The 72,089-nt window shown below is 37.5% G+C and overlaps 3 protein-coding genes across 3 annotated transcripts; 1 reads left to right on the top strand and 2 right to left on the bottom strand.

Moving 5' to 3' along the window:
• Positions 1-1,727: 1,727 nt before the first annotated feature.
• On the bottom strand, positions 1,728-4,662 carry LOC136269000 (tyrosinase-like). Its single transcript, XM_066064468.1, has 5 exons — positions 4,113-4,662; positions 3,633-3,886; positions 3,213-3,513; positions 2,391-3,025; positions 1,728-2,333 (listed from the first exon to the last, which is right to left on the bottom strand). Exons 3-5 carry the CDS (start codon positions 3,283-3,285, stop codon positions 2,013-2,015), a joined length of 1,029 nt encoding a protein of 342 aa, XP_065920540.1. The 5' UTR covers positions 3,286-3,513; positions 3,633-3,886; positions 4,113-4,662; the 3' UTR covers positions 1,728-2,012.
• A 19,850-nt stretch (positions 4,663-24,512) lies between these two features.
• Positions 24,513-25,283, bottom strand: LOC136236867 (zinc finger and SCAN domain-containing protein 12-like). Its single transcript, XM_066027099.1, has one exon. It carries the CDS (start codon positions 25,281-25,283, stop codon positions 24,513-24,515), a length of 771 nt encoding a protein of 256 aa, XP_065883171.1.
• Positions 25,284-28,791: 3,508 nt separating this feature from the next.
• Positions 28,792-69,050, top strand: LOC136268924 (ubiquitin carboxyl-terminal hydrolase 47-like). Its single transcript, XM_066064400.1, has 20 exons — positions 28,792-28,936; positions 37,021-37,117; positions 43,156-43,352; positions 43,467-43,555; positions 43,605-43,658; positions 48,672-48,761; positions 48,808-48,861; positions 54,392-54,433; positions 54,486-54,583; positions 55,182-55,257; positions 57,151-57,304; positions 57,488-57,573; positions 61,519-61,598; positions 63,252-63,303; positions 63,616-63,674; positions 64,213-64,268; positions 65,802-65,896; positions 68,505-68,609; positions 68,659-68,757; positions 68,824-69,050. Exons 1-20 carry the CDS (start codon positions 28,912-28,914, stop codon positions 68,911-68,913), a joined length of 1,698 nt encoding a protein of 565 aa, XP_065920472.1. The 5' UTR covers positions 28,792-28,911; the 3' UTR covers positions 68,914-69,050.
• The last annotated feature ends 3,039 nt before the right edge of the window (positions 69,051-72,089 follow it).

Raw genomic sequence — 72,089 nt, 5'->3', positions numbered from 1 at the left:
TTAATTGTGTAAATAATTGTTCTGACATCATGACTTTGCAATAAGTGAGTGAAGATAATATGATATCATTAATTTTGGTGGCTTCCTTTCCACATGTTCATTTGTGTGGGATATGAACAATTCTTGAGGCAATTAGCACACTAGATTTTTATCTTCAAGGATTTAAATGATTAGAGTCTAAAGATCACAAAGAGTCTAAGAGGCTTTACAATGAGTCTACATAGCTATATAGGAGTCTAAAGATTAAAAATGTAACAATCATCAAAACGGATGAAATTATATCTAACTTCCTTAAAGAATTCGCTAGTGACATAAATGATTCGATAAAATCAAGGAATTCACTTGTTCTGTGGTAGAAAAGGATGTGTCCTAAACAATCAAACATGCATCATATCCTAATAGCAGAATATCAAATATTTCTAGCTGAATATTGTACTAATTCAGCATCAAAGGCATAATTTTACTGTACAGTCAGGGCTACAGTATATCATGGATGGTATAAGCTAATCCAAAGGCTGCAGCACAAATTGCTGTAAGATATTCAGTGCTGGTCACTGTAAATCTCTAATGATCATGATTAATTATCCTACCAAGTAGCATTCGTACAGCTTCCTTTTTGTTATAGTTTTATCATACAGTAGCTGACATTTGTCAAAATAAACTTACAGGTACATAATATTATATCCTCGGCCATAGAAACTAGGAGGAGATTATGTTATAGTTATAACATTTGTGACTGAAATTGCCAAAATAGGAAATCTGCATGGGCACAAAGTACACCCCACCATGAAACAAATGAAGCCATTACTCAAGATTAACTATATTCAAGTATTTGTGGCACTTGTAACAATTCTTTAGGGAAGTTAGATAAATTTTCGTACAAAAGGATAGGTTTTTCAGTTTTTTAATGATTTTTCTATTATTTGTAATCTTTAGATTCCTAAGCTTAGACACTCCTTGTAAAGCCTCTTATTGACTGCTTCCTTGTGATCATTAGACTTTAGACTTTAATCTTTTAAACAATTGAAAAAGAAAACTGAGCAGCATCCAATGACCTAATTCAGTGTTTGTAACTTTATAACAGTTATGTCAACTAAATTAGTACAAGAAACATATAATAATTAATCTTCTGTGTTGCTATTAAGATATGATGCATGTTTAATTGTTTAAGATACTTCCTTTCCTTCAAGTGTAGCCATTACTCAACATAGAAATGTATGGTACTTGCTAAGAATTGTTTAAAGGTTTTTTTTTTGTCAATTAGTAAAAGAGAAGCACAACCTTTTCAGTTTTTATTGTTGTTCTATTCTACACAACGGCACTGTTAACATTGTAAGCCTTAATGGCAACCCAGAACTTGACTTGTAAACAAGATATACACCTGCTTGACATTATATCCCTAATATGCCACTATTGTTTAGTGCAAATTTATAGTGATAAGCTAAAGTAAACATTATGAACAGGTAGCTATGAATAATCAATGTTGAAACATGGAAATTTGGAAATGTTATGACTCTTTTACAGATCCGATGCAGTTACAATAATATAGTTAAGATTGTGTGTTGCACACTTCCTGCTTGCCATATCCATTGAGTCCAAATAGAGATCTGTGAGTGTTTAACATGCTACGTAACTTTTTTGACTCTTGTTTTTCAATGATTTCTATTCCCATGTTTTAGTTGTTTACACCAGTTTTAAATGTTGTATGTGATTACTGGAAGCATTCGTTTCTTGAAAGTGTGGTTCATGTAAATTTTTAGCACAAAAATAATTGAAAACAGAATGCAAAAATTAATAGTAACATTTATACCATGTATCTATACAATCAATTCTAGAATTACATCTATTATACAGTAATTTCATTGGTGAGTCTGGAATTATGTACTAAAACACAATGTTGCTACTGTTCATAGTAAGTACGTAATAATAAGTTACAATCAATGCTGCCATAAAACTCCTGTTATCAATAGTGTTTAGTTGGATAAAAATGTCTTTCATTATTAGTCACATAGTTATATGATGTTTGGTAGGTCACAATAGTATCCAAAATTACGAGACCGTGTGAACATGTCAACGTTGGTACTGAGTGGGTAAAATGGAACCATAAAGTCATCATGCTGATGTCCTGCTATGGTGGGAACAGTCACTGGTATATCATTAGGATACTCTGCATCAGGGTGTCGCTCCAGCCATTCATCAAACATACAATCTTCCATGACATGGTGAGGCATGAAAAGAGGATCATTTGGTGATGATACCACATCATCCATTTGTCCTCTCTTATCAAGAGGAAGATTTGTGGAGAGATCACCTGCCCCAGTAATGGTATGAACCTAAACAAGAAAAGTGAAATTATTAATACACAATGATAAAAATCATGCAGTACTTACCGTGCCATGCATCCATTGTTTAAGTGCAATCAATCGAGAGCCATTTGACTTTGTGAGGGAACATTCAGGGTCAAAAGTGGGAGAACAAAAACACATTCTGTCTTTACGGCATCTACGTATATTAAAGTTAACATCAGCATCAACAAAACTTCGATAGTTTCTTCGTGATAGAAAATTATAAGGTGGTCTTTCATATGTTCTAAAAGTCATGGCAAGATTTACTTGCCGACTTGTAGGCCAGTCAGGATTGTTGCTACTGCAAGGGTTAGTTCCTGTGAATGGGCAACGTTGAAGGAGACCAGTGTTAACATTTGGATCACAAATCTGAAAGAAGTTTTGCCAACATATTGTGTTCCATCCATCACCAACTATATCTCCAAATACACGAGGAAAACCACTGACATTCCTTGTTGCCCCAAGCCTCTTTTCAGTAAAGAGATCATCTGACAGTATTCCAGTAGATCTTTGAATTTCAATTCGCCAGTCCCAGTAAAGTAGCCTGAAAGTGTGATAGTCCAAGTGTCCCATGCTCTTTAACATGTGTTGTATTTCCCACTCAAACAACAAGTGAAAGTATTTGTGCCAAGTTGTGAATGCAGGTCCGGCATGAGCATAATCCAAACGAATTGATACATCTAAAATGTAATATGACATTGATGTATGCACATTTATGTATTAGGATTAAAAAGTCAATTAACAAGTGCAGAAATGTATGTGACCATAATTCAAGTTTTGAGCCATCAAATTACATCATAATACACATACGCAAGTATTACTGCATGCAGATGCAATGGATGCCTACTACATACTTATTTACATTACCTGGTGTAGCAGAATCTTTTGAAGCAAAGTGGTGAAGCCACACAAACAAATTATAAAGTGATACATTGCTCATGCGGAGATTTGTGGTTCCTGGAACTGCCTCTTCTAATACAGCCACGTACCCTGAGTCAAATGAACATGACTGAACAATAGTTTTAATGAATTCAGCTAAGTCACTATCAGTGTAGGTAGCAAGTGGTCGTCGGGGAAGAACTTGTGACTCAGAGCAATCAGGTCCATAGTAACCAAACTTACACCGACTACAGTCATATCCCGCATAATTTCCATTGCACTTACAGACCTGTGAAGAGAAACCACAATAATATACATGTCAGTATAACTAGCAATTGTACAATTATTATAATAACAGTCCATTATAGTAGAGTCATGCATAGGATCTTTTTAAGTATCAGTACTAACCTTGGTGAAGTAGTGAGGCCAATTGCGACGCACATCAACACTGTTTATGTCATATCCAGGCAAGTTCAAATCAGTACACTGTCCCCTACCAGCGTCCTGTCCACACACACCATCACTTGTAGTTGGACAACACTCCTAGTTTTCTAGACTTGTAACATCACTACATGCTCTTGGTATTTGACCATAAGCCTCCTGCCCCAACTGACATAGCAAGGCAATGGCCATGAAAGAAACTTGACCACTTTGCATTTTAACTACAGTGTACAAAAATAAGTTGAAATAGCTACTGTAACACTCAATATGTAAGAGATAGACTAAGTGTTGTTTAGTTATTTAATTATTAAAACTTTACAGTGTATGTGGTTGATAATTGATGCCATTTCACATGCATTGTATAGCTAGCTTTTCACATTAGTGCATAATTTGTGAGGCTGTAATTAGTAGAGATGGCATCTATAATATATGCCTAATGAGACTGACCCATATACATATGTAGCACTCAACTAGTAGCTAGCTTCAGTTGACGAGAGAAATAATTAAACCTTCAATTGATATTCCCACAATAGCTAATGAATCCAGAAGTTTTCAGTTAAGCTGCAGTTTGTACTCATGATTTTGTCTGATGTTCCACGCTTTATATACTTAGTGTTTGCATTGTATGCGTGGGCTACAGGATATCCTGCTACCTAGCTACTTCATCCAATTTTATTTTTGAAAACTTCCGTCGCAAATCCGGAGTAATTCGTGTGCGTGGGTTGTATGACAACGTGATCTAAACTTCAATTTAAACTTTCTAAAGATTTTAAGGCTTTGCAGCACAAGTACTACCTAGTCCTATATGTACACTTAACAGCGTGACTAAATATTTCGTCTTAGCAGAATCATAGTGTAGTTTAGTTACCATGCACTGGTTTGGCCACTAAATTGAAAAAATCTCAGCAAACCGTTTATACCCTTGCCATTATCGGACATGAAAAGTAAATGCTTTTCCAAAAGCACATACATGGCAATCCATAGCTTGACTTGTGAATAATCAGTTGAATCTTTTTGGAATTTAATTGTATATTGGATCATCTAGTTTGTTTGTGCTTTATTTGTTTATTAGTCTCCTTGCTATTTCTGCATGTGCTGTGCTATTCAGTGGCGGATCCTGGGAGGGGGGAGGGAAAGGTAAAGCGGGCATGTGCCCCCTTTCCCACTTCCCAATCCATTATCTCTCTCAAGAAAAATTGCATACAAGATCGAGATACTCTAATGGAGCAGTCACAGTGTTCGTGAGGCAGTGTAGCTTAACTATGAAGCTGTGACTAAAGGTTCTTTATATACTTTATAGTAAATACATTTGGTGAACGGTAGTCATTATTGTTGTGACTTGTATATATAGCTAACTAGCTACGTATGGCACACTGCTAACTACACACTTGCTTCTCAATATAAGAGAGTTGTTGACAGCTATTATAATTGCATCAATTAAGAGATTTAAGAGACCATATAGCAAGCAATTTTAAAGGTATGATATCTTAATTTCCTCACATTAACTTTATTCAGGTATTTGTGGTACTTGTGAAATAACAGTTATGTCAACTAAATTAGTACAACACACCTAGTAGTAATTGATCTTCTGTGTTCCTAATAGGATATGATGCATGTTAGATTGTTTAGTATACATCCTTTTCTACCATGAAATAAGTGAAACCTTTACACAATATTAACTTTGCTTATGCATTTATGGAACTTTTAAGAAATCTTCACATAAATTAAATATTTTTGTCTTTAATAAGAATACAAGTTTTTCAGTTTTTTATTGCTCTATTCCTTATAATCTTTATACTCCTAGGTTTACGCTCCTTTTAAAACATTCTATAATCCTTGCAATCATTCAGTAGCTTTTAGATTCCAGGCTTAAAATCATTGAAGATGAAAACTGGGCAGTATTCAATGATATATTTTTGAAAATATGCAGTATTACTGTAGTTTCACATCTAATTGCCATTCTTTCCTAAACAAATATGAGTACTGACTCGTATTCAGTATGATACAATGAAGCCTCTCTAATCAGACGCTCATGGGAATAAGGAAATTGTGTAAAAAGGTCACATTATTGATTATTAAAAATGTCAGATTATTGTAAGATATGCTGTCTAAATAAAGAACTTTTGGCATAGTTAATTTGACTGCAAATGAAACCAGGCAGATGCAAGTTCTAATCTCCTGCTGGCTAATTTCATTGAGAAAAGAAGTTTAAATGTTTCAATGTGTTCTCTGTACTGCAATCAAAACATTGCTATACTTACGTAGGTGATTTGTCAGCAAATAATAATATATGGTTATGCAAACAATTATCTATGCAGTTTTATCAGCTCTTGTTAGTCAGAAATTACGGAGACCAGTAGACTTTTGTTCTCTACTCCTTCAAATAAACTTCTATCTGGCTTCACCTGTTCTATGGTAGGAAAGGATGTATCCTAAGCATGCATCATCTCCTAGTAGTAATACAGAATGTCAATTATTACTAGTTTTAATTCAGTATATCAAAGACATTTTTATTCAGGGCCATGTCATGTATGGGTATACACGTACATCCTGCTCTATACTGCTGCAGTAGTGTGACTGTTGTAGCAAGCATGCAGGAAGTGTATAATACACAATCTGTATTATTGTAACTGCATGGGATCTGTAAAGAATCTTAAAACGTTTCCAAATTTTCATGTTTCAAAAAGCATTGTTCATAGCTACCTGTTCATAATGATTACTTTAGCTACTATGCACTTGTCAATTTCATGCCCCACCCCCCACCCCCAGGCGTCCCCACACCCCAGGTGGGGATTTGACATTGCTTCTTGTCCCCACCCCTGCAGCAATTGACAGTTGTCCAATTCATTGACCGATTTTCGGTAGTTGCATTTCTAAACAATAAAATCGCACTTGCTATGATTTTACTAGCTACAGGTGACTAGTCGCATGCATGAAATATGCGCTTAGTCATCCTTGGGGTGTTGTCAAATCCCCTACTAGGGGGTGGGGGCATAGTGGGGATTTGACTGCCGATTTTGCCCCAGTAGTTAGGAATTTGATACTACAATTTGTCAAATCCCCTGTATTCCCCCACCCCCCGGGGGCGGGGGGTGGGGAATGAAATTGACAACTAGTGCACTAGAGCTATCCAAGTCTGAACTAAACCGTTGTCCTTGTAAGACTTGCGTGCAAACCTCCAAGAGGTAACGGTCTTCACACATATCTACCATAGCAGCAAAGGCGACAAAAACCCTCAACTTTTTGAAACGTAATCTTAGTAGTTGCTCACAAAGAGTTAAGAGATCTGCATACATCACAATGGTGAGGCCACAAATGGAATATGCATCAGCTGTGTGGGATCCATACTACAATTCACAAATTCAGCAATTAGAGAAGGTACAACGTCGTGCAGCCAGATGGATTTATAATGACTATAGTAGATTTAGCTCAGTTTCAGCAATGTTAAACGAATTATCCCTGCCATCTCTTGAGACTCGTCGCAAGATATCTAGATTACAAGTCCTGCACAAGGCACTCCATCACCAGCTTGCCATCTGCATACCATCATATTACTTACCATCAACGAGAGAAACTAGATCATACCATCCATTGTATCTCATAATTCCATCATCATCCACCAGATCATATCAGAGCAGCTACTTCTCAAGAACTGTTAAAGAATGGAACACCTTGCCTGTTAACATCATTGAAATGTCTGATCCAGATTCGTTCACATCACTTTTACAATCATATTACCACACTAGTACTAGCTTGTAATTAGTTGAACAATTGGTTTACTGTATGTTAAGTTAGAACTGTTTTTTTTGTTGTTTTTTTTCCTGAGCATACCAGCAGGGCTGACTGCTCAGTACAAATAAATAAATAAAATAAAAATAAATAAACGCGTTCCACTTACAGCATCGCCGCTACAAGGTTACGGTAGCACTATAGTAGAAAAAATGATTTAGGGTTGGGGCGTTTATAACAGAAAGGTGTCGACGGAGGTGAGAATTCGGAGAGAAGTGTGAAAACAGCCAGATTCCTATTCCGAGGTGTAAAGGATCTGTGAAATATTTTTTCCTAATAATTATGTGTGGGTTGGAGGATATACATACGTGTGATGACCCGCTAATCTCTGAACTTCCGGCATCTCTATATCGCATAGAGCAATGCGTGGTTTAACACTGATTAGTAAAAATATTCATGTACTTGAATGCATTCCTGTAAACTTCTTAGTCAACCTTAGGCTACACTAACAAAGCAAAGCCCAACACGCACACGCACACACACACACACACACACACACACACACACACACTGGCTACTACACAACATTAAATTTTTGCATGTATCAAAGCACTGATTGTGCCTACCAAAGGTAATGTATTTGATAGTGACAGACTGTTAGCAGCTACAGAATTTTTTTTGTGATTTATAATGTATGTATAGGCCATGCTTGCATGCATACATCGGCACACAGACTAACAGCTGTTGCCTTTATTTATTTATTTTATTTATTAATGCTTCACAGCACAATTGCTGAAGGTCTGTAGGGCACCTGGTCCTACAGCCTGCTCAAAGACTTTAGCTACAGAAGGTGTGTTTGAAAAGTTGGAGAAAGGAGAAAAAATCCATGACTGGACTTAGGTAGCCTCTGACCTGCAGCCATCCGATTTACGCTCGAACGCTTACAGGAGTCTACCAGGCGGTCAGGATGTTTTCTCCTTGTTATTCTCATGTAATTATATCCATAGGAATTCTAGAGAGAGTAACTCATTATCTCTAAGTACCCCAAGTAGAACCAAATGGACACTAGTTTATTTATTAATGCCTTACAGCTTCAAGCCACTAAAATGAATATAACCATTAACACTAATGAAATAATGCGCTGTGGTGGATTCCCAGTATGAAAATTCATAAAGTAGATTTCTGCCGTACACATCACTGCCTGCTTTGAAGAGCTTTTACTCAATATACTTCACACATCACTGTGCCGATTATTGTGAACACTTGGCACTTTTAAGTTAGTTTTAACATATAAAAAGCTAGCTACCACCATTGGCAGGACACATGTGCATAGATGGATTGCATTCCATCTTAAGAACCTCTGAGATTGAAACTTACCTTGCTACATGCTCAATGCATGTTCCTGACATGCAGATATGTAGTAATACTATAGTTTAATATGTATTCAACCAAAAGCATTTAAAAGTAGGTCTACCAAGAAAGTCACCATTTAAGAAAGGTCCCACTGGGAACTTTCTGACAAGTGTATGTAATGTATAACAATAAATTACAAATTTTGATTGTGTATGTGTACTATCAATAGTTCATAATAAAGAGGTCTTATAGTATGGACTCTTGGTACAAGAGGTTATTGGTAGACCATTATTGCAGGAAAAATTAAACACTTATGGCACTTTGATGGTTTATTAATTGCAATGTTGGTTTACAGTTAAATGGCTTCTATCCATGCAAGAATTATGATGTAGTAAGAAAGCAAAATGTTTGGATTACAGCACTCTCATATGGTGGTCTATAGCTAGTATCACATTAAAATGTTTTAGTTCACAGTTTACTATAGAGATTTGGAGACCTGTATGCCTTAATAACGTTATTAGATGTGATCAACATTCACATGTAGCTAGTAGCTGGTAATTTGCAAGGACTTGCATGAGGAGTAAAGTTCTCCTAAAATTAGCTATACTGCATGAGTTAGAAGGGTGGTGGCAGCTAATTGGTCATATTCATAAAGTTGAAGAATTACACATAACTATATTCAAATGTTTTGGTAGACCTTTTGGTTAAATACATAAACTATAGCTACCTGCCACATTTCTTTGTTCTGTTGTAATGAGTTTCTGGTCACCTCTTAGCAGCAATGTGTCTCTATCATGTCAGCAAGGTAAGAGTTGTTTTAATCTCAGAGGCTCGTAAGATGGAATGCAATCCATCTATGTACATAATTATGTCCTGCTTAACTGTGTTACCTGATCCTGCATGGTGGTAGCTACAGGTTCATGTGTTTAAAGTGCCAATTTTTTCACAGTAATATGTGAAACGCATTGCTCTTCAAAGCAGGCAGTGAAGTTATACCCATTTAGTGGCTTGAAGTAACAGCTGTTAGTGTCTTTGTGTCGCCAATGCTTGGAAGGACTTATATACTTTGCTATTCATACATGTAAGCATGGCCTATAAGCATTTCAAATCACAAAAAACTTCTATAGCTGCTAAACGGTCTGTCACTATCAAATGCTTGACTTTTAGTAGGCACAATCAAAGCTTGGTAATTGTAAGGTTTCGGCCAGGGTTGATGCTCAGTTGCTGTTGTTGCTTCCTTGAGCAAGAAAGTTTACTCACATTGCTCCAGTTTACCTAGTTGTTAAATCGGCAGTGACACAAAGAATAACACCTGTTGGTTTGACAACGTACCATCCACTATAGGATTGCGAGAGAGATTATATAGCATATACCACAGTTGGCCGTGGTGCCTCAACAGAGATTAGGGGAGGTCGCAACATTGCAGTATACTGTGTTTACTTCATTCATGACTGACCAAAGAGTTGAGATTATTTTACTGGATGTTTGGAGTTGCCATATTGCATATTGCCAATGTAGACTTGCGTGCATCATGTATCAGGCTGTAGACAGTATGATGCAGCTAATGCACACAGAAACTAGCTATATGTAAAATGATGTGATATCATCATAGCTAAGTTGATTGCTTGCTTCAGTTATAAAATTTATGTAAAGCAACATTAAATAATATGTCACCCAAGCGATAACCGTGGAATGCTAGGATGGCATCAACTTAGTCACTGCACTGTAGCTATGTTGCACATAATCACCCACATAACTGTAAAGGAATTCCCATTCCTTATAATTATATACACTAGGGAAAATTTTTATGGTGTACATGTATAATATCCATAGCCACTTACATTACCTTTATTGTTATATTCATGAAATGCACTATTGCTTCTTATCTCCTGGCAACCAAGTGCAGGTTATTTTATTGTAGTAATCAGTACCTTTCCACAAATCCAGGTAGTGTACATTAAAGTATATAGCATGAAGATGGTGAACCGCTGAAACAGTAAGCAAAGCCATCACCAGATATTTACTAAAATAAACACTTTATCACAACGCCATACTCCCCTACTGTCTGTCACTATTCATGACAAATTCTAAAATCTATATTTTACAAAGACACAAAGTGTAACACACAATTAAGGTAATAAATTCATGCAATATTTACCCCGGCATACAGTACATAACTATCTAGCTCCGTGTGTTGACTGTTTACATTGTCATGTTGAAAGCTTAAAGAGTTGAGTATCATCACTGTATGCCATAGCTTCTTTTTTTCTGTAGCACGGTAAGTCACTGAGAAATATGGTGTAGTTGATTTAGATACAATTCTGGCTGGGCATCACGTAAAGTTAATTTTAAAGTAAAATAGAGCTTCCTTAGTATAACAATTATTCATAATCATATACCACTAAAAAGTTTTTGCAGCAGCATAATATGGGTTACAGTTTTACACATTGTTGTAGAGACAAAACCTACGTTATGTTGAGAACCAAGTTTTGGCTCAGTATTACACTGAGCTAAACGCATGAATCCTGCAGTATCCATTTGATCAGTTTACAGCTGCATTTTCACTAGTTATGAATATGGTGAAAATCTTAATACTGATTTTATCTACATTTCTTGTAAATGTTAAAACAATTTACTGCAATGTGACACTAACAGGAAATTGTACAGAAAATATTCAAGGACATTTCCTGCATGATAACTCAAATAGGAAATTCTAAAGGAAATCATTTAAAAAATTTCCTACATGCTGACACAAGCAGAACATCTTACTTTTCGTGCAGTGATAAAGCCCGATGATTGTTGAATAATACATGCTGAAAATGTCAAGGCCATAGCATGATTGTACAAAATGGTATGGGCTATGGAAACTTGAAAAAGTAGGCAAATTTTATGTGCCAACATGCCCCCGTAACAAATAGCTATTATGATGATTGCATCATATATCCTGCTCCGTAGCTTTATCCCATCCAAATGAACTCATTTGTGACATGTGGACAGGAAATCATTTTACATACTCACCCACTTTCATTATCATGACCATCATATTATTGCAAATTACTGTATGTGCAACTGTTATTTACAAAATTGCATTGCAAAAAATGTTTTTACATAATTTTCCAATGCACAAACACATGTACTACAAGACAGGACAAACTTCTTAGGAATCTCTTTTAGGAAATTTGCCCTTCCTGTAGTGTTTACGGATTAGGAAATTATAATAATGATTTCTGACAGTGCAATCTTGGGAAGCAAGACCCCGGACAACAGTAACTATTATAGCACGAGTAGCCATTTATTTAGAAGGCAATTGGATCTGAGCTTATTATGCTTTTTTGAAGTTTCCTATTATTTGTTTGAAAAATGCTCCATATGTCTTAAATATCTCGGTGGCTTTCAATACCTTTCAACAACTCTCTTATATCGAGGGGTACGTGTGTAGCCATAAAATCTACCTACATCATCATAATGTCGTGTTACATAATTATGTGACCAGCCTGCGAAGAGATAGATGGCATGTGGACACATAACTTTTTGAAACTTTAATGACTTTCAATTAAAGTATTTTTTGAACATTTACTATGGTTTGCAGATTATATACAGGAAAGGCGGCCAAACTCAAACTATTTATTACTAACAGAGAATCTATACACATTGCTTTATTGAGAATTAAATTTATGTGGCATTTATGAAGATGCTCACACACTTAAAAACTAGCAGCATCACATAATTCTCATTAACACTTTAACAATAACATTGCATTATCTGATTAGCTAATATTAATTTTACAACTTGCACACCTCGCACATGGCCGCATTATGATATCATTACTTTTTGTTGCAGTTAACTCTGCTTTACTTGGACGCGCACTTTTTTTACAGCTATAAGCTGTTTTTGGATGGGATTTCAATACTTTTTGTTAGAATAAGCAATGCACTGTTGATAACAGTAGGTGAGTTTCCATGGTTTTGACAGAAACCCCAGATTACAGTGACAGAATATTAAAATGTAACTGTAATTTTGCTTTCTTTTTATCAGGGTGCCAAGAGAGGAAGGGGGGAAACTGGGGCAGGCCACCAAGCTGTGGTCCCCCAAAGCTTAAAAGATACTTTTTCAACCTTCAGATCACGGTAAGTGCCATTTTCAGCCAAAAATCCTATATCTTCTGTCACACTCGCACCTCATGAAATTCTGTTTTGTTATAAAGCCATGCATACTGCAACCTGCTGTGCATCTCCCTTCCTGTGCATCAGCTCTAGAGTCACCATCACTATGCTGCCTACCATCTACTTATTTTCCACTTACATACACTAACTGCCATTGCTGCAATCTGTTTATAATGATATTATTGTGTCTGGTTGACTTAAATGGATATACACTTAATTTAAGCAGTGTGATAGACAACTACCCAAATGCCTCTAGATTGCATCTCTGCATTATAGTTCCTTGGGGGCATGCCCCAGACCCTCCTAGCATGAGCATGCTTTGCACACTAGTATTGCTTCATATAAGTTGGGGAACCCCACTTGTTTTTATTGCTTTGGCAACCTTTAAAGCTAAAAACACATAACACAAAACAAGACTATATACTGCTTGTCATTTTACATTACAATTGATTTTCTAAATGATATCATTTAGACCTTTAATTAACTTTTTGTGGATTAGAAATTTTAAATTTTTATTTTTTTGTTACATCAAAATTTAAAGCAACTGAATAAGAATCATTGAATATGGCAACACTAGTGTAATATGAACTTTTATAGTTGTGATTGAAAAAAGTGATGAGATGGAGTCACTAAGAAAACTAATGAGATATTTTTAAAATGGAAAAAATTATGCATAGCTCAAATTTGTTTAAATCTGCTATAAACGTGCAGGGGTCTGTTTCTGTCCTGGTGCAATTGTGTTATAAATATGGAAATCGCATTATTCATTTGTCATGACAACATGATAAACTGTAATAAATGTAGTGGTGTATGCGTACGTAATATGAATTGGCTGCCTCATTGTTTACAAGTCTTTAATTCATGTTCTGTGTCATCTTTTCTTGCACAATTTGCACAAGTATTTTGATCGAAGACTCACCGCGATGATGCATTGTTGTATGAACAAGCAAATGGTGCCAACAATTGATGCAGCATCATCATACTCTGTATCAAACAGAAGCGGAGTATAGAATATTTGAGATATGCCAATGGCTGCTCCCATGCCTAATGCAATGATAGACAATCGCTTATCATAGTTGTTCGAGAGTTCAGCATCTTGAAACTTGTAAAAATAGTAGAGATAAGCTATGAATGCTGTAATCTGAGCCACTTTGTTGACAGCCGTATCAGCATCAACGATAACTGCTGTATTGTAAGAATAATCATTGATGTAGGCGCAATGACTGGTTGGAAGGATTGTATGCCTGCCCTTGTCCGTTGCCAAATCATAACATACTATCAGGAAGAGAGAGATCATTAAGGTGCCCATTGCATACTTAGTGTAACATCTAAAGAAAAACTTTAGCGTGCTTTTGGGAATTGAAGCTCTCAGCTTGTAACTGTAGTGCATGATGTAAGCAAGGTAATGAAGCATACGTGTGGCATACACTTGAATAGCAATGACTGCTAGCATGAAGGCAACTCTGTTGCCATGGCACAGCATCTGACAGTGGAGTGCTAGCTTAAAGTGTAATGGTGCTATAGTGATGATTGTCATGCACACAGCAACTACAGAAAGACTGTGAAACATCAGTGTCATCTCAAACACATCAAGCAGTTCCTTATAAAATGCATGAATGACAGTGATGTAAGCACTTACTGCCATTATCAGTGTAGTCTGCACCATCTGACCAATAAAGTTAGCTGTCTGCCGGATCATCGGGGGCCATGGCATCAGGCACAGGACACAGTGAATCATGGCAATCACCACAGAGCTTGCCACAGAGGTTTGGCCATTGGTTGAGGTAGCCATAATAAGACTGTCAGTAGTGTAGACAATGTCCAGTTTCTCTCCAGTGGCAATCATCATGATGGTACAGTCATCAATGGTACAATACTGTAGAGCGATGACTTGTTGGGGGCCAGATATATCAATACCACTAGCAGGTAGTTGTTGATCAGTACAGTGAAATGACACTACTCCACTAATGGTAAACAAAGCAATGAAGAACACAGCAAAATAAGCCATTGACCTTCTTGTTCACTAGACAATGATATTACAAATATCTGAACATGTCACTATGTAAACACAAAGCAGTAAATAAAATTTTGCTATATTTACGATGTAATTGTGACAGTCCTTAGGATTAACTCCATCTTGCTAGAAATAGCTGGAAAATTAAAAATATGTATGCATATTCTTCCGCTTATGCACAAATTTTAAAACAGGTATAGGGTTAATAACATCCTACCACCCCACCCCAGCAGTATTATTAAGTTATGAGATACACCACGAAGGTATCTGAGTTAGTAGTTAGTTAACACATGCAGGGCTGTCAAGTTGAGCTAGTGACATTGAGTGAGATTTACCAAGCTACCATACTACTTTCAAAAAATCTAGGTAAGTTACCATCTGAGATCAAAAAAAAAAACGGTCTTAGAAAAATTTCGGACAAAGTCAAATTCGGCTACAACACCGATTTAAGCTGTCGATTGCTTATAAAGTACCTCATTAACGCTCAAAAAGCTTAATAACCCTCAGTAAATACGTGCATAGTGTCACGTGTACAGCTAGTGAGGAGACTAGTCTCGCGTGGCCAGACCCTTTCCGCGCAGCCGCTTATCAATAGGAAATTATAAGCGCCGCTCTACGCTTATAATTTCCAATCGATAAGCGGCTGCGCGGAAAAGGTCTGGCCACGCGAGACTATGAGGAGACTGCGTGAGAGTCACCATCGTTTGTGTGTGAGCGTGTGAAAAGATCCGAATGCGTGTGTCACACGCTTAATGCGTGAGACTTGACAGGTCTTCACATGCAATATGCAAAATTAATCAAGGATGATATAGTAGACCTAGGACCTTTTTAGGGATAATAAACTTAACTACTTATTAACTAAACTTGTTAACACCTAACTTACCCACACACTTAAGTGTCACATATATAGTGAACATTTGGTAGCTAGCTATTTAGTTGTTGTATTCCTTGTCGCAGTCGAGGTCTATGTACTCAGAGGCCCGAACCACCTATTCAGTGGCAACCACATGAACCATAACCATGGCGCGACTCCAAGCACGCAGTGTCCGGTAATTTCCGTGCTAATCATCCGGATATCCTTGTCGCTCTGTACCCTGCACATTCTAAATCGAGCTCGTGAAACTAAAGCTGGTTATCACTGATCGAGGCGTTTAAGAAAACAGGTACGCCTCCGTGTCGTTTATTATTGAATATAGACTACGTAGTTAGCAAGCTATTTTAGTTAGCTGTATAGCTAGTTTACTAACTGCTGTGAATGTGTTGCAGCTATATTTTTAAAACGACCCGCGCTCAGCTTAAGTTTCAGATCCTGCAATAAAAAAAATCAGGTAATCCGAAGACTGATACTGATAGCTATATGTACTCATTGTATATAGACTAGTTAGTTGTAAACTTTTACGGCTATAATAGAGTTCGGTGTGTCTAACACCATATTCAGCAAACACACTAAAGTAACACCTCAGTGCTTAAATTAACCTTAATCAACAGTTCACTATTACCAAAAGAGGTACTAACTGGATCAAAAAACAACTTCGCTGCTGTATATTGGCAATTAAATGGTCTCCCACAAACACTCATGAACTCATGCCCACAAACACTCATGAACTCATGGACATGGCCGGTGGAACCCACAACCTCACTGACCCATGAGTAGGTTAGATCATAGATAACACTGATGATGGTTAGATACTGATCTTTGTTATCAACCTGAAACTGAGCAGTGGCAGATCCAGGGGAGGAGAGCACTTGCCCCCACCCTTCCCTTCCTTCATCCCTTTCAAAAAAAAAATTGCATAAAAGATCGAGATACTCTATATACGTAATAGAGCAGTCACTCTAATAAAGCATTCACAGTGTTCATGAGGCAGTGTAGCTTGAATAAGGATCTTTATATACTTTATAGTAAATACATTTGGTAAAGGGAAGCGATTATTGCTGTGACTTTTTTCTTTTTTCTCTTCAACTTTTCAACAAAGTGCATCCCTCTTTCCAAACCCTGGATCCGCCCCTGCTGAGATAAAGCTGATGGCTTAAGGCTATTTTTAATGTAACTGGCCTTCAATCTTACCCACTTATAAAATTTGAACCATTGAATAGGTTGGAAGTGATATAATGAATTGCTAGAGGCAAAATCAGTATACGGTGTAATGAAATTTGGCATAACTTAATTTGCAGTGTGCAAGTTGTGATGTAATTCACACTTGGTACATGCGATCATGTCCTTCAGAATGGTTCCTAGCTGTGCTTGTTATAATAGTTCATAAAGCATTTTCAAAACTTGTGCACCTACAGTAAATAATGTGGCAATGTTTCAGTGCTTAAAAGTTAACTCAAGCTACCTGGATAATTGACTGTATCAGGTACTGTGACACCTGAAGTCATGCAGTTATCCCTAGCCACTACAATACACTTTGTCTTTGTTGATATGTGTTGTGACACAACATGTGTATGTGCTGTCAGGACATTGTGTGTGTGTGTGTGTGTGTGCGCGTGCCACAGTTGGCATTTGCTTCGATTTCCCAATAAACACCAGGTATCCATTGATGTTACAGCTCACATTGCTCCAGTCTACCCAGCTGTTTAAATGGGGACCTGGTGTCTATGTGGGTGAAGGTACAGGTCTGGGAGCCAGCATCCCTCACAGTCAATTTAGCTTTCTGAGATCGAATTTGGCAATAATTTTTTATATTGTGGGTAGCTTTAACTATTTTTCTAGAAGTGGTAACTAGCTTTCATATAAAGGGCAAAGCATAAATGCTGAAGTTCAAGTAGTCTAGGTATGTTCTATTAGAGTAGTTGACTGGTCCATCAGAGGATTTTGATGTTTAGCAGCTTATTAGCAGTTTTACCCCTGAAATATAAATTTGATTCCCTCTTGTTGATTCCTAGAAGAGATTAGCTTACTCTTTCTATCTATGCATGATTTATTGAACCTGTACTTCAGTACTGGTCGCTGAAAGGCTTTAATAATAATAAATACTTCGGAAGAAAATCCATCTCTCCTGGAGGAGACTAAGTGTGGCGCTCGACTAGGCATTGGGTGGCTGCAGTTTGAATCCTGGAGTTAGAGGTATCTTTGGCCCATTTTCTGTTTCACTATATTTGTAGCTAAGTAAAGATAACTTGTCTTATGTAAGTCTCCAATTCTGCTAATCCAAAGGTTATAGCACATGTTGCTGTTAGACCTTCAGTGCTGGTCACTGTAAAGCTTTAATAATAACAATAGTAATAAAACTCTAGCTTCTACTATCTTTCTAGCCAGCACACAGTAAAATTTTGGAGGGGTGTGCTTCAGTCCCCCATGAATCCCCCCTAAATCCACCCTTGCTATGTACATGCAGAAAACAGCTCAAAAAGAGTATCTGCTCTAGTTTTTTTTAACTGCAAAATGAGACGTACGTATAACAGGATGTGGAAGATTATCTTTCATAATGATGGATAGCCAACATGCAAAACCATACTCACATTTGTATAAAAAGTTACAAATAAATAGAATACAAAAACTACTAAGGTAAGTCAGTGATGTATGCATTACTTTTCTCTCCAATATGGTATGGTAAGAGGCACTTAAGTGACATCTGATCTGCTATACTCTTGCATGAAGGATTAACAATCATTCAAAAATCAATCACTAGAAAATGTAACATCACTTTGGTATATATTCAGAAATGGGACACAAAGTCTGCAGGCCTCAGTTTTGCTTAATAAAAGAATTTATCTTATAACAGCCAATGTATAATATAATGGACATAGATGTATGGGCTTGTATAAACATTATAACCATAAATTTGCTGACTAATTTCATATCTGTCTTTACTTGACAGATGACTAGTGTTTCCCTTACAATGCAATACAAAGTTATGTTTTCCTCAATACTTGAAAAACAACTTTGTCCTCAAAGGGTTTTGTGAAGACTCTTTGTGCTTTAGGTCACTTTGAAGATGTGCTTATTAACTGCTAAGGAAATATGAAGCTGGTTTCTGGCTGATAATTTCTTGCATAAAAATGTGTGATTCCTACTGTTACTATATAAACTACTAAACTTACTACTGATATTGGTGATAAAAACTGTTGCTGTAGGTAGTTTTGGGATACCGCAAAGAGTTTAGTGCTGTAATCAGAAACAAGAAATATTCTTCAGAAGATCTGATATAAAACAAAATAATTTGCGGACAATTGCACTAAGCAATGGCCTATGTATACTACAACACATCTTGTCTTGTGAGACTTACTATTGTGATGTGTGCCCCCCAAACACTTCCTAGTCCACCACCATTGATGTATGTACATCCTGACACAAACTTTCGTCCTCCCAGAGGAGGTATGTCATCTCTTATTCACCCACAACAACAATCCTTCCCACCATCACCTTCATCCCCACCAGATCACAATGTATCGCAACAGCAGCTAGAGGAGGAAACACAAGCAGACCACACAGTAACTAATAATACATTTGGTAGTTGTGTTATGATTGATAATCAGGATAGTGTTAATGCGGCTCCCCTTGTCAGAATGAGAAATATAAACTGTCGAATATGTGGCAAGTCAATGAGATCTTATTCTAACTTAAAGAGGCACATGGTGACCCATACAGGAGAGAAGCCACACCAATGTGATGTCTGTCAGAAAAGATTTACAAGATCCAACGACTTAAAAGTCCACATGAGAGGCCATACAGGAGAGAAACCATACCAATGCAGTGTCTGTCAGAAAACATTTGCAACAGCTTCCAACTTAACAGAGCACACAAGGACTCATACTGGAGAGAGACCATATCAATGTGATGTCTGCCAGAAAAGATTTGCCCAGATTTCTTCACTAACACATCACATGAGAACACATACAGGAGAAAAACCATTCAAATGCAATGTTTGTCAGAAAACATTTTCACAACAGTCTTCTCTTACACACCACAGTAGCATCCATACTGGAGAAAAGCCATATGAGTGTGATATCTGCCAGAAAAGATTTGTACGAGTTTCTTCTCTGACACGTCACATGGGAACACATATTAGGAAATGTGATAAAATATCTACTCAGACTTCACACCATACACACCTTGTGACGGTTGACAGTAACAACAACAACTGATATCCTCCACATAGGATGAGGACTTGTGGATTACAATTGCATATTCTCATCATGTTGTAACTCTTTCATTTGTGTATTTTATTGCATGTAACCTAGACTAGTTATTTCATGAACAAAGGTATTTCAGTTTATTAACAGAAGTTATTGTTGAAAGTTATAGTTGTGAGTATGTATATAATAGTATCCTTTAGAGTAGTTTGTTCTATTAGAGTATAATAGTCTATAGTGACAAGTGTGAATGATTTACTGAAACTGAACAAATTCCCTCATGAGCATAATAGATGATTTTTAAGCACTGCTCAAAGGCAACATAATAGCCTTGTTTATAGAGTAGGTAGTTATAGTGGGTGTCATCAATCACTCTCAAAGTCTGCCACCATGTGTCTCTTTACACAAGCCTCGATCCTAGAGGAGGTATGTCATCACTTCTTCACACACAACAGGAATCCTTCCCATCATTATCTTCATTTCCACCAGATCTCATGGTTTCACAACAACAGTACACTGGCCTTGAAACACAAACAACAACTACTGATGGTCACACAATAACTGATATCATGTCTGATGGTTGTATGGAAGAATTTCAACTTCAGGAACACAATACATATACAAGCGAGAAATGCAGAATTACATAGTGCTAATCAGATTACCCATATGAGAACCAATAGTGGGGAAAAACCCTACTGTCAGAAAATATTAATAGTATAGTACTCTGAATATCCACATGAAAATCCATACTGGGGAACTGGGGACTTCATGGGTATACAATCTCATAGTAGTAGAGATAAGTACTCACATATGTTACTCATAATAATTATTATAGTGGACTAGTAGAGATAATGTAATGTTTGTCTTTGTCACATGAGGAACCATATGAATGATTGTGATATCTGTCAGAAGAGATTTGTAAGTACTTACTACCAAACAATTTACATGAACCAAATCAGTTCCCTTTGATTATCTATATAGAGCTGCTTAAAGTTTTTCATTGTGGTTGAGTTCAAAGTTAACATGTTGGTTTAGTTATACTGAGCATTGTTTTGAAGGGAAAATAATCGAGTGAGTCAACATTGCATAGTTTAGTTACTAGGCATCACTAAATAATTGTTTTTGCAATGTGGGGATTGTATTTGTACACAGCACATTTCAACTGCATGGCAAGATGGCCCAGATATTCTCAACTTATAGGCATCCACAAAGTGGTTATTTGCTTTAAAATGGTATCACTACAACCAGCGAAACTCACAATTATTTCTTTTTGTGCCCACAATTTAAACCCACAATAGATGTTTGCAAACCTCTGTATAAAAGTAATGTGGTGAATGCAGGTTTGTCTTCCTTCACTTATTATCTGAGTGGTATAGTTATATTACTTATACCATGGCCACTCAGGATTTGCCTGATATACTTGCCAAGTCCTAGGGTTGTAGCTAGTGGTCATGGTATGACTATTGAATATGGACAGGACTGGAGTACAAAAGTATGATTGTGATTGTTTAAGGCTATAACCAATACATGTAACATTAATTAGAACACAATCACACACACAAATTAATTAGTCTCAGAATCGTCACTGTATGATGGAGCAATTAAAAATTAATAATGTACAGCATTACCTGTGGATGTGTCTGCATCCAAAAGGTGGTGGACTGGAGCAAAGTAAATAAAGTTGTTTGCTCAGCATGCAATATGCACAACTATACATCATGTGTTATTGTCCTTTTGATTTGTTCTATTATTTGGTCCCTTGGAGTAATATACTAGTGACAACACCATAAATATGATTAGTTTGATATGTTACCAAGTCTTAGTCTACTGCAAGGGATTACACAGAATTCATAGGGGGCATGTGCTTCCTCGCCTTCTGGCAAATCAAAGAAAGGCAAACTGAACTGAAATTATTAAATATTTAAATACCCTAATAGAACAACCATAACATGAAATGTAAGTTACCATGTATGGAAAGTAAAGGAGTGGATTAAGGAGCTAACAAGGGGTGCAAGTGGTCAAGAGAAAAGTTTGTGTGTTTCATTTTTTCAGTAAGATTCATTATTGAAATGTCACTATTGCTTCTCAGGGGCATAGGAAGCTACCCGGTCTAATTCTGAGAGATCTCTAAGAAGAGATGCATGGCTAGGAGTTACCATGGTTACATGTAAAGTATAATCTGAAATGCTAATAATCATGATCCTTCTAGGAAGTCTGAGGAAAGCCATATATAGCTATAAAACTTTTGAAAATTTAGCAGTTCTGACTGAAATCACTGATATATACAAGTTGCATAAGATGGTTAAATATAACTTTAATCTTTAATCTCTAAAGTCTACTATAGGTGCTACTGTGATATGTACCCATTTGACTTTATGCTACTCCTCAAAGACCTTTTTTTTCTACTTTTGACAAGTGATTACTATGATGTTGCATGAAATTTTCTAAACAAAAAATTTCATGCACCATTTACTCTAATAGTCAACACAAAATGTATAACTCTAATAAAGTATTAGCCATTCTAATATAGGCACTATCCTCCTTTGACAAGTGATTATGTGTATTTTAATTGTTTATGAGATTCTTTTGTATAATCATAAGTTATAGTGACCTTGTTACGTTGGAGAGGGCTGTGTGGATAACTGTGCTCACTGATACATCTTTTTAAAATATAGTTTCTCTGTAAAAGCTTTAATAGTGCTATGCACCCATATGTACATAGCCTGCCCTACCTTGAATCGAATCTGTGGCATTTGTCCCATATGCAGGATCAGCCATTGATAGTGCTGTAATGGAAGTTTTCACACTGAATGCACTTGCAACTGGTGTTGTACTTTGTATTGCATGACACTTCACGTAATGTTTAAATTTGGACCATACCATGCATAAACTGCTCATGAAAATCACCGTGTACTGACCAGATTAATAGATCAAAACAGACCAAGCAAAAGTACAAAACAATTTTGACGAAAATTTATCTACACGAAATATTTAGTTACAATGTCAACAGTTTCAAGGTACTTACATTCAGTTTATAATTATGTGCTACTTATAAGTTAAGTTATGCAACAATAAGACCAGTTGTGTGATGTATCTCCAGGGCTTGATCCAGGATTTGACAAGGGGTGTACTAGGGTGGTAGGTATACATGGAGCAAGAAGTACACAGTTAGTTTTTTATGCATACTTTATTGTTTAGTGCCTTTTACTGTCAAATTTTAGCTAGCCAATTGCTAGTCGATACATGTTACACTGGACCACTATACTTTAGGGTACTTCATAATCAAGTTGTTTTGGATAGTAAGGCTGTGATGCCACATCACTAGCTATCAATAATCAGTCCTAGATGAATTTAACAAAACCTACAGCTATACTGGTAAAAAGATAATAAGGATGTTAGCATCCATCAGATTCGAGTACGTGGGTCAGTGTGAAATGTGGTATTGGTATGTATGTATAGAGTCGTATTGTAGAGAGAGTTATAAGTGTATGTATTTGAGCTGTCAAATTGATTGTAGCATGTTAATAATTCTTATACACCCATGAATTAGGCAGCAATTGCATGGCCTGTTGTGCACGCTGAGAAATTAGAAAATATGATATAGTAAGTATAATAATTATAGTTATGCATATGGCTATAGTATGGACAAGATAACTAAAGTTAATTCTCATGGTTGCATGTGAACATGTGTCATTGATCACTACATACTTCAAAATGCTTTTACATTAGAGCTGTGTAAACACAACACAGTAAAGATTGCTATCCCATATAGCATGTATATATAACTGTATAACATATTCATTATGAAACCCTACAATATAATTTCCCATATATAATAGATGGGATAGGGTTTTTACAAGTAACAGAGTATGCAAAACAGTTAGAATTTAAATGGATCAATACACTAAAACAAGAACCTATTAATTTTGTATATATGCATGTAGCATCATGCACTGTATGTGTTGACCCCATGAATACAGCATGCAAACAAACACCGAGGCAAACACCTTGTACAGGCTCTGCTATCCAGGTTCACCCTCCATGCAGTAAAGTAGACATATTACAAACTATTAGTTACTGACGCATTTCATGACCTGTCAGACCTATTATTATAATAAATATACAAATCGATCCCCATCTTTAGAAATCATGTTTATAGTTCTACTATCCCATAGAATGCATGTATAAAATTCATAAACCAGACGAAGCCCTACTCAACAAATATATTTTTCATGGAATTACATTCATTAGAAATTACATTCATTAGAATTATTTTGTGAAGTAAATTGGTTTAATTGCTATATCCGGTCCTGATAGATATTCATTGCCAAAACTCAATTAGCTAGTTGCATCCTACACCAGACAAAAATGGGATAGCTTAAAATGTAGAGTAAACCTCAGATGCATGAATTGATTCTCACACAGAATAGGAGAAATTCTAGCAATTGCATATGGCTACAAGGAAAATAATAGTATTAGAATACAGAACATGGACAGGAGAATACAGAATTAAACATGAAGCTGATAGTAATCCTCACACCTGTTATTCAACTGATGGTAGCTCCCTGCATGATACACTTGTCTCAAGTGTTTTATAAGACCATAATTTCGTGTAAATCTTTTCTGGCAAATGTTACACTGGTATGGCTTCTCTACTGTATGTACCCTTGTGTGGTGTAAAAGAGTAGTATGGCAAGCAAATTTTCTCTGGCAAACACTGCACTGATATGGCTTATTCCCACTATGGATTCTCATATGGTCAGTTACATTCGAATGTTTCAAAAATCTTTTTTGACAGACGTCATGCTTCTTGCTTGTTGTGTCACCCATGTGTCTCGTAGACTTGAAACCACTAGAAACAAGTGACTTGTCACTTATAGGATGAGTACTCCTTCCATTTGCAATAGCTGGAGTTTCGAATTCGCAACTAGTTGGAGAATCCTGATGTTGAAATTGCTCCCCACAATCAGCAGATCCATTATCACATATGTCATCATCCTGATTAACACAAGTAGTTTCTGTCTGTTTCTCCTCTGGGCCAGTGTATTGCTTTTGTGATACATTGTGATCTTGTGGGGATGAAAATGATGATGGGAAGGATTGTTGTTGTGGGTGAATAGCTGGTGACACACTGGCACTTCCTCCAGGATCAAGGCTGGAGTCAGGAGGCACATATAACAGTGGTGGTGGACTTGAAAGTAATCGACGAGCCTGAGATCCATCAACCCTTACAGGATAAGTTACGAAAATGTATGGTGAGGCCCAGGCGGCATATGCCATATTTGTATTAATTTCTTGATATCACAACTGGTGTCTTTTTCACAATACCTCGCACAATACTGACCCCACTGCCTGAATAGCTACTGATCTCCAACAGCTCAGTATAGTCTATAGCTTTTCTGAGTCACTATAGTCCAGCCGGCTAGGTATATCTACTCTACGATCCGCCAGTAGAGGTGATCTACTAGATAGCTATAGTCTTTTCCCTCAGTTATGTTTTTAGTAGCTAGCTACCATAAAACTAGTTTCCTTTTCTTCTGCCTCTTGACCACACACAGTCTCTTGAGTCTTGATCACACAATGCAGTCGAGTGCAGTGCATGTCAGTGCCTCGACTATATATATCTGACGCCGCCCGCCTGCTAACATAATAAGCCGCAGTGCGCCCAACTTTTTTTTTTTTTTTTTTTTTTTTGCTGCTGCTGCTGCTGCAGGGGCCACCTGAGATACTACAATGTCACGTCATCAGTAATGTAGTAACGACATCATTAATTCGTGCCGAACAGCTCCTGCCTATAATTACGGCCACACCATTGATAATTATAGCAGTTAAACCCAAGTAGTTTCCTGGGTCAGTCAAGCCTGTAACTATGCTCACACCAACAATGATCAGATCAGTGCGGCGCTCAGATCAGTGGCTGATTCAAGAGGTGGGGAATAGGATCGCGTGCCAAATACAAACAAAATTTCATATCAGATCGAGATACTCATGCATGCAGTCAAATACTCTAATAGAACAGTCATCGCATGTAAGAGAATTCAGTCTCATCTGTATTAAATGCTATCCCACTAGGAACCTGCGAGAAGGCTTAAAGCCAGTAAATACAGGGAGTCAGAAACATGTACAGTAACTCAAACTTGAAGAATGCAGAAAAAAATCCTAGACCTAGAGGTGACTAGCTATATGGAAAGAATATCTACTGAGAAGTTCACCAACGTGCAGCCCATCTACTACTAACAGTAGTAGGTGGGTTGCATGCAATGTTGGTGAATTGTTATGTCAGTAACAAACATAATAAATTATAACAATTACTGTTCATATAACTACAAAAGCTGTATATGTATAATTGTATATACCTATATAATACTTGTAATCAGACTATTTGAGAGGACGCAAGGCTGCAAGCAAAGAATTTCTGTGAATGGTTCATTTTTTTCTGGTTGGAGCAAAGTGTTGAGTGCATGTGGAGGGATCTGCTGTGTTTGGGTCCTCTTTTCTTTGCCATCTTTATTAACAATTTTCATCATTGATGAAGAAAAGAAATCTTTTATTTGCAGTTGATACAAAGATTTACTCCAGCATTAGTCATAGTATCCTCTTTGCAGTTATTAATATTGTTACTAGATAGGCTGTTGGTGAACTTCTCAGTAGATAAATTTCTCCTCTATGATACAACACTTGTGTTTAAGTGCATACACTGTAAAAAAATGAAGTGTGCCAGACACACTAAAGTGTGTCCGACGCACCAAAAAATGTCACAATAGACACACTTTTCCATATGGTATGTATTGCAACATTTTTGGTGCATCATGCAGACACACTTCATTTTTTACAGCGTATGGTTGTCATCTCTAAACAAGGGCAGATATATAGGGGGTGCATGGGGGGCTGAAGCACGCCCTCCAAAATTTAACTATGTGCTAGCTAGAAATTAAAGATAGTAGAGCTACAGTAGAGCTACAGTACAGGTTCAGCTGCATCTAAAGTATACATGAGCAATGAAAAGATGAAAAGAGTGAAAAGAGAATCAACAAGAGGGGATCAAGAGTTGTTCAATTTGGGCAAGAGTTTTTTAAAAAGAATTTAAGGTCAATGGGTTAAAACTTTATATAAAAATTTAGTACCAATACAAGGAAATTTAGTTTTTCTCAAAGGATAATAAATGATTGGAATAGTTTACCCCATGATGTTGTATCTGGGGGCTAAGCCCCTCCATAATCTCTTTGACAGGGGCTACAGCCTACAGCCCCCTTGCCACCCTTCTCCTGCTGTGATGTTGGTAGCTTAACCTAATGCAATCAGTAACAATAGAGAACAACCAACATTGCTCATACTTATTATTTGTCAATTTTTCTCATATAGCTATATTGCATTAAATTTGATCAAAATGAATGGAAAAGTGTGCATTATAAGGAGATATTTATGTCACGACCTTGGTCATGACATAAAGAAGCCTATGTCATATGGAGCTTTATATCATGACATGTCGTATGTCACGACTATTGTGGCATCCCTACTGCATATAGAGACTTTTTAAAGTTATGAGTAAAAGTCAGTAAATTTCTGTTTATTGTTAGGTAATTATAGTAAATTACGTACATTAGGAAATTACACTTGTATTTAAATTCATAACTTTATGGAACAATTGAGTATTGACTTGAAATTTGAACTATGAATAGCTAGCAAATTGTGGATTCTTTGCCGCGGATAGCATGACTTAAATTCCATGTCTAACTGCCCTTTTCCTATGCCCCCTTACATACGTATATTATTTTTATATTTATTATTAGCACTTTACAGTGACCAGCACTGAAGGTCTGACAGCAACATGTGCTGCAGCCTTAGGATTACCTAACCTAATTTCAGGGACTTAGACCTAATGACTTGACTTACTGACTGACTGAAATGGTGTAACAGAAAAGGGGCCAAAGTAAGGAAAAAAATCCCTCCAGCCCCATGATTCGAACTGCAGGTCACCCAATGTCTAGTCAGGGCCACACTCAGTCTTCCTCCAGGAGGGATGGATTTTCTTCCTTAAACCTAAAGTATTTATTATTAGCACTTTACAGTGACCAGCACTGAAGGTCTGACAGCAAAATGTGCTGCAGCCTTAGGATTACCTAACCTAATTTCAGGGACTTGGACCTAATGATCATGACTTGACTTACTGACTGACTGAAAAGGTGTAACAGAAAAGGGTGAGGTGTAGAGTCACTGGAGTGCAGGGTAGCTGGCAGACTGTGTGCACAGCTCTTCTAGCAATAGACTAGCACATTATTGCATTGAGTGTCTCAGCGTGATAGCTACATGGGCCACCTTTCAATATGCACTTCTATATGCATATCAAACAGAATCCCTAGAGCCTAATGCTCTAGGCAGAACACTAAAAGAGGTACTATTAAACCAGGCGCGCGCCCACAGCCGGCCGAAGGCCGGCTGTGATAGTCTCTTCCTTCATTGTCTTCAACATCAGCATAATTGATCGGTACATATGGTAAAGATAAGAAAATTTGATGATGTGTCTGCCTGTTGAACAGCATGAGCTTCCTGTTAAAGTTTTAATATGAACCTTTAGTTCACTGGATCCTCCCGTACTGTTTGGTCCTCGAAATACTAGTGTACTTCTACATTTGCTCAGTAATGTCATCACTCATCAGTTGCTATTGTCTATCGCAAATATATACTATATATACTCATGATGAGGTCCCACTCTCGTCCCACTCCAAGTTTTTGTAAAAATTAGTATAGCGGCCGCCCCTTCGATTAGAAATTAAGAGGCGGCCGCACCAGAACCTGATCACGTGGTACAAACCTAGGAAGTCTGAGGTTCCGGCATACCGAGGCTTGTTTGTGGTAGCTACTATATGTTACTTACTGCATGTAACCACTTATATTATTCATCACAACTATGGCAGCTGAAAGATCAGTTCAAGGTAATTATGTTGTTTATATAATAGTTGTGTCGTCACCGCGTGTGTTCGCCTGAGTTGAATATTGGTTACTGGGTGGCGCTCTGTGCAGTATTCAGGTTGTAACCACTCAGTAACCAATATTCAACTCTGATATGAAAATTATAATGCAGGTGTGCTCGAGGGGTTAGTCCCCTCGTTAGTCCCTGTAGTCTCACCGCGAATTCTTTGATGTGGAGGGCGGTACGGTAGTGTTGTTGACAAAGCTAGAATGAGCCGGCCTTAGCTGGAACGTTTTCCATGTCAACTTATGTAGTTGTTTCATGGGACATAGTAATTAAGAAGGAACTCTTCTCACATATCTGCATGCGCAGTTTCAGTGTAAGAAGACTGGCCGGCTGGTTTCAGGTGTATTGATATTGGATTAGCTAATGTTCACTAGTTGTGATTGTGTAATGATTGCTGGTTTGAAACTGTCAATAGCTGGTTGTTTGATGGCTATGTCTAGTGGTAGTCCATTCCATGTTTTTAGCTATGTACATATTAGCACCTACGCATGCCCAAGATGGGCCCTGAATATGCCAAGTGCTCTTTTACAGCTTTTGACCAATTCATGATTAGTGTCATTATTGCCAGTCCTGTTATTTCAAAGATAGTCTCTTCCTTCATTGTCTTCAACATCAGCATAATTGATCGGTACATATGGTAAAGATAAGAAAATTTGATGATGTGTCTGCCTGTTGAACAGCATGAGCTTCCTGTTAAAGTTTTAATATGAACCTTTAGTTCACTGGATCCTCCCGTACTGTTTGGTCCTTGAAATACTAGTGTACTTCTACATTTGCTCAGTAATGTCATCACTCATCAGTTGCTATTGTCTATCGCAAACACAAACCTTTTTTCACTACAGGGAGCATAGTGGAATCAACTTCCTGCATGAACATATGTCCACTCTATATTTGTATTCTGGTTACATTTTTGGTTGTACCAAGTATCTTGTTATTGTTGTTATTGTGTGCATGTTACTGTAAATTATATGTTGTAGTATCTATTGTTGTTTTAATTTTATTGTGTTGTATGTTGTACACTCTCACATGGAAGAACAGCCTTGCCGAATGTGTTGAATTTAATAATTATTAATCATTTCAAATAAACATATGTAAAAAATTAAACTGGTTAAGCCACCACTAGAAACTTTTGAGCATTGGTACATAATACTGTTCAGCTGTAAAAAACACACTATGGCTATAAGTTGGCATAGTAAAATATAAACACAAATCGTTAATCAGCACTAAGGAATGCCAACAAAAATGAGGAAGGAAGCATGATCTGTTGTACTGCAACTGTTCCTCCCAAAATCCATCCCATTTTACACTTATAGCTGTCATAGATGGTTCCTCCGGACCATTTAAAGTGCCACAACTGGTTCCCCAGACCACTTATGGCCTTGTGAATAGTCCCCTCTGCCATAGGTGGTCCCAGCTCCACTGGCTTGCATGACAACATGAGTGACAACATCATTCTCTAATTGGCAACCTGCACAGGCCTTTATATACTCACGAGTCTCAGTAATTTAGTTAGTAGGGGAATAGTGGGTTTAACACCTATAAGTGTATATAAATCAATTATGTGCACACATGTCATTTAGCCCTGTCACAGTACAGGGACAAAGAAAACTACTCCAATAAGCATGGTCCTTGGGGGAAGGGGGAAAGTCATGCATATATATATGTATATGGGGCAGCTTTCATTTAGAAAGTATATATTTAACTGTACCTTACTTAGTGTAGCATGCAAAGCATGCCAATATTACAGTAGGTGATTGGATGGAATATCCCCATAAGAAACTTTTCAAATTTGAATGCTTTTATATAGATCTGAGAGCATTTTCAGTGGTATCAAGAGTACCCTAAACATTGTTACTCTTAGTGGTATACAAGTGTACTTGAATAGGGTGTTCCTATTTGACAGTTACTCATGCGGTATCATACAGCTGTATAGTAGGGACCACAAAGGAGTAGGCGTGACCCACGAAATAATATCACTCAAACAGCCTCAATTTCTCCTGACGATGATGAGGCAGTATTGGTTAGGTAAAACTAAGCCCAAACAAGCTTTCAGATCGACCCGAAATGCTTTCAACAAGTTGCTACGGAATTTAAAAAAAACCTATTTAACTGAATTTTCTAGTGACTGACTGACTGAGTAACTGACTGGTGCCTTCAGACAAGCGTAACTCAATAACGGCTAAGGCTATGGGTTTGATTTTTTCACTGTTCGACGTCGCTTCGTCCCCAGAGGTGCCTTTTGGCATACTGCATTACATATAATGCATTCTTTATGGACTTACCAGTGTCCTCCTCCTTGGTGTCCCATTCATCTTTGCTGACAGCGAAAAGTGTCAATTTGGTGATAGCACGTGATGGCTTCCCTTCATAACGGAAATCGTCCGTATTGTCATAGTGGCTATTTTGATAGCAGAGGCACTCTTCAAGCAGTTCTTGATTCGTACTGCTGTGTAACAGGTTGAACATAACCGACAATGAAGTGTAATGGATACTTCACTTTTCAGACGATAATATATAACTGGGGCGTGCGGCATCATTTCTCCAGGTATGCAAAGGTGCTTTTCAAACAGTTTTTGATTTGAAATGCTGTGTAACAGGTTGAACATAGCTGACAACGAAGCGTAATGAATACTTCACTTTTCAGATGATAATTGGGACGCGCAGTGCCATTTCAGATGCGTGGGTTCACCAGTCCATAATAATTATTTACCAAAAAAGTTAACAAACAAGTGCACAGAAAATTTTTGAATTTTCAACTAGAGTAGGGACCACAACACATCGATAAAAAGTACTGAAACAAGCTGGAGTAGTGCACGATATTAAATCACAGTAAAACAATAAGAAGTGTTGTATCCCTACTGTGCTCAAGATACCATAATGGAAATGCACAGTAGGGATATAACACTTTTTATTGTTTTACTGTGATTTAATATTGTGCACTACTCCAGCTTGTTTCAGTACTTTTTATTGATGTGTTGTGGTCCCTACTCTAGTTGAAAATTCCAAATTTTTCTGTGTACTTGTATTTAATGGAATTTTCTACTGCCTGACTGTGATGTCTTCAGACAAGCATAACTCAATAACGGCTAAGGCTATGGGCTTGATTTTTTCACTGTTCGACATTGCTTCGGCCCGAGAGGTGCCTTTTGGCATACCGCTGTATGTACAATGCATTCTTTGTGGACTTATCAGTGTCCTCCTTTGTGTCCTATTCATCTTTGCTGACAGCGAAGTGTCAATTTGGTGGTAGCACGTGATGGCTTCCCTTCGTAACGGAAATCGTCCGTATTTTTTATTGCAGAGGTGCTTTTTGAACAATTCTTGATTTGTACTGGGTTGAATATAGCCGACAATGAAGTGTAATGGATACTTAACTTTTCAGACAATAATTGATATAACTGAGGCATGCGGCACCATTTCTTTGTTTTGGTATGCGTGGATTGCAGAGGTGTTTTTCGAACAGTTCAAAATGCTGTGTAATGGGTTGAACATAACTGACAACGAAATGTAATGGACACTTTACTTTTCAGATGATAATTGTTATAGCTTGGGCATGCGGTGCCCTTTCAGATCCGGTATGCATGGGTTCACCAGTCATAATAATTATTTACAAAAAAAGTTAACAAACAAGGACACAAAATTTGGAATTTTCAACTAGAGTAGGAACAATGGCACATCGATAAAAAGTACTGAAACAAGCTGGAGTAGTCCATGATATTAAATCACAGTAAAACAATAAGAAGCCCTACTGTGCTCAAGATACCATAACGGAAATGCACAGTAGGGATATAACACTTCATATTGTTTTACTGTGATTTAACTACTCCAACTCTTTTCAGTACTTTTTATCGATGTGCTATGGTTCCTACTCTAGTTGAAAATTCCAAATTTTTTGTGTACTTTTTATTACGTAATTGTCCACTAGTATATCTGCAGGTGTAGGCAACCTCCCTTGTTTCATAATTTTTATTTCAATGATCCTTAAAATTCCTAATTTTTCCTTGTTTACTTTTTAGTCAGGTTCACTATGTCAAAAAATACACTTTTGCTCAAAGTTTATGGAGATTAGCAAACCTATACATTTTTGGAAAGTTTAGAGCATGAGGAATCTGAAAATCAATGTTTACATTTGCACAGATTCCTGCAAGGTCAGCATTTTTTTAATTTCAAAGTGACAGCTAATAAAATAAGAAAATTCTAATATATCAAGTTAAATTTGACATAAAAGTTTAATAAATGAACTCAACAAATTCTCTGGTGACATTTTTACACCTCTTTTCATTAGAGGTGAGACATGTAATCATGAACAATTGAAAGTTTTTACAAAGGGAATAGAAGAATGCCTATTAGCTATACTGCAATAATTCAGGAATAATTTATAATGAAAAGAATTAATGAATATTCTGGATTATTTGGAGTATAACTGGTGCAAAGTATAACTAGTGCAAAGTATAATAATGACTTCTACTAAAACAGTTCAAACCTAAAAACGCCGAAAATTTAGATACTCTAATAGAGCAGTCGCTTAAAGGCAGTCAACTTTTGAGTCCATTTTTTGCTAATATGCTTACATATGTTTAGCATAATTAGCACTAGATGAATTTTGAAAAAAAATTCATTTTAAAAGTAAATGGAATTAGCTCTCTCCTAAAAGGGAAGTTTCTTTTTTACATAAACAATGAATTCACCATGATCACCAAGAGCAATTTTATGCACCAGATAGACATGCACCAACAAGTTAAAATTGATACATGATCTTGAAAATTAGTATCCACTGTTACCTAACTGTTAATCCAATGTAAATTTCTTTTCCAGTGACAGAATGATTTGCCATTGTCGATGGAGTGATTCTTATCCAGAAGATGACAAAAATCTAGCCAAGATGTTTTAATGGCAGGCTTACAAGTAACTGCTCCATGCTAAAATGCTGGTGCTATTGCAACGATTTACCTTGCACAGAACTGTGTTTGTGTGGTACAGATGCACAAGTGACGGAGATTTATACATACAAGTAGAAGGAAAAATGAAAATTTTTGAAGTTGGATTATGATCAAAAAAGTGAAGAAACAAGGGAATTGCTAAAAAGTAGTGAAAGAAGAGAGGTTGCCTATACATCTACAGACATACTAGTGGACCTATACTTCATTCAGTCTATAACCACGACTAAATTAGGGATTAAATGTCCACTGCAGCATATAGGCAACCTCTCTTGTTCACTACTGTATAGACTGAAATATAGGGATTAAATGTGGGACTAACATAATTATGACTGGTGAACCCGCGCATATACTGCATCAAAGGAAGAAGGGCACTTGGAAAACCTTACACCTGGACACATGCCCCAAGCCCCCAACTATCAATTTTGTAGCAAGCCATTACGATTCATTTTCAGCTATGCTTTTCACATTACACAGCATTGCAAACAAAGAACAGCGTGCAAAGTGTCTCCACTATCAATCATATTGCTATGGAAAATACCGGCGATAAGCTAACACAGCCACAGTTGAGCCGTATCACATTATGTAGTGTAAATTGACACCTTGCATTGTCAGTGAAGAGAACTGGAACACAAAGGAGGACAAAGGCAAGCCCATGATGTGTGTATTGTATGTACTGTGGTTAGCAAAATCAAGCCCATATGTCAAATTATGCTTGGCTGTCAGTCAGTCAGCGTAAAATTCTGTTGAATAGAAAAACTTTAAAATGCTATAGAAATTTTGTTGGAAGAGTTTGGGGTTAGTCTAAAGACATTTTTGAGCTTGGCTGTGCCTAGCCAATGTTGCAAAGCTGTCATGAAGGGAAATTGAGACTGGTGTTAGGGTGATATTTTGACCTGGAAAAGCTCAATTCTGCATGATCCCTAATATATAGTACTATCGTACTGTATATAATACATCGAAAATGACAACAGTGACAGTGTTGATCATGATGATTGTTAGGTTCATATCTTTGAATTAACTGTAATAGACATAAGGTTCATATCTTTGAATTAACTGTAATAGATATAAATACATGTACATGTACATACGTACATAGCCATGATGTCTTTATACATATATAGCTGTATCGTACATCTCAGTGTTAATAATTCACTTATTCACTTTGTTTCATGCAATAACTATTTGCCAAATGAATTGCTTTTAAGTTTCTTAGCATTTTAGAGGCTATTAATGGTTCTATATGGGTGTGAGAACATAGAAATAGTGTTTGTTGCAATTCTCTGTCAATAAGACGCTGATATATGGAGAAATTTGCACCATATGGACTGCTATTTTCAAACTACTAATTAACTAACATGTAGGTATCTGTTTAAATGTAAGCATTGATCTCCATGCTCTAAGCTTTCTAATAATAATTATGTAGGCCCATAAATTTTGAGCAAATTTATTTGACATAGTAAACCGTGTCAATGCATGCCACCAACTGGTACGTGCAAAAGTGCTCTTGGATCTAGTCAGGGTGAAGTCATAGTTGCCAATTGCTAATTAACAAAGTTTCTTTTAAGAGAGAATATTTTATGCAAATTACAATTATTCTTTCAAACCTAGTATTAGCTAATCTCCTGAAATGTATGTCTAACATAAGCACACTAGCTAGGAGTTTCATAAAAGTCACTGCTACATTAGCAATATGGACTTAAAGTTGACTGCTTTATTAGAGTATGTGACTGCTCTATTAGGGTAACTCAATTTTTCTGCTGTTTTTAGGCTTGAACTGTTTCAGTGAAAGCCAAACTTATACTTTGCTCCAGTTATACATAGATCTCATTAAATTAATCTGGAATATTCCACAATTCTTTTCGCTTAGAACTATTCTTGAGTTATTGCAGCATAATGGATGCTCTTCTATTCCGTTTGTAAAAACTTCTAATTATTCATGATTAACTATCACCTCTAATAAATAGAGATGTGAAAATGTCACCAGAGAATTTGTTGAGTTTATTGATGAACTTTTATGTCAAATTTAAATTGATATATCGGGAATTTCTTACTTTATTAGCTGCCATTTTGAAATTTAAAAATGCTGACTTTGCAGGAATCTGTGCAAATGTAAACATAATTTTCAGATTTCTCATGCTCTAAGCTTTCCAAAAATGTATAGGTTTGCTAATCTCCATAAACTTTGAACAAAAGTACATAGTGAACCTGACTATTTGTGGTACAGAATTATGACTGGTGAAGCAAAAGAAAGAATTGTGCAGGACATAATCATAATTATTTTGCATCTGAACACATGCCCTGATTATTAATAGTATTACTGACAAGTAAAGTGGCCATTATGCATACTTGCCCATTGTATGATAAAAGAAGAACACTATGAGAAGCACCTCTGCAATCAATCCAGTCACATGGATGATTTCCAGTGATAACGTGTGGTGACAGTCAGCCACAGGGAACCATTTCACACTACTGTGAATCAACACCTTACACTGCCAGCAAACAGAATATAAGGCACAAAAGAGGCAAAGGTAAATTCATTATGTGTACATTGCATGAACTGCTGTATACCAAAAGGTACCCGTCAGGCTGGAGCGACATCTAACAGTTAAAAGATCAAGCCTGTAACCTTAGTCATTATTCAATTACACTAGTCTGAAGGCATCAGTCTATCAACCAGTCAGCAAAAAAATACTCTAAATACAATTAATAGAAACTTATTGGAAATGTTTCGGGTCACACTGAAGTCACTTTGGGCTTGACTATACCTATCTAACAATGCCAAGGCACCATGAAGGTATTCTGAGGCTGGTTTCTGGTCAGTAGTGTTAGTGAGAAAGTGTAAATCTCCACGATCCCTAATTACACAGTACTGTCATACTGTATGATTAATAGTCATCCACAATACATCAACCACCAATTAGTATTCCTGTAGGTTTTTTTGCAAGGTTGAAATACTGGCATAATTATCCTATAGGAATGATGTGATCGGGTAATAAGGCTGGTCATGGGATGTCCAAAAATGATTGTCAATACCATTCAGAATAGTATACATAATGTGACAGTTAATTATCTGCTGTTAGCCCATTTTATTCAATATTAGGTTTTGTTGGATTACTCAATCAGGGGAGCTCAGCTTATGTTAACACTGTGGTACAGATGCTGTACATGACACCAGAGTTTCGAAATGCAGTTTGCAGGTTTGGTCATAGCTATGGAATGTAACATGTGCTAATTGGAGGTACATATTATGACCAAATGCATACATATATACAAGGAATACAAAATTAATGTCTGGTGCTGATTATGTCATCACAACAGATTCACTACAAGCATTCACTGTCATGGCTTTCATGATATATATAGCAAAAGTCAGATGCATGTACGATTTGTTTGTTAAAATTTAATCATGGTATTTACTAATGGACCCATAGTTAGCTAGCTCAAAAGATGGCTATTTTCTTTAGCCCCTGTTATGGTAATACTGTATATCATGAAGGTTTGGGCTTTTCTAGTCTAAAATGTCACCCTAAAACCACCCTCATTTTTCTTTCATGACAGCTTGGCAGCATTGGTTAGGTGTAATCAAAGTCTTCAGAGCTACCCTAATTATTTAACTAATTTTTCTACTAACTGACTGCCCGATGCCTCCAGCCAAGCATATATAACTCCACAATGGATAAGGATACACACTTGATTTCTTCACTGTTTGACGTTGCTTCATCCTGAGATATGCCTTTTTGCCAACCGCAGCAGCTGCAGTGCATGCGTCATGGACTTACCTTTGAGTCCCCATTCTTTTCGCTTACAATGCAAAGTGTCAATTCACAGTAACACGATATGGCTGTGTTGACTAGCTATCACACCAAATGCCCATATTTTCTGTAGCGAGTGGATTGATTGCAGAGACACTTCTCATACTGGTCTTCATTTGTAATGCTGTGTGATGAGTGGAACATGTTGAAAATGAAGCATAACAGCCACTTTAGTATGTAGTAATTGATTGTTAGGGGGTGCGTTCAGATGTGAAATCAATTTTATGGCATGCATGGTGCCATTTTTTCTTTTGTTGTGGTATGTGTGGGTTCAGCAGTCATAATTATGTTATGAAAAAGTAAACAAACAAGTAGAAGAAAAATTTGGAATTTTAAGGTCAGTAGTGAAACAAGGGAATAACTAAAAAGTAGTGTGTTGTCTATTCCTGCAGATATACTATTGGACATTTAATTCCTAATTCAGTCATGTACAGTGCATATAGACTGAAGTATAGGGATTAAAATGTCAATTAGAATATCTGCAGGTATAAACAACTCATCTTGTTTCACTACTTTTTAGCTATTCCCTTGTTTCACTACCTTTTCCTAATTTTTTTTCTACTTGTTTTCTTTAAAAAACTTCCCGGCATTAGTTATGTCACTTGCCAAAACATTTAATGTAGAATCCTGATGGAATCAATAGTTAATATGTCTCAGGAGATGAGCTCAACAAGCACAAGTTTATTTCAGTGGGAGGGGGAACTCCCGCTCTCCCCCCCTCCCCATCACCACCAAATAAAATTTTGGCAGCAGATACTGAACTGAAAGTTGGTTCAATAACTTACTGGCTATTGAACCGACAGTACAACTTAGACAAAAAGGCTGCTGCAAAACATCTGGTGGACTACCAGTGTGTTAGGCCAGTGTGCTACTGGCTGTGCTGGCTACTGCTGCTAGCTACCCACCTCCCCTACTTTTCCATCTTATAAATGTGACTCAAGAAGTAACCTATGTATAGTAAGAAAAGGTGAAGAAGAAACCAAGGCTGAACCTGACCCTAACTCTACCTTGAGGTTTGCCTGTTAAGCATATGTAATGATGTCTTACCTTTGTACAACTGGTGTGCTTGATACTAGAGTAGTTAGTGTTATTCGCAAAAATAAAAACTTTCAGTTCAGTAACCACTTCTAAAAGTTTATACAAGATCATACTCTATTAGAGCAGTCAGTCAAATACTCTAATAGAACAGTCACCGCACATAACACTATTGAGAATCCTCCACAGTTGTTGACAGTGTTGGGATAGTTACTTTTTAAAAGTAACTAGTTACATATTACTTGCAACTGAACTATTTAGTTACAGTTACATATCACCCATATAATAAAGGAACTATAATAATATTACATATTATATTACTTTGTGTCCACAGCCTTAAGCTGTCATGTGTGAAACTACCACTTTATCACGTGACATGATTGTGTTGTTGTACAATGTGCAAATCTTGGTTTAAGCAAGAAGCTGGTGAATAAGCTTCATTTAGTAGACTTCATTACTTTGCAGTGGCCAGGCGTTACTCAGTGGATTACTAACGAGATTAGTAACTTCGTTACTTGTAGTAATAATATTATGTAATATTAGACTCGTTACAGTAACTTCATTACTTAAGTAACACGTTACATTTGCAAGTAAAGTAACTTGAGTTATATTACGTGTTTTTACAGCATATTTTGTTATATTACTTCGTTACCACAAAAAAAATAATTATTACATAACACGTTACCCCCAACACTGGTTATTGAGTATGAAAACTAGCACTATCCTACACACTAAGCCAGCTTAAGAATATTTTGCGAATGAAATTCACATGCTCTTGTGTATGCCATTCTCTATAGACTCATTTATATCTATAGACCTTGTGCGTGCCAAGGCATGGTCTGGCAAAAACTGGAGAAAAGTTGCTATGGCTTTAAGTTTCATGATAGTTTACAAGAAAAGTGAGGGCAAAAGTATCAAGCGTTCTATTGCAAAAACCTTCCCTAGGTGGAATAACTCGCCATGCAGCAAATATGTTATATACTTTTATCCAATAATTTACTTTATACCGGCGCTACTCTACGATTCCTCCATGTAATATATAATATAGATTGTTTATGGACAGATTATAGCTATTTAGTTTTGTAAGAAGTAATTAGTACATAGTGAACAATTAACACAAGGACCTGTAAATGACGCACACGGTATATAAGGATACATTCTTTTTGTACGAAAGTCTTTTGTTGGATAACACGTGTATGATGGTGTCAAGTACTTCGCTTACAGTGGCGTAGTCGCCAGGACTGAGCCGTGGGAGTAGTGAGCCGGCCGTTCCTGTCTGTTTGAACCTCAAGCTGTTGTACCGTGGTGAGTTGTGGATAACGGTACCAGAGAAGGTGAAATTTTCAATCACAAGTGCCGTGTTGTGTGTGATTTTTGTTAGGGAGAGATGTCGAATTCTAACGACGGAGAGCGAAGTACAGCACCCAGAGACCAGTGTCCCAAACACCCTCTGCTCATCCCAGATCCCTTCGATGGAGAGACAAACTTTGATGAGTGGATAAGTCACTTTGAGAACGTGGCAGAGCTAAATGGATGGACTGACAAAGAGAAACTATCTTGGTTGAAGGTCAGGTTAATTAGCAAAGCTCACATGTCATTCAATAATCTAGCTCACGTGGTACAACAATCGTACTCAACAGTTAAAATAGTGTTACAGAATCGTTTCGAACCAGATAGCAAACCGAGAAATGTACAATGTGGAACTGGAAAACCGGACTAAATCTGATAAAGAAGGCTGGGCAGATTATGAGGATACTTTATCACAGTTGGTCAGCAAGGCGTTTCCTGATCTGCAGGTGGAAGCCAGAGAACAAATTGCGTTGAGCCGCTACTTGAATCAATTGCACAATCCACAAATCGCTGTTGCTGTCAGACAAAGATGCCCAAAATCTATACAAGAAGCAGTCACTGCCACCCTTGAGCTGGAGTCCTACCTGGTGAAGCCTAGTAACCCTTCCAGCATGCATGAGGTAGCTGTCCAAGAACAAAGAGAAGGAGGCTGTACAGGTGTTGCCATGCAGTTGAGCATGCTGGAGAAACTACAAAAACTGCTAAGCCGAGTGAAGCAACTGGAAAGTGAATTAGAAAGAAACCACATCCCACCCAAGAACTCCAAAAAGGCCAAGCCAGTGGTATGCCGTATATGTGGTCAAGTTGGACATTATGCCAGAGGTTGTGTTGTTAAACAAAAGCCAAGTCTTATCACTGAGCAAGAGACTGTAGATAGCACACCTACACAGAGCATGCAAACATTATCAATTAACAATGTGTCAAGTTATACATTAACGTGCAAAGTGTATGGCACACCAGTGTCATTTTTAATCGACACAGGAGCAGGAGTATGTCTACTAAAAGATGAAGTGTGGAACAAAGTGAAACCTGAAGGTAGCATACTGAAGCCACTTAAAGTGCATGGGTTAGTGGGTGTTGATGGTATCCCTATTAAAGTGCAAGGGTCTGCTACAATCAATCTATCAATTGCAGGAAAGACATTCAATCATGATTTTATTATTGCCAACCAAATAACAACTGATGCCATATTGGGATTAGATTTCCTAGAATCTCACAACTGCATACTGAACATGGCTGAGGGTATGTTATCAATAAATGGGCATGCAGTAGTGCTGAACCCTCATAAGTCCCCAACATTAACAGCTGCAGGGTGTGTAAAGGTCACAGTAGTCAAGACAATAACTATCCCAGCTAGTAGTGAGATGGAAATAGCAGCTCATGTTAACTCAACTGTGAAGAGTGTGTGGTTGGTGGAAGGTGATAAATCAAACCTGCAGTCAGTGTGTGTGGCTAGAGCCTTAGTGACAAATCATAATGAGATAGTGCCTCTTAGAGTGGTTAACACAAATTTGACTCCTGTAACTCTACACGAAGACAGCAGAGTTGCCCTTGCGGAAGGACTTAATGAAACAGCTATTTGCAACACTACTGTAAGTGACCAAGTAAAGTCTGGAGATGTACATGATATAGAACTAGCTGAACCCCTGCCTGATGACATCACAAATGCAGAAAGGGAACAATTTTTAGCATTTCTTTCCTATTACTCTGATGTAGTAGCTGCCAATTCAGATGACCTAGGGAGAACAAACGTGTTACAGCATCATATTAACACAGGAGTTTCACCTCCAATCCACCAGTCAACACGGCGAGTACCGCTACCACAGCGAGACACGGTTCATCAACTTCTGCAGGAAATGCTCAAAAGAAATGTAATTTCGCCATCTAAAAGTCCCTGGGCATCTCCTATTGTGTTGGTTAAAAAGAAAGATGGCACAATTCGTTTCTGTGTTGATTATAGAAAAGTAAATAATGTGACAACGAAAGATGCCTACCCACCCCCAAGGGTTGATGATACCCTGGACACTTTGGCAGGGTCAGTCTGGTTTACAATACTAGACCTGAAAAGTGGCTACTGCAGGTTGAGGTCACACCCGAAGATCGTGCAAAGACAGCGTTTTGCACCCAAGAGGGTCTTTATGAATTCAATGTTATGCCCTTTGGACTATCAAATGCCCCAGCCACTTTTCAGCGTCTGATGGACTCGGTACTTGCAGGGCTTCAGTGGTCAACTTGCTCCATATTAGCATTAAAAATTTTTCGTAGGCATAGAATGCGTACGTTTTTGCCCTCAAAAAATGGCGGATGCGTTATTTTGATGATGTAATAAAGTGCCACGCCTTAGCACGCACATGGTCTATAGCTGAACTGTACTCATGGTTGTCACTTATCTCTAGTCCACTTATAAAACAGTATGATTTAGACATTTGTACATAAAACTACTCTAAATTTCAGTCCTGAAACATATGAAATAGCTTTAGCTGCGTGCTCCCAGACCCCCAGCTCCATATACCTACTACCCTGGTGCACCCCCTTTGCCAAACCCTGGATCTTCCCCTGTATTTGTACAACAAGTTTACTTGTGATAATTTGTGTAGTATACGTAATTTTCTAATCTGCCACAGAAATTACATGTGCTTGTTCACTATATATGCGAAGTTGGTCATGCTCACTCTATGTCTCTCTCTGCCTTTGTCTCTCTGTTTCTGTCTTTGTCTGTCTCTAATCTTTATCAGTCTGTCTATCTCCCTCATCTCTGTGTGTGTCTCTCTGTGTGTCTCTCCCCTCCCCCTCTCTCCCCCTCTCTGTGTGTCTCTGTCTCCCTTACTATGCACACACTAGAAAGAGCTGAAGTACAAGAAAAAATTGTCACAGTTTTCATGCTGATGTGCTGTCTTCAATTTTGTATCCTGGCTGCAAAGCTGTGACAGTTTTTCCAGTGCGTACAAAAAATACTGTTGCATAATACTCTGCATGTATGTATTTTGGTATGAATAATGAAATCAGCCATAATATTGTATTTTTGGTCTAAAAATCAGGTGGCAGTATCTAGAAACATGTAGTGTGAGAGACTGCAGACAGTTTGGCAAAAAGAATAAGTGCAATCATGCTGAAACAAAAGAAAAGTGTATTCTATACCAACTACAGCAATTGTTTCTCAAGTTACAAACTGTGCACAAGGTTGCTGTGGATACCTATGGTCTAACAAGGAGTTTTGGCTGGAGTAATCGTGAAGGTTGAGTAACGATAGCAATTAATTGTGTTTATTGGTAGTTTTAAAAAGTCTAGGTACATGCATGACTACAGGGGCTCTGCAGCATCACTATAATTATCATTTGGTGTTTGTTAGGTGCACTACAACAACATGATGTGAGTGAAATACTTAGAGTTCTACTTGATGCTGTGGAAAAGAAATTTGGCTTTAATAAGGACATCGAGGTAAGTTTGCAGGTATAGTTTTATTTGTAAATTATATTTTATTTAATAGAACTTACTTAATTTGTACAAAGGAGAAATGAAAGATTTTGTGAAGTGTTTAAAGGTATGTATGTATTTGTAAGTACATGCATGCATATTTTCGTACATGTGTGCAGCTTTGTCTATTATTACAGCGATTTATATGTGTGTTTCTACTGAACTATAAATTAAAATTTGCATGTTCAAGTTGAGCTGGATCCTGAAAAACAGCTAAAAATTAAAAGTGTATTTTTTCTCAAGAGGGTTAACATTTCAGCCAACCAGATAATTAGTGGTGACAGCAAAGGTGTCAACAACAGATGCGTACAGTTATAATTCAGAAGGCTCAGTCTCACATATCAATGGTGTTTGGCCAGTTCTCTCAGTTGAACAGCTTTTCGCAGTAAAAAATATCCTCCGGATAAAAACAAAACCCACAATCGAACCACCCACTTTGGCCCTTTTCTTAGCTAAAACACGTGCTCGCAGTTAATTTCGAATGGTCATGTCTGAACTAGAGTCTCTAGTCAAAAACCTTTCAGACAAGTTCAATGGCTTACAGAATGACTTGAATAAGCTAAAGCATCACTAGGAGAAGTGGAAGAAGCATAGAAAGCGGCACTCTCGCCGGCGCCATAGACGTCATTCATCCTCGAGGTCACGATCTCGGAGCAGTTTGGACCACAGAGGCGGGTCACACTCTTGGAGAGAGAATCCCAGCTCCTTACTTGAGCGATCTTGGAGTAGATCGGCGTTGCCACCTCGGGGAGAAACATGTGGCCGCCATGACAGAAACTCGAAGAGCCCCACTCATGAGAGGACCTGATCCTGGGAAGACATTCCTGATACACCTCAATACAGCGAGGCAGTTGAGTGGGAGTACAACTCCGACATCGAGCCCGTAGGACCAAGCTCCCCCCGCCAACGTAGCCGCAGTGTCTGAGGAGATGGGGTCTATTATCTCACAAGCCTGTACCAGTAGGCTGGAGTATGCAGACCACCTGAAAGTAAGGAATGTGTACTCTCTTCCTAAAGTGGCAGCATCCCGGGCACCTCAGCTGGATAGCTACCTCAAGACTGAGATACCACCAGCAACCAAGGCTGTGGACAAGGAGTTGGCTACAATCCAATCCCATGTGCTTGAAGCCCTTACCCCACTTAGTGCCATCCTGGAAACAAAGCAGGACCTCCCGAAGGAAACTGCTAGTGCTGCCACAGATGCAGTTAAGCTACTGGGTAATTCCATTGCCCGAATCAGTCACCTCCAACGTACAACGGTCATCTCACAGATGAATAAGGCACTGCTCCCACTGGTTGAGGAGGACTCAAACTTCAGAGAAGCGTCACCCTCTTTATTTGAGCCAGAGTTTGCCCAAAAGTCGAATGGATCAAGTGAAGGCTATGAGGTCCACCCTTGGCACGTACAAGCCGTTTTTTTCGACCAGGACCCCCAACAGTCGGGGGGTTTACTCTCGCAAGCCAACACGAGGAGGGGGAGGAGCCCAGAGAGGACGGCCAAGCCAAGGAAAATTCTTCCAGAAGAACACTTGGTACAAGTGATTCATGCACGCACCTTTACAAAAAGTGTGATAATGAATTGGTAAAGTACCCTATTGAATCAGATTACATGTCTCAGAATAGAACAGTGCCATCAACCAGACCTGCCACAGGCAGGCAGGTTGACTCATTATTTGACAAACTGGTCTGCCATAACGCAGGACCAGTGGGTACTAAGTACAGTACGGGGATACCGGATAGACTTTATGGCGATACCACACCAAGAGTCACAGCCAACTCCTCCACACTATATCTCTGAGCAGGTCACACTAATACAGGAGGAAATATCCAAGCTCCTATAGAAGCAGGCGATACAACCTGTGGAGTGCCCCTTGGAGAGGGACTTCTACTCAAACATATTTCTGGTACCCAAAAAGGATGGGGGGCAAAGACTCGTCATCAACCTCAAAGCGCTAAACAGCTTTGTTCACCCAGAGCACTTCAAGATGGAGGGCATTCACACCCTGAAGGACCTTCTGGAGCAGGCAGACTGGCTGGCAATGATCGACCTGAATGACGCATACTTTGCAATTCCGATACACCAATCACATCAGAGGTACCTGCAGTTTCAATTCCAAGGGAAAACCTTCTGCTTCACCTGCCTTCCTTTTGGCCTCTGCTCCACCCCATAGGTGTTCACAAAGACTCTGAAACCAGCCCTGGCTGTGTTACGCCAGAGAGGGATTCGGATGATTGTCTACATAGACGGCATACTCCTTATAGCAGAATTCAAGGAGCAAGCTCTGGATCAGTCTCAAGCAGTAGTATACCTACTAGAGTGTCTGGGATTCATCATCAACACAGAGAAATCTGTGCTCACCCCAGGTCAGACCATAGAGTTCTTGGGTCTCACAGTCAACTCCATCAATATGGAGCTACGACTTCCTCCACCAAGATAAAACAGATTCGAGCAGAGTCTCAACAGATAATGAGGATGGCGGGGCCAACCTCAGCCCGAATGCTAGCACGCCTATTGGGCAAAATGAATTCGACAACATGCGTTTTCACCCTGCACCCCTCTTCTACAGAAACCTGCAGATGGCTCTCTCCAATGCCCTGGAGACCAACTCCCAGGATTGCAAGGGCACACTGAACCTCTCGCCAGCCAGCTTGGAAGAGCTGAAATGGTGGGACATGGAGATGTCCAAATGGAATTGAAAAACTCTCCTCAAGAGGGAGATAGACATGATTATCGACTCCAATGCATCACTGCAGGGATGGGGAGCTCGCTGTGGAATACAAACCACAAGGGGAGCATGGTCACAGAAGGGGTACCCTCCACATCAACTGCTTGGAGTTGCTGGCAGCAACACTAGTAGTACAGTCATTTGCAAAAAACAAGTCCAAACTAACATCCTGCTGAGGATCGACAATACCACAGCAGTTGCTCACATCAACCATCTGGAGGGGCCAGTCTCAAGAGACCTGACAAAGGATCTGTGGATGTGGTGTCTGGAGAGAAATATACACATCACAGCTCAACACCTCCCTGGAATCCAGAACACTATCGCAGATGCAGAATCATGAACCCAGACAGACAGGACAGACTGGAAGCTGTCTCCCTCCATATTCCACAAAATACAGGAAAACTTTGGTGGATCTCTTTGCAACTCGTCTGTCTGCCCAGTGCCTACGCTACTTCAGTTGGCGGCCAGATCAATCTGCAGAAGCAACAGATGCATTTCTCCAAGTGTGGACCCATATCAAGGGGTATGCCAACCCACCATGGAATCTGATAAGCCGAACACTTTCTCAGGTCCATACTCAACAAGCCAACATAGTGCTGGTAGCACCAGTGTGTAGATCCCAACCATGGTATCCCACACTCCTATACATGTTGGTGGATTATCCCAAACTGATAACAACAGAAACCGAGATAATGGTCAACAGGGACAACTCGCTGATGCTCCCACAACTAGTCATATGGCATATCTCAGGGAGAGATACAGAGGTCAGCAGCTTTTGGAGGAAGCTACAGAACTTATGCTTAGTTCCTGGAAGACTAAAACAAACAAGTCCTATGACTCATTATTCACTAAGTGGCACTGCTGGTGTTCTGAACGGGGTTCAGATCCCTTTCGTAGCCCTATAGCCCAGGTGGCAAACTTCCTAGCATATCTCTACAAGGAGGGGTACCAATACAGCTCTGTAAATGCCTATCGGTCGGCAATTTCCTCAGTTCATGAGAAGATTGATGGCTACACAGTTGGCCAACACCCCCTGGTCTGCAGGCTTGTAAAGGGAGTCCACTGCCACGTTATTCACAGACCTGGGATGTCTAAACTACATTGACACACTAGGGGACAATCAGACGTTGTCCTTGAAACACCTATCATGGAAAGTGACAATGCTGCTTGCATTGTCTCACCCATCAAGATCAACTGATCTGTCAAAACTGGATATATCCAAACGGGTGTACAAGTCAGACGGAGTCTGTTTTTATCCAAGCACCTTGGCCAAGCAGTCAAGGTCCACATCACAGATTACAAATTTCTTTTTTCCCTCTCTTCCAGGAGGGAGTAGATTGTGTCCAGTATCAACCTTGAAGGAATATGAGAGTAGAACACAACCCCTTCGGGAAATGGAAACCAAGCTGTTGGTAGCAGTCATCAAGCCACGTAAGGCGGTGTCTTCAAGTACTGTGGCTAGATGGCTCAAGTCCTTGCTGGAAGCTTCAGGCATTGATACTTCTATATTTGGTGCTCACTCTGTCAGAGGAGCTTCCTCGTCTGCAGCGGCATCAGCAGGGATTTCAACCTCAGATATCCTCAAAGCTGCAGGTTGGAGTTCTGAGTCGACTTTTCAATGATTTTACTATAGACTGACAGACAACCCTTCATTCGGCAGAGCGGTGCTCAGCCAACACAGTCAACCAGCTACAAACAACACCGTTAATATGTGAGACTGAGCCTTCTGAATTATAATTCATAAATCGCTCAGACCACGGAGTGGTTGCCAGCTATTTGGAATTATATGAAGAAGGTGAAGTCCAGCATATCAACGGTCCCACCCACCCATCCCGTAGGGAATGGTTGCAGCTAGAGAATTGGCCAAACACTGTTGATATGCTCGACTTCACCTTCTTCATATAATTCCAAATAGCTGGCAACCACTCCATGGTCTGAGCCATTTATGAATTAGGGTCCATCAGACATTGTACTTTTATGGCTTCCCCATAGGAAATGTATGGTGAAAAATTTGATTGGCCATAAATATTATGTCAGACATTGAACAAAAATATTTTGAAATATTTTTAGCAGGTCAAGCAGTGCTACAGATGAGCCAAATTCAAGGTCGTGTGTAATTGGATCCATGAGTTATTAAATGTTTTTGAGTATCCAGCTCAACACATACATACTATAGCATATAAACTAGGTCTTCAACTATTATTAATCTCTTTGCTAGCATAATCCTTTTTTTATTTTGGTTACCCCCGGCCATGTCTCAGATGTTGATGGGACTGAATGTAGGGTTTTTCACTGATTATAATAGAATTAGACATTCACCCCATATGGTTTAATTTTATGTGTTTATTTCACAGTGTGGCAATGTAAGTGTTAGGGCAGATTCTTTTCGGAACTTACCACTAATTATTAAACCACATGAATCAAACATTACCTATAATAATGTGGTAAGTTGTTACTTATACTGTACTGTCTCTCATTCTCTGTTTATAGACTGATTCATTAAATGCTTTCATACAGCCTGAAATTTGTAAAGGATATAAACAGGTTAGGTGTTATATAATTTATAACATTCTCTCGTGCAGTTGTAGAAGTTTTTTCATCATCAGTTTTAACTGTCTGCTAGCTATTAGACTCGTACACCTGTGAATGATTAGCAGGTAGAACCATTCTTACTGGTATAATAGATCCACACAAAAACAGCCAAGCTGTGGAAAAATTGTGCGGCCTTAAAGCCTGGTGAAAAAAGTTGTGAAATCAAAGGTGGCGACCAAGAAATGGCTGCAATGATGTTAATGCTAATAAATTTAAACAAAGTACCCAATTTTGGCCAAATAGTCTACCCATCAAAGCACAAACCTTTTATAAATAGAAGTAACAGCTACAGAGTTATAATGCAAAAGCCTCACTTGTAATGATGTGCAATCAAGGTACTCTAATAGAAGAGTCACCCTATTAGAACGTTCATGCAACAATAAACAGTAATATGGTTAATTGTTTCTTTCTTCTACCTCACTTTGTTTACTGTAGAATAAGGGAAGACAAAGTCCAAAAGCCAGTTGCATGCTAGCTTTGAGGCTTACAAATACAAAAAGAAGTGATATTTCAAAGTGGCAAAGCTGTATAAGTAGGTTGCGACCTTAAATAAGCTTCTAAAATCCAGGTGCCATTCAGTAAACAAACCTAACTACTGGACTAATATTTATTTTGGGTTTTGCTTTGTTGCTTCATACACAATTGAATCATAGTAATTTGTATTTCGTAATTAATGAAATATTTTGTAATTCTGTAATTACGTTGCTAAGCACTGCTAAGGTGTCGTACCTTAAACAAACCACTTTAACCCACTAATAATGCACAGTAGTATCTTCTTAACTGTTTTATAGTTTGTCTATAGCATTTTCTTATGCAAATACTCCAGGCAAAGCCTCAAAGCTGCTCTTCATTTTCGTTCGCTTATGTATGGCACACCCCCTTTTCAGGAATTTGCTATACCCAATAGCCTAGGAGGCCAGCTGTGTTGTTTTTTGGCTGTTTGACATCCATAGAGCCAATTGGTAGGGTCCACAAACTGAAAAATCAACTTTTACAAATTGATCCCCCTACTATTGTGGGATGTTCATCATAGCATACCAATGCTAGATCCACCATGAAAGTGAAAGCACGATTGTTGTCCTCACAGAAATATCGAAGTTTATATCTCATGAGACATAAAATTTATTTTTTAAATTTCGTGCTCCACACAAATGACCGGATGAAACTTAGGCCAATGTTCCAGTTGTCAAATCATCTTGTATTTCACTCTGCACTTCGTTGTTGTGCAATTTAACTGTTTTGTTATTATTTTTTGTATGTGTCTTATCTGTTGTAATAGTAAATTTGTTCGTGTGTGTGTGTGTGTGTGTGTGTGTGTGTGTGTGTGTGTGTGTGTGTGTGTGTGTGTGTGTGTGTGTGTGTGTGTGTGTGTGTGTGTGTGTGTGTGTGTGTGTGTGTGTGTGTGTGTGTGTGTGTGTGTGTGTGTGTGTGTGTGTGTGTGTGTGTGTGTGTGTGTGTGTACTTTATGTGGGGAGCATGTTAACAGGTTTTATGCCTTCTGTGTACCCTTGTCTTTTGACAAAAATGGATAATCTAATCTAACTTGCTATACTTAGCCAGATCTTATCTAGAGTTGTTGTGGTTAAAAGTACACACAGCCATAAGCAAATGATATGTTTGATTCCTAGCACGGGGCTGCTTTCTTTCAAAAAATCACAAAACGTAGCACGATTTTTCAAATTCAAACTGTCCTACCAGCCAAGAAAAGTAAAGCCAACTCTTCTTCACAGTATTCTGATGAAGTTAGGTGCATAGTCTATTTATGCTGTTAGTCTGGAAAGGATCAGATCATAGATATACTAACCCCAGGTACCTGGGGTTAGTATATCTATGATCTGAGACTTCTCACCATCTGGGTGACAAATGTCAGAAATTTTGTGCTTCATTTCATGGGATTCATGCTGAAGTCCCTTCCAGCACTTCTGATGCCATACTGATCACCTAATTTTGTTTAGAATGATGATAAAAGATGGACCAAAATGTTTGGCAGTAGTAGCAGTTGTTGTTTCTGTGATGTAATATTCCAGCAGCTCACCAGGAGCCCCACCTAGCTCGATTCGAAAATGAAAGATATTGTGCTTTTTTCAGTTTATTTTTGAATATTTTGCAACATGATGGTGCTGTAGGATGATCTAGTAAAGATTTGAAGCCACTGTCGGAGCATGAGAGGTGAAGTCAGTTTTGGATGATTTAGCTGCCTCCAGTGGTCTAGAGCTTCAAACGACGCGTGGGGTTAGTATATCTGTGGTGGTGGAGGTATCGATGAAATAATAATTCACAACCACTGGCACCAACATACTGTCTAGGGACATCTTTTGCCATCGTTCCAGTCCATCATTGATGGGTATTGTGGCTGCAGAAGCATTGGAAATGGCTAGAAGGCACGATATAATTCCCAAGTATTGCAGAAAATTTTGACGCTCGTCACCCAGATGGTGAGAAGTCTCAGATCCTTTCCAGACTTACAGCATAGACAGACCATATATGCACCTAACCGTATCACAATACTGTGAAGAAGATTGGCTTTTTTTGTCTTGGCAGGTAGGGCAACTTGAATTGGAAAGTTCATGTTTTGTTTTGTAATTTTTAAAAGAAAGCAGCCCTGTGCCACGAATGTAGCAAATCATTTGCTTATTGCTGTGTGTACTTCTTAACTACAACAACTCTAGATAAGATCTGGCTAAGTAGCAAGTTTCATCCGGTCCTTTGTGTGAAGCACAAAATTTTAAAAATAAATTTTGCATCTCATGAGATAAAGAAACAATATTTTTGTGGAGATAACAAATGTGCATCCAGTTTCACGGTGGATCTAGCAATGGTATGCTACAATGAACATCCCACAATGGTAGGGGGATCAATTTTTACAACTTGATTTTTCAGTTTGCAGACTCTACCATTGGGAAAGTTCTTCACCGCATCCTCATAAACTCGTTTCACCTTCCCAGAGGTTTAATACAAGCTCTGTATGGCCTTTATTGCTCACACAAGGCCAACATTTATTAATACCTTGTTTCCTGTCACCCACATTGGTACTTATTATTGTAATTGGCATTTATAAATAAATAGAAATATGGAAATTATTTGTAATTTGTGTGCCATCAGCATTTGTCTATGAGGTTAGCATATCTCAGCACACAAAAATGATTGTTTATTGGAGTTTCACAAGCAAAGCCAATTATTTCACAGGTTGTTTGGCCCAACAAATGGTTCATTTCTCTTCACTGAGGCAGCCAGCTGGCTATCTGATGCTTGTTTTTGCAGTGTTTTGATGACGTTCAAAAATAGTTATTAATTATAATAACCACCCACCCGCACTAGTTGAATGTTCTTTTGGGAACAGGAAACAAGGAATTAATAAATGTTAGCCTAAAGGCTGTTTTTAGCAAACAAAGTTTTGCTCACATGGGTGCAGAAAGACAAACATACATACAATACACACACTTTTCGGAAAACAATTTTAGTAAACCAGGTGCGTGCCCATTTTGGCTGGCTGTAGCGCATGTGTCTGGTTAAAAAAATCTAGGGTACAAATAGTTGTGAGATTAAGTGGCAGCCAAAATAGCTATATACAATGTCATAATGACAACAGATGGTTGTGCTATTTAAAATTGGAGACATTTCTTGGACTTCACTTTTGATCTCACGACTTTGCTCACTCTGGCTATTTTGAAAGCCACACCCTTTTCTGTTATGGTATAGATATCCCTGGTTGTTACAAATATTGATAGATTACAGGTAATTCACATTGATATCTTATGTGTGTATGCATATTAGGAGATACATATGTGACTGGATTTTGGAAAAACGATCCAAATCGCACATTAGAAGTTTCGAGATAAACGGTTTTAAAGAATTGAAGCCAGCATAACTCTCCAAGAATAGCAAGTACGCGTATGAAATTTACACAAAAGATGCATCAATCTGTTACCTTTCAAGCCACTTCCAGTACTTGTAGCTGCTTGTACAGTTTCCCGCCAAATAAGATAGAAAATCTGAGCAGTTGGACGAGCGAAGTAGTATCACGAGTGCTCACAAAGGGGTGGAGGCTGGGGGGTGGCGGGGAGGGCAAAAGATAGGCCTCAAAATGGAGGCAGACCACGATTGGAGTCCAGACACGAGATTACAGGGCTGTGCTGGCTCCTTAGTGGCTGATATGTAGCAAAATCTACAGAGTACACATCTGGCCAACATTATAAGGCTGTCCACCAGTAAACCACTGATTCTTGCCAAGCCAGGTCCTTCACAAGGCCTGAAACCGCCATTTGGGCACTCCACACCACCCAGAAAAGACGTCTATTAAAACCAGCCTTGTGTAGTTTGAGTAGTGGTGAGGGTCAAAACTTGTAGTACAATAGTGTAGCTATCCACTGGTGGTGTTAGTTTGATTTTGCCTGATGTGCGATTTGGTTCGGTTCTGTAAAATCTGGTCACATATAGGTAAAGCTTTGTAGCTATGAGAAATGAAACAAAAATTAATTTCATACTAATAGGTCTGGAAATATGTGGTAAAATAAATTTCTTTTCACAAGAAAAAATTCATGGTTGTAGACTGTCCATTAAAATTATTTACTAGCAGAAGTTTTAGGCTTCTTGTAAACTGTGGCTGGCAGTGTTGGGCAAGTTACTTTGTAAAAGTAACTAGTTACATATTACATATTACTTGCAACTGAACTATTTAGTTACAGTTACATATTACCCATAAAATAAAGTAACTGTAATAATATTACATATTGTATTACTTTGTGTCCACAGCCTTAAGCTGTCACGTGTGAAACTACCACCTTATCACGTGACATGATTGCGTTGTTGGGCAATATGCAAATTTTGGTTATAAGTAAGAAGCTGGTGAATAAGCTTCATTCAGTAGGCCTCGTTACTTCGTTGTGGCTAGGCGTTACTCAGGGGATAACTAACGAGATTAGTAACTTTGCTACTTGTAGTAATAATATTACGTAATATTAGACTCGTTACAGTAACTATATTACTTAGGTAACGCGTTACATTTGTAAGTAAAGTAGCTTGCGTTATATTACCTGTTTTTATAGCGTATTTCGTTATATTACTTTGTTACCACAAAAGTAATAATATTACGTAACGCGTTACATAAGTAACGCGTTACTCCCAACACTGGTGGCTGGTTTATAGCACATGCTGAAGAAGCCATAGAGTTGGGATCGATGACTATAGCCTAACCATAGTGACTGTCGGGTGATATCTCATTTACGTGGCTAGGAGAAGAGAGACAAAACTACAACAACATGCTAGCATTTATTTCCTGAATACAAGAAGGCTGGAAAAAATTAACTTTCTGTAAGTGCAGTGTAGACAGATGTAATGTTTAATGTTAAATGGTCTCAGTAAGGCCAACCACAAATATTTCCAGACCTGAGACCTATATGGTATTCAGTAATACGTATATAAAGCTGTACATACCGGTATAGCCAGATAATGTCCCATTATACTGTACTTATATTATTTTTAGCATTTCTGTAAAACTTGTGGAAAGAAATGCGATACACATAAGGTCGGTAATAACTTTGTATAGTAACAATTTTCCAGTTATGTTTTGTTAGTAGGAGTTAAAGATTACCAAGTTACCATATGTGTTAACATTACAACTGAATCGATTTAGCTTTGATTATGATACAATGCATCGGATCAAGATAAATAATAAGTGAATTATACACTATAACGCAGTATAAATAAGCATTTGTATGGTGTTGTATCTGTTGCTTCAAACTCTATACTGTGTATAAGTGGTGTTTACATAAGCTGTATACATTTGTGACTAGATTTCAGAAGTGAATTTGACAAGAACAAAAACACCTTATACCAGCACATGAACATCAACTTCTAAACATTTAACAAAGCACAAGGCTGGCTTATTTAGAGTATAAAAGCCTGGAAAGAAATGAATTGTGTATGCACGAAAGGGTATTTGTGATATGTAATAAGTACCAAAACTAGGTATTATTGTTCCAACATGTATGAATGGTAGCTGTAGCTATGAAAGTTTAAGCTGGTGTTTGAGACTGAGAATTCAAAGTAAACTCATAACCATCTCTAAAATGAACATTTTTTGTTTATAGTTGCAGACTACATACCACATTCAGTGTAAGTAGCTATAGACATTTAGTGCCTAAATTGTTCTTGTGAAAGGATAAGTAATGGGCTTATGCATACATGCATGGTTGGTGAGTACATGTACTTAGTAAAAGTTACTGTATTGTGCATTTGATGATTATTTTGATATTTTAATGTTCAATATTTAGAATGAGTTTTCCTAAAATTTTGGATGTGAATTTTTTATGTGGACACCATCCTGATTCACTGTCTACGGTTGTACAGGTATATTTTAAATTCTACTTGTGAATGTCTTACATTACTTTTTCACACTTTTACACCTTTCATGTGAATTTCCAAATGGATTTTCCATACTAATAGTCAACTATGACGAAGTCGCAATTTGTATGTGTTATATAACTGGACTGCCAAGAACTTCAATGGTTTTCCAAGTCAGTTTACAAGGAATATTTTGAGACCATTACCAAGTGTCCAGATTATACAGGTGGCCTCACTATCAAGTAACAGGTTCCACTGTAAACAAGTCCAGAAACACTATTAATGTAGACTAAAATGGTCCAGCTGCAAATGGGTTTTGCCATCATGAAAATATAAGAAAAACTGTATCATAAGTTCCTCAAATATCTGTTTATAAGGTATATTACATTTAATGCAAATTTTGTGAAGTTAATTAACTATCATGGATCAACTAATGCAATTAATTAACCTTATTTGTGAATTATCATATAAAAGATCTGTATCAAACGGTACGGTCGTACCATTTAAGTAGGGATTGTGGTGAATGTTTCATGTGCTGCCTAAGATTCCACCTATAAAAATCATCCTACAAACATTTTACATAGCAAAAATCACTTTTATGGAATAGTAATAGTCCATATAATATGCAAAACAACATTAAATACAACAAAACACTTACAGGTGGCCAGATATAAAATTTAAAAAAATTGCCAAAAACTCCTATTTTAGCCTTACTGCCTCACTCACTGCCTTACTCACTGCCTTACTCACTGGCTCACTCAATGCCTGACCACAGTCGCAAGCCTAGAGCCCAAACGAAGCAGTGCACGGTCACCATTTTACGCCACAACAACAAACTCACCAGTCGGATGTGCCTTTTGGGGTTCTGATGAGTATACGCCCTGTGCGCCTTGTATTTCCTTTTATCTTCAATCAGGTTGGTCGTCTTCTTCAAGCATCGAAACCATACTGAGGCATTAATTTTCCGTATCAACACTTTTCTGTAGACACCACAAAATTATTTCAGAAAGCGCTTATGCTGCTAAAAGAGCAGGGCACTTATAATTTCAAGTGTTGCATGTGAAACATTAGTTGTCACTTCGACTTTTGCCAAAGGCTGGACTGTAATTGATGAAGAGACTTGAGACGGACTGATACTCGACGGCTTGTTCCTCTGAACACACTGACTCAGCTACTCAGTGTCGGATGGCGAAATCAGCGAGTGATTCATGTGATTGGATATAGTACTTTGTATTATACTTTATCCTGTTAGTCAAGACTAAGCTCCAGACAACTGAAAGGGCCTGTTCATTCAAACAACTTCTGGCCAGGGTGAATAGAACGCGGACCATCGTACTGAGAATGCAGGTCATAGATCTGAACGCTACTGCTACTATGATCAAAGGTAAGCTATGCACGCTACTATGGGCCTATATGCTTCCAATTTTGGCACAGGACGTACTTTAATAAGCTGTGACTAGCTAGCTGTGTTACCACAAAGAATTAAACAAACTAGTATTTTTAAAAATTGTTAACTTAAAAATGAAGTAGGATCTATGCAATAAAAAGTAGTGAAACAAGAGATGAATGATGGTGTTACAGCATAGCTCGATAGGAAAGTCCCTACTTTGGCACATTAGTTACAATTTTACTCAATGCCAAAGTAGGGACTTTCCCGTCGAGCTATGCTGTAATACCATCATTCATCTCTTGTTTCACTACTTTTATTGCATAGATCCCTACTTCATTTTTAAATTAACAATTTTTAAAAATACTAGTAGACTTATAGTCTGGTAACTACAAAAGTTGAATGCGTATGGAAATTCCCTACTACAAATCCAATCATATTTTATTCTTACCTGATATCTGGTTTTTTTAGACAAAATAATAGTGACTAACGTATATGTTGTGATGTTTTAGGACTTTGCTGTAGCAAATGATTCCAATGATGACAATTTTTTGTATGAGGCTCAACAGTGTACCAGCAATGCACCCTATTCTATAAGTGATGATAGCGGTTTTGCAATAATCAATGATAGCAATGAAAATATAACTCCAGAGATTGCTTCACAAGGTATTCATAAGTAACCTTTATTCACTGTAGCATCGATCAAAACACTTTGTCAATTATATAGTTATTTAAGAATTTCATATAATGATTCAAAGCTGTGTATAGGTGATATTTGAAAGACATTAATGCATTTGTATCTACATACCATATGTATATAATTATTAGATTTTAAAGCTGCAATTACAGAATGTAGCCAAATAAGCTGTAGCAATGCTGGATGTCCTGAAGATGAGCTATCAGAGGAGGATTTAGTTAAAGCTGCCTTCAAAAGTGTTAGTAAATATATTGTAGATGTATATGTAACAGGTGTATACCATGATGTCATACCATGATGTCATCGATCACTGTTGTTAAGGGTGCTCTGTACAGTTCGTACAAGGCTTCCCAAGACATAGTCTGTTTTGCACTAAAAGAAATATTATGGTCACTTAATTAGTCTGTGACATGTTGACGCATTTTAGTACCTGTAAATTAGGTATCCCATAGCAACAAGCACACGCATCTTGCTTTTCTACACCCTCTCACTTAAATTAGAACTACTTCGTCATTTTTAATCCAATAGACATGAAATTTTCACACAAGCTACTTTAGTAATTTTGCCAAAGAAGAGCGTTTGCCATTTTTAAATAACAAGTCCAGATGATGAATAATGTGGAAGTAAAGAAAAGGATTTCTGGGAGTGTCAACCCGAAAGATAAATACGTGATGATTGAGAAGCTAAAAGACAAAAATAAAAGTGCACAATGGTTTCTGCTGTTTAGCATAGTGTGTCATAAAAGTATCAAGGCTCTTGTGCATAAACTGTAGGACTAGTTCTAGTATAAAGGGAAAAACTGTAACTCATGTTCTAAAGCAAATTTAGCAGTTGGGTTTGGACTAAACTGTGTACTAGTGTTAGCTTATACCCAGTAAAAAAGCACAGAACATTTGCTAAAACCATTTGTAAGTTATAGAACAAATTAAATTTCATGGGAAGCCATATAAGCGGACTGTACAGAGCACCCTTAATGCTATTCAAACTGTGACATGTCGTGATCACTTGTATGACATCTAATCATAATGGAGTAGTGAATTTCCTATGTTAGTCTTCAATTGTCTGGTTCTTCTATTCTGAAATATAAGGGATTTTTTTATTCTAAAACATGTATAGCTGAGCCGATTCCAATACCTTCACCCCATTCATACATGTCATGCTCCTGCAATCCTACCATCTACCAATGGTGGTAAGAAAACTTTATAGCTCAATAGTGCCTGAACAGAAATTTCCTCAGGGTTGGGCACCTCCTCCTATTTCAAATTTAAGTTGAATCTGCCCAGCCATCACTTAGATATGCACTTTCTAAGTTTGTCTTATTTTTTTTATCTTCTGCTTAATTTTCTTCTTTTCGCTCCGCTCACTATAACTCGTGCATACTTTAGTTTGTTGACTTCAAATTTGTAAGAACATAATGCAGCACATTTACAGCCCAATTTTCGTAGAGATCAAACTAAGAACAATGGGATTATGTGCAATTTTGAAAATTGCAAAAACGATTTGTTGTCATGTCTACAGGGTAATCTGCTTAACAGAATAACTTGAAATCGATCTGTACATGAAGTTACTGTCATAGTGCAAACCTTTTGTGGTTAAAAGTACTAATAAAGAGTATTAACTAAGGAGATATAAATCAAACCAAACATGTGAAAAAAGAGTGATCGAGATACTCTAATAGAACAGTCATTGAGAATTAGAAAAATGTATGCAAAAAACATCAGAAAAAAATTCTCCAGGTTTTGAGTCAGGGACCTCCACACCTATATGCCCAAGCCCTTACCACTCTGTCACTTCTGTCAGTTGCTCACCTCACTTAATTTCTACCTTACAAATGAAAGTTCCAGTTTAGTACACTAGAATGATAACTTGTAGATCTATCAGTGGAAATTTCTAAACATTCTATATGCATTGTATTAAAGTGCTCAGAAAAATGTGTGCTCTATTAGAGTACTACAAAAATTATTAAAATAGCATGTGTCAAGTGTGTCATGTGGCCAAGTATAGCTGGTGCAGGCAGGCGACATACTTGTTTTATACAGAACCAAGAAAACACTGTTTTCATGTATCTGTAGTTCGATAGTGATTGAACGGTAATTAATCATTTCTCCTGTGGAAAGGTAGGGCATCTCCAATGAGTCAAATCCGCCCAGCTATCTTTGTGCCTTCAAAATTCAGTTCTTCATAAATACATATAGCCACACAGTCTTCGATGGTTCCTGTGGTAAAGGGGGGAAAGTTCAAAGGCAAGTTAAAAGGCAGTGTCAAACTTTGGAACTTGCAATTACAAAAAGAAGTGATATCTGCACAAGCTGTGAAAATAGGTGCAGCCTTAAAAACTCTGGGTTGTGAAATCAAAAGTGGCAGCCAGGAAATGGCTGCAATTATTTTAATGCTAATAAATTTTAATAATGGCTGTGTTCATTGTTAAGATTTATTAGCATTAACATCATTGCAGCCATTTCTTGTCCACCACTTGTGATTTCAAAACATTTTTACCTATAGTGCAGTACATAAGCCCTTAAAATTGACATAATCGTTCACTTTTTGATAAAAGCACCAAGTTTTTTACAGGGTATATGGAACGTGCACTAAGTGTTTTAAGAAGGGGAGGCATGTAAAAAGTCCTCAGGAACACCCCTTTTTGCACCCTGACAAGAAAACCATTTGTTACTATTAAAAATCAATCATGTTTCTATCAAGTTAACTGCTGGGCCTAGTATCATAGTAGTACAAAGCATACAGCTGGAACATAATAGCCTATTAGTATTCTATAAAAAAAACAAATAGTTTTCTCACCTAGGCAGTAAACAAAATCACTAAAATTTCCATTTGCAGGGATTCTGTTAAAGTTTTGGACCTTCAATGCTGACGTTTGTGTAGTACTATGTACAAGGACCATCCTGATGTGTATCGTTTCTTTATTAAAGGGGTATAACAAAAGTTATTTAATGCTAAAGTCACAAGTGGATATCTCAACAGAAAACCATGAACTTGACTACAGCAGTTCAATTATCAAGCACAGAGCTTGAACTAAAGGTCCCTTGTCCTTATACTGGGCACCATATGAAAGGTAATTAAATTTCTAGTTTAATGAAGGCAGTTGCAAGTTGTTTCAACATCTTGTTCTCAAGTTACAGCACTTTCAATTCAGTGTAATATAGCATAAGCAAGAAAAGTACACAAGATGAATATTAAGGTATTTCTTAGTGCTGTGATAATGCTCAAAATAAGCATAAAGGAGCTGGGTTCCAATGAAGTGAGATTTTGAGCACTAAGAAGTACCTTATGACACATCCTTGTGCTTTTCTTGCTTATACTATATTACACTGAATTGAAAGCGCTGTAACTTGAGAACAAGATGTTGAAACAACTTGCAACTGCCTTCATTAAACTAGAAATTTAATTACCTTTCATATGGTGCCCAGTACAGGGACAAGGGACCTTTTGTTCAAGCTCTGTGCTTGATAATTGAACTGCTGTAGTCAAGTTCATGGTTTTCTGTTGAGATATCCACCTGTGACTTTAGCATTAAATAACTTTTGTTATACCCCTTTAATAAAGAAACGATACACATCAGGATGGTCCTTGTACATAGTACTACACAATCATCAGCATTGAAGGTCCAAAACTTTAACAGAATCCCTGCAAATGGAAATTTTAGTGATTTTGTTTACTGCCTAGGTGAGAAAACTATTTGTTTTTTTATAGATTACTAATAGGCTATTATGTTCCAGCTGTATGCTTTGTACTGCTATGATACTAGGCCCAGCAGTTAACTTGATAGAAACATGATTGATTTTTAATAGTAACAAATAGTTTTCTTGTCAGGGTGCAAAAAGGGGTGTTCCTGAGGACTTTTTACATGCCTCCCCTTCTTAAAACACTTAGTGCACGCTCCATACACCCTGTAAAAAAATTGGTGTTTTTATCAAAAGTGAACTAATATTTGGCTTAGGCGCTGGACTACTAGGGTTTTTAAGATCATACTTTTTTCACAGCTTGTCTATTTTTGTGCGGATATTAAACTGCTTGACTCTATGTTAACATTATTGTTTTATAGAGTGCATAGTTTTGAGCACTTGTAACACAACACACCAGAGAGAATGCTCTAAAGCAATTGGTAGATCTGTGAAATTATACATATTTTTGCTGCTTGAAAGTACATGTCTGTTCTATTGTGTAGGGGAAGAATGTTTATGAACTGTTTTCCATTATGGTTCACTCAGGGAATGCTTTTGGTGGCCACTACTTTGCTTATATCAAGTGAGGAATTTTAGATAAATTACTTTTAACTATGACATAATATTATGTATGTACGTAGTAGTTAGTGTAAGAAGCACCCAGGAATGATAAGGATCACATCTCAGTTCATAATTGTGCACGATGTCATCCTTACTTTAACAGCGGTTGAAATAAGGATGGTAGTTGCAGATAAGTATCTTGTTTCAACATTTTTTTGCAGTGATCCCCATGTAGTATACCAGCATTAAATTTCCTTACAATATATCCCGCTAGTAGCCTGTGAGAATGCTATAGGCTTATCACTAGAGAGACCCACTCTTCAGTAGTGAATGAAAAAATCCTGAGTAATTCCAAATAGTGCCCCTTCTGCCACAAGTACAGATCACATGATCACCATTTGCACATGCAACGGTGTTGATTATTAAAAATTATGGGTTCCATTTCTATTAACTGGGATTCAATACTAACTATATTTCAGGCTTCCTTTTCTTTTGCAGCAGTAAATTGTGAAACTCAAAACCAGCCAAGCTGTAAAAAAGAGTACAGCCTTCAAAACACATTTTAAGTTGCGGAATCAAAGGTGGCTGCCAAGAAAAGACTGCAATTATGTTAATACTAATAAACTTTAATAATCATTGCAGCTATTTCTTGGCTGCTACCTCATGCAACCTTTTAGCAAGGATGTTTTAAACTAAAAGGCCACATCCTTTTTTACAGCTCAGCTGTTTTGAATTAATTCTTGGACTTGATAATGTAGGGCAAACAAATTTCAAATTTCTGTATCTACCATAGACATGTAAAGCTTTTCAGTGATTATCATAATGTTTGTATATCATTAATAAGAAGTGCATTATAATAGTGACAGAACTTTAAGCATTAAGTCAATGTTATTTAACTTTACAAAATAGAGCTTGTAGCTATACAATACTAGCTGAAGTGACTTCTTTGGCATGTGTCTAGACTAGAAGATTGAGTTAATGGTAGCTGGTATTGGATTACTGAAGTCAGTCATAAAGATTGAAACTGCTGCAATTAGTCACACACCCACACCCTTGACTAATCACTGACATCCACCCTCACTCAACCAATACAATCATGTGTGTCAGCACACTTGGCATAAGTAGATTATTTCACACTTCGGGAACCCAGGGCATGGTGCAGTCAGGCTGCTTGATATGACTAAGTACTGGCTATAGCACTGGCTATAGCACATCCTCACTAGGTCAAATACAGGTGCATTTAGCACCCAGTGTCTGGCAATATCCTGGGCTTCCCCGTTTATCCCCCAAACTGTGCATAGCTCTAATTCATGGTAGTGCATGCAGGTCAAGGGGACATAGGATGTTAATCCATGTTTTATAGGGTATGTAATTTTTATTTATAAGGTAGATTAAGTGAATTGAACAGCCATAACAGATACACTCTCTCTGTGGACCATTATAATAGCCAATTTCACCTAGAGCCAACAGTCAGTTACTCAGTTATAAATAGCAAGACTTTATAAATTTTTGTGGAGACTATAAGGTTGAATTTCGAACCACCGATGTACAAGTTGTACCATTATCTTAACACATGTCTGACCCTATAGTTTCTGATTGACAATGCTGGTCAGAAACTTAACTAATTGTGATTAACCCTTTTGTACTACTATATACTTGCACTTTATATATGTAGGTCATTTACAGACAAAAAGTGGTACTGTTTTGATGATGACTGTGTGACCTTGGTATGTTTTTAAGTTATAATTGAGAGCACTGTTGTTGTGCCAATTGCTGTGTGCCTGCTGCTTAGTACATTGCATCCATTATTTTTGTAAAAATAGTAAATGATTGTATGGAACACTTAGAAATCTGCAGACATTACTATGGACTATTTTAGGGCATGTTTGGACTTAATATTTGTCATATACTCTCTCAAGGCTCATAGTATTAATTATAAATCATTGTGAGGGTATAGTTTCTGTGTAGAAAAAAGTCTTGTGGAATATTCATAACCCAGACTGTTTTGTGGTTAACAAAATTACATTTTGAATCACTAGGCCACTGATGATGATATCAAGAATACATTTGGTGATGATAAGCTGGATTCCTCTTCAATGTACGATAGATGTATAACCCAAGCATGTTTCTTTGTGTACATGTGTGTATTTCATGTCTGAAATTCAAATGGACTTGTCACCATTAAAATAACCAATGAAAAGTGTTGCCTTTAAACTTAATGTATTCAGGCACACAATGGTTTATGCTGTATGTATAGAGATGCACATTTGGTGCTTCCTCTTTTCTGAGTTTGTAATCCACTGAAATTGTATTCCTTGTTTAAGTGTCAGCTGCATTGCACTTTATAATCCATTTTAACCAGTCAAAGCCTAGTTGACTAGCTTTGTACTTGTGATTGAATTAACAGATGGTATGACAAAATTATTTCCATCCACGTACATACATAGAAAACTGTTAACATGGCATATTGACTTGACTAGAACCAATGAAGAAGGAACAGGTGAAGTATTCTAAAAAATAACCCAAAGCATTTTTCATAAAAATGTGCTCGTCAGAGATAATTATGTAAGATCATGAAATTAAGTTGTGCATTGTTATACTTGTCTTCCTGTTTCTAAAGTGTAATTTCTTTACAGTTCTTCCAATGCATATGTGTTAACATATCGATTGATTGATTCTACCAGAAATGCTGGTAAGTAGTAATATTTTATACCTAAAGCTCACAATTGTTTGAGTTGTGCTATCCACTGTATCCATATATTTGTTATTGCCGACTCTTATATTCTGGTAGTGTAGCTGCATAGAAATTGGATTTTGTGGCTGTAATTTATTAAAAATTGTATTTGCCCTTTAAAATGTCAGGTGAGCAAGGTTGCTGCAGAAGTTGTAGGTCAGCTCCAGCTGGAGACTGTTACAATGAACTTACAACTCAATCTACTATTAGATATCATATCTATGCATGTATGTAAGAACTCAAGACAAATCATTTGATTAGTAATAAAGAGTTAGGCAGCTATGTCTTATGACTTTTTGTGATAAGTTATGCTTTTTAGCTGTAGAACTAGCACAAATATTGCTACCCACCTTTTATGGATAACACATGTTGTAGTTTAGAACTGTTTAGTACAAATCTGAATGAAAAGAATACTCCAAAGTATAAACAAATTATGGCATGGTTTCAAAACCCTTTAATTTTAAAATTATAATTGATTCTTATACCTAATAGTAGGAGATTACTGTGTTTTCATAGAGAATTCAATAGCTCATTTCAAGAGTACTTCAAAAATTTACTTCCATACTATTGTTACAATCATACTTAGGTATATTTAAGTTTAAGAAGCATGGAACCAAAACTGAGAGACTAGACCAAAATTTATAACTATTTTTTGGCTTAAAACACTACACCAAGTCTTAAGTACCACAAACACATCTGATAGAAAAAGGACTGGAAAGCTAGCAGGGATCAATGTAAACCATCATTTTGCATGTGAAACCATTATAGTAATTTAGTAATGTGCCCCCTTATACAATATTAATAGTGTAGCGGCTCGCGTGAGTTCATGTGGTGGGTATATCATCTAATCATCCACATGTGCATATGTAAATAACAATAATAAATAACACGAAGACTGCTACTGGCTAGTATGAAGTGTTTTGCTGCTAGAAATAAATCACATCTCCCACCTCTTCACCCCACAAACTCAGTTATGCACAAATGACCATATACGTAGCCTTTTCACATTCGTGCCAAGTATTTATTTACTAGGTGTAAATGGATTCATGCATATCATGTGTACTTTGGTATTGGTGTCTATAGGGTCTCAAGTTGAAGACACTGGTCCACTGCTTTCCACTTGGAGAATAGCTCTAGGTGTGATAGTGCAGCCTTAGGTCCATCAGCCCGGGGTATATTCCTGTGCTTTCAAACTAGGGGACCTAAAGTGACTGGCCCTCTAAGCCTCTTTAGTTAAACATGTATTTAAGGTGAAAGTGTAAGTGTATAAAGAAAAGTACTGGGTGGTGGCTGTGATCAGTGTCATCAGCAATCATGGAAACATGCACACCTACAGGTGGATGAGTCATAAGTGTTATTCAATGGTCAGATGGAAAAAGAATAGCAGAAGTATACAAAGAAGTATTTGTGTGCTCTTGGGGTCTTGCATAGTTTGATCTTTACATAAAGGGAAACCTACATAATATAACATTACAATCTTCTGTTTCTCAGACTTTATCACCAAAGATGCTTTCCCACTACATTTATATCATCAGCTTGAGGAGTGTTTCAGATCAGAGAAGGAGTGTGAAGACTGGCTTTGCAAGGTAACCTGTATATATCATTAATTGAATGTCACAATAAGATAAGGTCACAAACGTTATGCAGACTGTCATAATAAAGCTATAAACCTACACTCATTTGTGACATTTTTTATTAGTGAACTACTGTAAAGGAAAGAGTGTAGTGCCAAATATATGAGGTTATAATTGTATGACAAAATACAACCCCCCTTTAAGTATTCTGTAGCCATTTTGCTTAATGTGCATGTGTTCTGCCTGTCACACAGCCCTACACATTGCAGGTGCCTGTATCTTCATTATTTACTTCAGTAGTAATAAGATATGAACAAAACATTGTGGCTTTTGTGCTGTAATTTTTCCAGTTAGTATGCCAGTGCACATGTACTATTATGCTCATAGCATAAATGCAGATATTCTAGATTGTGTAAGTGCAAAGGTGAGTTCGGGAGGTGCACAGGGAACTCCCTCCTCTCCCCACAACTGATCCTTGAACATATATCAATGTAACTCAGTACTGCACACAATAATGGGAGGAGGGCACAAGGAAAATGTGCCCACTAGCTTGTCCCATCCTCATACCAAGACAAGATCCCAAGATACTCTATAATAGAACAGTCAAATACTCTTGTCAAGAATTTTCATCACATGCAATATGGAAATAATCACCCACTACAACTTAATCTCCCTACATGTTTAAATACCAATCAGAAAGTTAGCTACTACAATTTAGATATTAGTATACAAAACTGTTCTGTGCAAAAACTTAAATGCTATAATTTATACGATGCCTATGTGCCCCATGGACTCCCTGCTCATATATACCTACTGCCCAAACCCTGGATCCATCCCTGAAGTGAGCAGCAAAGAAGTTTAAATACAAAGTACAAGCAAACTCAAAATTTTTATGTGTTCTAATACAACACACGGAGCAAACTAACAAATGAACACGTCTGTGGTCTAGCATGCCCTACACACAAACATGTTCTAAGGGTCCCTATGTTATAGGATGATTCTACACCAGTGCTGAAGGTCCCTATGTTTTAAGACAGTTCTACACCAGTGCTGAAATACAGTGAACATTAAAGTTAGTAGATAAAAAATCTTTAGTAAATTTGTCAAACTCTAATTCGTCAATACTGAAAGTGTGAGGATTCATTGATATTTCCTTCTGCAACTCAAGTTCTACAACTCAAGTTTTCTCTGTACTATATGTATGGCCTTAGAGAATAAAAACAGAAACATATGGTTAGTATGTAAAAGTGTCAGAGCTACACATGATGAGGGCTTCAGTTTGAGCACTAATCACCGATACGTGCAGAAACTGGCAAGTTAGCAGCATGATGGACAGACAGATGAACAGCTTTTATACAGATACTTTACTCTTAAAATTCTAAATGGGTTACATATAAATATGAAACAAAAATATGGCCGATGTTTCTGCTATCATTTATAATGCACTTGCATTCCACTCCATTATGTTGTAAGAATCAGATCTGTGCAGGCATAAGAGAACTGGAAAAAGAGATCATGGAAATATACAAATGCTCTGAAACAAAGAATTCAGCTACTTGTAGTATTTAACCAGTTAATGGTATAACTTGTATAGTAGGCATCCTGGATAGTAGCCACTTTTGTCAAAAAACAGACAATTAAGATTTGTGGCTAGTATCTGAATATGCTGTTGGCTAGTGTTAATAAGGCACATTTGAAACAAAAATTAGGCAAAGAAGGTTTTAATAACATCTTTGTGAGGGGCCAAGTGGATAACAGTACTGAAGGATGGTTAAACAAAGCCAGTTTTTTGAAAATCCAAATAAGTGCTTCAGACTTACTCCTACACACACTATAGCTGCATGCCCTCAGATAGTAGCCATGCACATTTGTGTAGTTGCCACATGTGTTTTCTTGCTAAAAATTAAAGTAGCTATGGTTATTAAATGGTATAAATAGTAATGTTTTATTGCGACTTATATAATGATTTCATCTGATGCAGATTATTATATTAATTATGGACAGTCCTTACAGTTCCTTACATATTTGTTTTATCAGATGGTATGATTGTGTAGTATAGTAGGGGCCATGAAGGTGTCAACTTTCCTGCCGCAAAATATTATCCAAAACAGTGAACAAACAAGTACAAGGAAAGACAAGGAGTTCAAGGCTCTAAAAGCAATGAAACAAGGGAGGCCACTTGTACCTGCAGTGTACATTTAATCCTACATACTTCAGTCATGACTATACTATTGACAAGTTATATAACTGAATTAAGGTGGAGGAAATGTGCACTAGTATAGCTGCAGATATACGCAGTCTCCCATAATCATTTCTATGAGACCTACTTGGATTTGAAATTCCTAGTACACTTGAAGAAGAGATTGATAATTTGTCATCGTTCATCTCATGATCCCATGAACTCAGATCAATATATAGCAGATATTCTAAAGAACAAATTGTAGAGCCCTTTCAAACCTTCTCATCACAACACATTACTTTCCTAGCTAATAACATATTGGTTGCATAAGGACATATAGGGTTATGATGCATAACCAACTTCCTCAACATTGAGTGTTTCACACTAGACAAACACATAGTAGAATGCTTATAATGATACTCTTTGTTCATACTTTTACAGTTTACTTTATACTCCATTCATCCAACTACAAAAGATTTTGTTCAAGATTATTTTGCTGTACACAAAGATATGTTGTTTAAAGAAGCTACCAAGATTGCATACCAAGTTAGAAACTATTAGTATTAGCAAAAATTGATATTTTGTGTGCATGTAGTTACTGAGATACAATGGTGTTGTACCACTGGAGCAGTGCAGATTGGTAACGTATGATGATAAAACTAATACAATAAAACAGTCATTTGATGGTCAAGAGGTATAATGCAATAGGACACATTACAATGTAAAAGTTATGCAGTTTTTTTTTGTTTTTTTTTTGCAGAGTCGTCGTTTCGGTCAGGTGGTGGGAGGATTTAGACAATTTTATAACTTTAACTTATTTTTGGAAGTTAGAGGAAAGAATAGTTTATAGTATGCAAGCAAACTCATTGTTAGCTTTGAGTATTTCAACACAAACTACGTGTAAGCATTATGTATGTGATTGTGTGCATATACTGTATCTGAGCAACCCTGTTAATCATGCACAAAGAATTAAAATAATGCTTTTACCATGCACACAACTTAATTGCCACACCCTGAAATGCCCCCATGCAGCAAGGCTGCTGAGTTTGCAGCATTAAGAACCAGGGCTGCCCAGAGAAATTAAGGGGCCCAGGGCAAAGACTTAAAGTGGGGCCCCAGAGGCAAGGAGGTTTCCATTCTGAATCACAACTTCACCCAAGCTGTAAGTTAAAGTTAAAAAATAAAAAAGTCATAACCTACTCACAATGACAATAACTACCCCTCACTAACCATATCTTCTTATCTATAAGCTTGCTACACTGCTCCTCTGAAGAATACTGTGACTGCTCTATTAGAGTATTTAGATCTGACTGCTCTATTAGAGTATATCGATCTTTTAAACAGGTATTCAAGGGGGCCCTTTCAGGCTGGGGCCCAGGGCAAAATGCCCCAGTTGCCCCCCCCCCCCCCCCCCCCCCTGTGGGCGACCCTGTTAAGAACTGCAAATCCAAGTGTTAGGTTCCATTGAATAGTGGGTGAAATAGAAAATGGATACTGGTTTGTACATCTTTACTAGTTTTTTTTTTTAACGATCTGATACAGTGATAGCTATGGGGTGTAAATTTGGTTACTGCATGACTTTCATCCACATTCACTATTTAATCCTATTAGTAGCCCACCCCCACCATTATGTCTATCACCTCTACAAATAGTACACTGGCAATGAAATTCCACCAAATGAGCCAACTTTGGGCAAGAGTCATGTATTGTACCCATACAAATTACAGGGGCACGCCATCCTGAAGGGGGGTTTCCAGGGGTTTCTCCACTGAAATTTTTGATAGCAAGCAAAGCCCAGGCCATGCAGTGTGTTTCTGCTGATCTGTTGGCAAGCACATAAATCAGCACGAGTACATCAAAATGTACATTATTATTACAGTGGAGGATCTGGGAGAGTACATTCCCTGTCCAAACAACTCCCAAACAATATATTGTAATACAAGATTGAGGTACTCTAATAAAGCAGCTAGTGAAATACTCTAATCGAACAGTAACCAAATGTAACACTGTTTAAAATCCTCTACAGTTGCTTAGTATGAAAACTTGCATCTGCACACTATCCCATGGGTATACTTAGCCTATACTATGCAAAGGACATATACATGGTCCTTTGTGTGTAATTCTATATGACAATTTATATACCTTGGGTCATAAATGAACTATACTCATGACTGCCACTGAATATAATTACCACAGCTCTTGATCAATTTGCATATACTGGGTACAGTATTTTATAATGTTAACTGGTATAATCTATTAGATGGCTATAGCTAGTTAGAACTTGATATATTATGATACTACATCATACCACTGATGCAGGCAACACAATTATAATTTGTTAATGATTTAAGGTGTTTGTGTGCGTGTGTGTACGTGTGATCATCAGGCATAATATTATAATTACATAGGTCAGTCAGTAGCTAGACTAAATGTTGACCTTAAAATATAACAATATTATATAACACTCAGACTACAGGCATTTGACAATCTGCAAAAATTATTCTTCATCAGCATCTGGGGACTGCCCCTGTATCCATGAAAGTACTTTCTAGTGGAAACCCCTTTGAAAAATCCTAGGCACGCAAATGAATAGATTGTCAATGAACAGTTGATTCAGTTGACAGTATACAGTAGTTGTAATTTACTGCTGCAAGGTGCCATGAAAGACTGCATGGTTTCTGGTCAATATTGTTTTTGCGAGAAAGTACAAACCTCCGTAATCTCTAATCTGAATGACAGTACATTTTATCCATTGTTCATTGACTGTTGTTGTTCAATTGGGAGAAACAAGCTCAGGATTGCCACTATGAACCTCAAACAGTCAGATAATTGCCCTGTCACCTTCCATTACTCATCGACTATTGTCTTTCAATCTGGAGAACCAACTCAGGATTGTCACGATCAACTTCAAACAGTTGGCTATAAATAAGCAACTTTTTGTGATGTTGGTTGGTTAATTGAGGATAGCCTGATATGTGAATTTCTATACATTGATACAAGAACTGTTATTTTTAGCTAAGTGATTTACTGACTGGCTGGCTGTATGGCTGTATGGCTAAAACTATATACTGTCCCTTAGTTAACAGCTTCTCATAACTGTATAATAATTATAGTGTATACCTAGATATCACTTCATGCCTACTGCTAAGATGCGTACAATATAGAGGATGTCAACAAGTGGAAATAACCACACTTCAATTATTTTGACAAATAAAATTACAGAAATTGATAAATTTGAAACAAAATTTAATAATGTACACCAATTTTTGAAATATGTATACAATAATTGTTTTAAATACGCAAATTTTTGTGGTTTGTTTCACTATAAGTCTTGCTAGGGGTGATGGCAAGGGGTGCCAGATACCCCAGGAAATTAAACTATACATGCATTGGTATATAGCTCTATCTTTTTTAATTTTATGAAATTTTAGTCACAGATTGCAAATGTAATTTACATTTTCAAAACATAAAACTAATTAACAGTCACGTGATCACCTTGAACATACTTTCATCATGCACTGCATAATTATGACTTGTAGTCTACAAGCAATGAAAAAGTCTAGCTATAATGCCAAGCAGTAACTTAAGCATTATACATCTACAGGGTGTATTTAACTCGTGTGCTTTTTCACCAATCATGTGATCCGGATATTTACAATCCCTGGGTGTGGAGTAACTACAGTATGGCTTATTTATTTATTATATAACACAATAAAATAGGTAATGGCCTTTTATTTTGTGTCTGTATCTTATTTATGCTATGGACATAAATTCATGTCCAATTAGCCATATATGGTCTATATATAACTTGGATTGATCATGAGTCCACTGTACAGTCCATATTTGTCTTATTATAGGTTGGTATGTAAATATCTAGTCTAGCTGGCCTTAATTATTAATGATACATAAGAGAGAAAGATAATGCATTCTATAATCTAGAAACTTTTATCTCAAAAAGTACTTCTTGTCATAGTTGTGAATGCGGAGAGGATTGAACAGTTTGAATCCTTTTTTAAGTATATACAA

This window comes from Dysidea avara, chromosome 10 (assembly GCF_963678975.1).
Source record: "Dysidea avara chromosome 10, odDysAvar1.4, whole genome shotgun sequence".
Taxonomy (NCBI): Eukaryota; Metazoa; Porifera; class Demospongiae; order Dictyoceratida; family Dysideidae; genus Dysidea; species Dysidea avara.
Note: the sequence above shows the minus strand (reverse complement) of the source record. Positions and strands in the feature narration are given on the sequence as shown.

Excerpts from the sequence above, each read along its gene's own strand:
- LOC136269000 (XM_066064468.1), bottom strand. The coding sequence starts at position 3,285 with ATGAGCAATGTATCACTTTATAATTTGTTTGTGTGGCTTCACCACTTT. Across the intron at positions 3,026-3,212 it reads AAAAGATTCTGCTACACCAG|ATGTATCAATTCGTTTGGAT; the intron begins GTAATGTAAATA and ends ATTACATTTTAG. Across the intron at positions 2,334-2,390 it reads AACAATGGATGCATGGCACG|GTTCATACCATTACTGGGGC; the intron begins GTAAGTACTGCA and ends TTTCTTGTTTAG.
- LOC136236867 (XM_066027099.1), bottom strand. The coding sequence starts at position 25,283 with ATGGCATATGCCGCCTGGGCCTCACCATACATTTTCGTAACTTATCCT.
- LOC136268924 (XM_066064400.1), top strand. The coding sequence starts at position 28,912 with ATGGCAGCTGAAAGATCAGTTCAAG. Across the intron at positions 48,762-48,807 it reads ACATTACCTATAATAATGTG|ACTGATTCATTAAATGCTTT; the intron begins GTAAGTTGTTAC and ends CTCTGTTTATAG. Across the intron at positions 48,862-54,391 it reads TTTGTAAAGGATATAAACAG|CATTTCTGTAAAACTTGTGG; the intron begins GTTAGGTGTTAT and ends TATTATTTTTAG.